Here is a 72,089-nt window from a genome sequence, read left to right on the forward strand (position 1 = left end):
CTCTACTAGAATCGCTAAGGTAGGTTACTAAAGATTATACTAAAGGAGTTAATCGAGGAATTAGAAAACCTTAAGATCGAAGAAACCTAGAAGCGCGAAGAGAATGCGAAATTTAGTCTAAGCGAAACCCTAATTAGCGATAACGAAGAGGAGGAGGGCGGAGGTAGAAGGCGATACCGAGTCGAGAAGCGGAAACGTATACAGGCTTAGAGCAGCTTTAAGGAGACGAAGCGTTTACGTATAAGGTAATATAGCCGGCGTATATAGCCGGTATATATCCGAAATGTGTTTCGAATTCCTAGGACCTAAATAGACTAGTTGCTATAGTAACCGACCCCGCTTACCTACGGACTATTTCTAATTCTCTATTCGCTCTTCCTCTCCTTCTTCCCTTTCCCTATATTCTTAAAGACAAATATACCTTAAGGATTCGGCTCTTCGGGCCTTCCTAAGCCGGCTACCTCCCCTTCCTTAAGCTACTATCCTTTATTCGAATCTAACGATAACCTAATAAGGCGGTTTAATAGAAGACTATTTGTTCTAGAAGGCAAGAAGCATTAATGTCTCCTTACGATTATATGCTTATTAATTTCTAGGTCCTACCGATATACCCTCGTCGCCTAAACGCGCAGATAAATATCTTTAGAGGCTAAAGGGCAAAGGTAAAGCAAGCCAAGTATAGGGAGACCGTAGCGAGAACGAGATATCGGAAGAGCAAGGCTCTCCGTAGTATATACGAAGGAAGGGGGTTCCTCGGAAAACAGTACCGAAAAATAAGAAGGCTATAGGTAGATAGGAGAAGGCTAAAAAGAGTAGGCGGATAAAGACTATTACGAAGAAAAGTTATCTTTCTATTAAAAGAAAGGGAACAAGGCAGGACTCGACGACAAAGAAGCGGCGCTTTAAACTAGGTACTATTACCCTTCGCTAGATCCGGCTTTTCTAAAACAAAAGAGGGACCGAGCTTTTAATCCCTAAGACTCCCTTCTAGCGACTCGTCCGAGAAATTATATTAGATTTTCGGTCTAGTATGCGATTTACGGCTAAGGCGATTAGTGCTCTTTAGGAAGCTACGGAGGCATTTCTCGTAACCGAGCTTAAGCTTTTAAACCTCCTTGCTATCTATACGAAGCGGGTTACTCTTTAAAATAAAGATATATAGCTTCTAGCTAAAATTCGGCGTCGGTTTATAGCGGATTAGTTGGAAGTTGTATTTAGTCGTTAGATTAACCTAGGAGGAGGCCTATTTTCGTATCCTTTTGCCGGCTATAGGTGCCGGCTATATTTCTAATTTTATCTCCGTACCGTCCCTAAATCTAAGGTACGAAGTAGAAACCTAGCGCTCTATATTCACCCGGCTATTATAGAGACGAGCTACATTTAGATTAGTTTCTTCGTATATCGCGACCTAGCGGGTAGTAAGCGAAAGGGCGATAGAACGTTTATAATACGTCTCTATTTAGACCTAAAATACAAAGGTCCTAAGGAGCCCTAGCATCCTAACTATAAGGAGATTCTTTAGCATTAGCACTTTGATCCTCTATACTACGAGGTAGATAGCAAGCCTACGAGAGAGAAACTTCAACGAGAAATTCTCTATAATACGTAGCGCTATTATATAGCTATAGATGCGTACTAAGTCCGGCAACTCGAAGAAGAATTAAGATAGCGTATTAGCGACCGAGGAAGAGATCGATAGTATACTAGTAGAGTCGAGGTCTTATAAGCGAAGCATAAGATAATATAGGCTCTTAGTCGTATAGAGTAACGTACTATATAAATAACTAGGCGTACTACTCTTATTTGCTTACGACCTATATCCTAGGATACTCTTCTCGTACTTTTTATACTCTTTTCTAATACCTTACCTATAAGCGCTCCGCGACAACCGAGTAAATATAAGCTATAGGGTTTCCGCTCGGTACCTTAGCCTCCGAGATAGGGCGGAGTTGAATTTAGAGCGATAGCCGGCACTCGTAGCCGGCATATAGAGACGGTAGTAGGCCTTTTCCTGCTAAATAACTAGCTTGTTTAGTATAGCCTACCTAATATTTCTTATATTTACTAGCAATAGGCCTAGGTTACTTATAAGATTACTATAGCTAGTAAAGGCATTACTAAAGAATATCTATACTATAGTAAGATACTATTATTACGCCGGCTATTTATTAAAAGGAGGCTTTCGCCTATTACTATACCGGCTATATATGCCGGCTATATTTCAAAGTCTCCCGTACCTGCCTTTTTTAGCCGTACCTGCCTTTTTTAGCCGTGCTTGCCTTCTTTCCTTACTCTAACGTTACTATAATATAGGCTTGCGCGAAGCTTACTCTATTGCCTAGCGACACCGCGATACTACCGCTATATTCAACCTTCGTATCGATACCTATACCTCTACGCTCTATATCTACTACCTCCGTAATACCCTCGCTCCGCGCGCGTCTTCGTATACCTTCGTAACGCACTTTTTTCCTTAATTCGACGACTTTTATAATAGCGAGTCTACTTAACTAAGTTACGACGCCTCGCAAGAAGGGACCTAGTGCTTCTACGGGTCGTAATAAGACCGGAAATAGTAGAACGAGCATAGTACATTAACGTAAGAGGGCTACTACTGCTGCCGCTAGCTCCGGTACTAGAAAGGGCGTCGCGAGCAAGGCTCCGCGTAAGACAACGGTAGGCAAGGCTCTACGTAAGACGACAACTAGCGCTTCTACTACTAGTAGTAATCGTACGAAGCGTCGATAGCGCCTAGGAAGTAAGTCCTATTTATAGCCGGTAGCGTAGCCGGCAGCGTAGCCGGCATTCTTACTGTCTTTTTACTAATCCTTCTTTAGCCGTAGCCCTCCGTTAGATTCGGCAGTATTAGAAGAGTTCTAAGCTCCTAATCCGTAAAGCTCCTTTCTAACGACTTGTTCGCGAAATTGCCTAGGATTATAGAACGGACCTTCGCTTCTAAGCCTCCGCGATAGGCGCCCTTTAAGAGGCTATAGAAGCCTACCTAGTTCGTATCTTCGAATATATGTTTCTCTTCTACCTCTTTTCGGACTATACTAATACTATTTTAGCGGTTAACCTTATAGCTATCTACGCGAAGCGTATAACGATTATAGATAAGGATTTCAAAGCACTCGATTAGATTCTAAAAGGCTAGAATGTCTACATTCGAGACGGTGCTAGGTAGGATAGATATTCTAGTAGAAAGGATGTTCGTAGTATTATCTGTAAGCTTTTCTATATACGAAATAAGCCGCTATTATACGGCGCTATATACCGCGCTCTAAATACTCTCTAAGCATATATATATAGTATAGTATACTTTATTAGCCGTACGGAATAGAAGTCTCCTAAAATCCCGTTAGTACTAAGGAGTAAAAAGGCCGGCTACGCTACCGGCTACGCTGCCGGCTACGCTACTAGCCACGCTGCTAGGTTTTTTAAAGAACTAAAAGAAGATAGACATTCCGGTTAATTTGTATTAGTTTAGATTTTTATAAAAAGAAAACAGGGAAAAATAAGGAAGGTTAAAGAGCCTAATAGTTATAGTTATAGGCACTATCCCTGTTTTCTAGAGTATATTATATACCTGCCTTCGCAACTCTACCTAATACTCCCTCTAAATATCCTTATACTCTACCTACTAGAAATTCAACTAGATACCTAGACCTGTAGCTGCCTCTATATCTTTTACTATCTTCTATAGGTTAAAGGCCTCTTCTATAGCAGCCTCTACCTCCTTATATAATACGAAGTTACTACCTACCCTACCCTTTATATCTCCTAAATAACTAAGAGTTCTAAGGAACGAACTAGCATTCGGCCTTAGTATAGCGAGTAACTAGTAGAACGTTCTATAGAGCTGCCTTATAGCTCTTTTATATACTATACCGATACCGAGGGAGGAGCTATCCTAGTACTTAATATTATCGAATAGTTCGGTAGGAAAGTGTATAAACTTCTTAAAGAGGAGGACTTCTAGGGAAATCGATAAGTTCTACCTAGATCTAGATGAAGACATTCTACTAAGCAGTTAGGGAATTAAACCGTAAACGAAAGGATAAAATTCATACCTAAGGAGTGCAGTTTCCGAACTGAACTATAATGCCTTATGTATATATATGTATACTTTTAATTGGTTAGTGCCCTTAGCTGATTGTATATAGATTTGAGGTTATATAAGTGCCTTTATATAACCACGTAGCCTAAGTAGGATTCGAAAATTCTATAAGTACTAAGGACTAAAAATGCCGGCTACGCTGCCGGCTACACTGCTAAGTCTTACAAAGGGCTTGCTTAAAGCTACGTATACATTCGTACACTTCTTAAAAACCGATAAATTATATAGTTCGAACCAGCTACTTATATAGTTGCTTAGCAAACCAACCCAAACTAAACTAGAGTTTCGGCTTAGCAAACTAAACCAAACTAACCCGAACCACTGCGGGGTCTATAGACGATATCTTAGTCTATACTAAAGGAGCTCTCGCAGACTATATACGAATAGTATAGGACGTTTTTAAACGATTCACTTAAGTAGGATTCAAGACTATACCTAAGAAATACGAATTCTGTAAGAAGGAAGTTAAGTTCCTAGGATTTATTATTAGTACTATAGGAATTAGGATCGATCCGGAAAAAACTAAGTTAATATAGGAATAGCTAACGCTAATATGCGTTAAGGACGTACAATTATTCCTAGGATTAGCTAACTATAATAGGAAATTTATCGAGGGCTATTCTAAGATAGCGGCACCCCTTACAGAGCTTATAAAGAAAGATAAGAAATAGGACTAGAGTACGAAGGAAGATAAAGCGTTTAGGCAACTAAAGGAGTAATACGCTTCTATACTAACGCTACGATTATTCGATAGGAATAAGGCGGTCTAGATAGAGACAGACGCTTTAGATAGAGCTATAGGAGCATGTCTTATATAAAAGCATAACGGGAAACGATACCCGGTAGCCTATTACTCGAGAAAGATATTACCCGCGGAACAGAACTACGATATCTATAATAAGGAGCTACTTACTATAGTTGTATTACTGCAATACTAGCGAGTATACGCGGAAAGAGCACTAAGTCTTACGATTCTTTCTAATTATAAGAATCTAACTTACTTTACTACGACTAAAGTACTAACCCGAAGATAGGCCCGCTAGTCGGAGCTACTAGGACAGTATAAGTTCGAAATCCGCTATACCCTAGGACGCGAGAACGGACGAGCCGACGCACTAAGCCGCCGTAGCGACTATATAGAGGGTTACGAACTAGTATAGCAACAAATATTAAAGGCAAACTAAGACGGAAGCCTTAGTACTAATATAAAGGAATTTAACTATATTATACGAATTCTTTAGGATATAGAAGAATAGTTCCTAATCGAATATAGGAAATACTAAGTACCTAAGGAACGAGTTACGGAGTATATACGATAATACTACGACGGACTAGAAAATAGACACCCTAGAGTTTTAAAAACAATAGAACTAGTTAAGCGGAGCTTCGGATTCCTATATATACGACAACGAGTTCTAGAATATATTAAGAAATGTCTATAATGTTAGCGTAACAAGGCTAATAGATACGCTAAGTATAGATATATCTAATTTAGGACGCTACTAGATAAACTATAGGACGAAGTTATAATAGACTTTATTACGAAACTACTAAGGTCTAAGGATCTAGTTATAGGATATAGCTACGATATAATACTTGTTATAGTCGATAGGCTTACGAAATATATATACTTTATTCCTACTAACGAAGCAAGTACGGTAGAGCAACTCGGATACCTCGTACTAGATAGACTTATACGATACTATAGATTTCCAAAGACCTATATTACGGATAGAGACAAGCTCTTTACGTTAAACTACTAGAAGACGCTTACAGCGACACTTAGGATTAAGTACAAGCTATTAACGGCATACTACCTATAGATAGACGGCTAAACAGAAATTAAGAATTAGGCCTTAGAGGTATACTTACGACACTACGTTAACTACGTATAAAACAATTAGGCATCGCTATTGCCTATAGTATAACTTGTACTAAACAATCAACAATCTAAGACTACGAAAGAAACACTATTCTTCGCTAATTTTAGGAAATATCCGTAGCTATTCGGGGAACAGTATTTATAGTATCTATATACGGATAAGGCGATAGTCGCTTTAGAAGACTTAAAGCAGGTATATAAACAATTATAGAAGGCAATTGCCGAGTCTTAAGAAAAGATTACGGGACCGTATAATGCTAAACGAAAAATAGTACCTTAGCTAAAAAAGGGGGATAAGGTCTACCTCCTAATAAAGAATCTAAGAACCCGGAGATCGACTAAGAAACTAGACTACGTTAAAGTCGGGCTATTTTTAATTAATAAGCCTAAAGGACTAGTTAATTACCGACTTAAACTACCGGACGACGCAAAAATCTACCTAGTATTCTATATCTCTATACTAGAACCTACAGACGCCGAAACACCGTATTAAGAAACATTTCACTTTTAACCTAAGGAAGAAAACGAGTTTAAAGTCGAGAAAATCCTAGACTAGTAAGGTTAGAAATACCTTATTAAATAGAAAGGATACCTATATTTAGAAAACACTTAGGAACTAAAAGGAAACCTATAGAACTATTAGCAGATAATTAAAAAATACCAAAACTAGATAAAAAGAAATAGCTAGTATAGGAATTAAACCTACGACCTCTTTGTTATAGTAGCTGCCTAGAAAGCACCGAAAAGTCCTATAAGCTAGCCGCTATACTATAAAGTAATGTCTAATCTAAGTTGCCTTAGCGATAGGGGCCCTCTACGAAGTAGGTCGCTCAGTTAGCCGCCTATTTAGCCGTATAACGTAACACCTTAGGGACTCCCGCGGAGTCCGTATATAGTAGAACAATACGTTACGTATTAATATACGAACGACGGGACTATACTAAACTACGCGTACGCGTATACGGACGATAGTAAGCGAGATAGATAGAGTCGTAGGACAGATCCGAGTAGTAGGAGGGAACCGGAAGATAGGGAAGAGCTAGGAGAAATATGTTTACTTAAGAGCGGTTAAACGAGTTCGTATACGCGCGCCGCGTAAGTTAGCTAGGAAACAAAGTAGCTACGAGATAGCGGACAAGTAGGATACGCGCGCGCGCGCTTAGCGCGTAGGGAAGGACCTAAAAGTAGAGGTTTACTAAGAGATAAGTAAGCAAGGCATATATACTTACGCTTACGCGTCGGGCGCGCTAGACGCCCGTAGGGCGGGATACTAAGGAAGGGGCTCTCCCTCTAAGGTACCCTTCTTCCTTTCTTCGTAGTTCGTCTTATATAGATAGTAGCTATATTGATTTAGTGCTTCCTTTAGTTCCGTTTAAAGTTTAGTATACATTCTTACTACTTAGCCTCTAACCCTTATATTACGAACTGCCTCTAAAAACGCCTATTACGATAGACACTCCCGACGAGTAGATTTAAAACATAAGACCTAACGACGTTCCCGATTTTTTAAGTTTAGTATAGAAGGAGATCCCTACTACGCGCGAACAGCTAGATTACGCCTATACTACCGACCTAGAACTGCTCGCTAACCTACTTAAAGCCTATAAAGATACTACTCGTTTCCTCTCGGTCTCTCGTACTAGCCTTAGTACCGCTCTTAACGATACGAATGCCTCTATCGTAGAAAAAGAAGACGAAGTAGGCCGCCTCTAGTCGTAACTCGCCTCTGCTCGCTTAGGCGCCGTAGTATCCGCCTCGTACCTATTTACGCCTTCTTTAAATAAGAGTAAGAAACTTAGCGATCCCGAACGCTTTACCGGTAAGCGTAAAGTATACGAAGAATTTAAAATACAAGTTAAAATCCGTTTCCTCGCTAACGCCGACTACTACCTAACTAAAGCTTTAAAGACCGGATTTATGTTCTCTCTACTCGGCGGCTCCGCTCTCGATTCCTACCGTAGCCTTTTAGAAAACGCGGAGACTACTACGACAACTAGTATCTAGAAGGCACTCGACGCTAGCTTTAGCGACCTAGACTATAAGCAAACTACGCGTCTTAACTTAGACAAACTTAAGCAAGTAAACAAGACCTACTAAGAATATTATACCGCCTTCTAGTACGAGATTAGGTACGCTAAATACCCCCCGGACGTCGCTAAATAGATCTTAGTACGCGGTCTTAGCGAAGAAATAATATTATAAGTCCGCGATAAAGATACGGAGACTCTAGATATTACCGAACTTTACGCCTTACTAATACGTATCGATAATATAACTCGAAACTTTACGAAAATTATTGCTAACCGCGGAGGCGCCCGTACGAACGCCGGCCGCTTTATATCGCCGTTCGCTACGCTACTGTCGAAACTATAGACATAGTAGAAACCGGCTTTAGTACTAGCTCCTACTATAGCCCTAATACCGCTAGGCGCCTAGCCTACCGCCGACCTAATAGATTTAAGCGCTGCCTTACTCGGCGCCCGTCCGCGCGCGCCCTTAGTAAACGGTAAGCTTTCGGAAGAGGAGAAGCAGCGCCGCCGTACGGTAGGAGAATATATCTACTATAGTATAAAAGGATATATCGCTCGCCTCTACCTATCTCTCGTCGGTCGGCTAAATATACTAACGATACAGCGAGTCGCCGCTACGACTATTACGACCCTAGATACGCCTTTATTAGCTAGCGCTGCTCTAAACAGCTAGGGAAAAGCTTAAACCTTATATATAGTCGCTTATAAGGTTTATTCGTTCCGAAATTAAGAGTCTCTACTACTACCTTCCCTTTCTCTAGCTTAGCTATAGAGAAAGAGTTAGTTTACTAGCCCTTCGTAGTAGAAACGTTAATAGGAAATTAAAAGAAATTATTAAAAACTATAGCTCTTATTAATAACGGCGTAACCGGCTACTCGTTTATAGATTACGACTATACGAGAGAGCTTAGCTTAACGTTCTAAGACCTTACGTACGCTCGGGAGTTAGAGATGTTTAACGGTACGACCGCGGCCGCCGGCAAGGTAACCTAGATCTGCTACTTATCTATTACTATCGGCCCGTATACCGAATATATTATGTTTTTCCTTACGAAACTTCCGAAGACTTACCCCGTTATTCTTAGCCGTCCTTAGCTTAAAAAGCATAACCCGGTAATTAACTAGGCCTCCGAATCTCTATTATTTACGAGCTAGTACTACGTAGAGCACTACTTTAGCGAATTTAGTTCTAAATCCGAGACTCCCCGAGATCGTACCGTATTCGCTATTAGCGCGGCCGCCTTCTCGCGTCTTGCCCGCGACAAACGTACTTAGATCTTTACGGCTACGATATAAGATATCGAAAAAGCTATCTAAAAGTTCGACGAAGAACCGACGGATCTAAAGACGAAACTACTAAAGGAGTACTAGTACCGACTCTACTAGTTTTTAAAGAAGAACGCTAATATTCTACCGCCGTATCGACCCGGTATCGACTATAAAATCTAATTAATCGACGGTAAACCGCCGCCGTACGGCCCTCTCTACTCTATATCCTAGAACAAGCTCCTCGTTTTAAAGAAATACCTAGAAGATAACTTATAAAAAGGCTTTATCTGCCCTAGTTCCTCCTAAGCTGCCGTACTAGTTATATTTATACGAAAACCCGGCGGAGGTCTCTACTTCTACGTAGACTACTACGGCCTTAATACTTTAACGAAAAAGAACCGCTACCTAATTCCTCTTATAAACGAAACGCTCGAACGCCTTTCGAAGGCTCGCTAGTTTACTAAGCTCGACGTAATCGCTGCCTTTAACGCAATCCGTATCGCCGAGGGAGACGAATAGCTAATAGCCTTCCGAACCTATTACGGCCTTTTCGAATACCTAGTCTTGCCGTTCGGGCTCTATAACGGGCCTAGTACGTTCTAGTTCTATATTAACGATATACTTAAAGAATTCTTAGACGACTTCGTCTTAGTATATATAGACGATATCCTAATCTATAGTAAAACGAAAGCGGAATACTATAAATATATCGAAAAGGTACTTTAGAAGCTCGGAGAAGCCGGACTATATATCGATATTAATAAGTGCGAATTCTATAAGTAAGAGGTAAAGTTTCTCGGCCTTATCGTCTCTTTAGAAGGTATCCGAATAGATCCCGGTAAAATCGAAGCCGTTCTAAACTAGGGAGTACCCTAAAACGTAAAGGAAGTCTAAGGCTTCTTCGGTTTCGCTAACTTCTACCGGAGATTTATACGGAATTTTAGCGGGATCGCCCGGCCTCTTACGGTACTAACGCAGAAAGACGTTAAATTCGAGTAGTCTCTAGCCTATTAAGAAGCGTTCGACTAGCTACGACAAAGTTTTACGACCGTACCGATCCTATAGTACTTCGACTTCGATAAAGAAACGCGTCTAGAAACCGATACTTCCGACGGAACGACTAGCGCCGTTCTCTTTTAGCGAGTAACTCCGGAAGACGTATAATTACCTATAGCCTACCTCTCTAAGAAAATGTCCTCCGCGGAATACAATTACGATATCTACGACAAAGAACTCCTCGCTATCGTTAAGGCCTTCGAGGAATAGCGCCCGGAGCTCGAAGGCTCCGAATCGCCGATTTAGGTTAGCTCGGATTATAAGAACCTCGTCTACTTCCTTAAAAGTAAGATTCTTAGCTATAGGTAAGTCCGCTAGAGCGAGTTCCTTTCCCGGTTTAACTTCGTAATTTAGTATACGCCTAGTAAAGCAAACGTATAGGCTAACGTACTTACGAGACGTAACGGAGACTCGCCTTTAGATCGAGGCCCGTAGCGCGAAGAGCGGTCTATCCTAAAGGAGTATAACTTAAGCTAGGAGCTATGCGAGCTCCTCGGAGACGACTTTACTAGCCCGGAGCCCCTTATAGTATCCTTCGTACTAATAGCCGCTCCTACCTTCCTTAGAGATAACGATAGCTTAGACGACGAAGATACGAGCTTAGAAGACTTAGATAGTAACTAGGATAGCGAGGAAGAAGCGTAAAACCTCCTCGAACCTACCGAACTCGAGTAGCGACTTACGATAGCGTACGCCGAGGACGCTTTTACTAGAGGCCTAATTTATACTTTATAGAACGGAGAACGATTATATAAAAACGTCTCTCTCTCTAAGTACGAACTCCGTAGAACTCTACCCCGAGCGCCCTATATAACGTTCCGGAATACCCTCTACGTCCCGGATTTCGAAGATCTACGCGATTAGATTATACATTTAGCTTACGACCCTCTCGGAATAGTATACCCCGGCCGAGCTAAGATACTATCTTAACTCTAGAAGTAGTACTACTAGCCCGATCTATAGCGAGATATCGACCGATTCGTTAAAAACTACGTAGTATATCGAAGGGCAAAAGCAGATACGTAGAAGCCGCAAGGACTGCTTAAGCCTCTTAAAATTCCTCTACGACCTTAGTAGTACATTTTAATAGATTTTATTATAGACCTACCGAAGGGATCCGACTTTAAAGGCCTCTAGTTTTAAAATATACTAGTTATAGTCTATCGTCTTACTAAACGTAAGAAAGTATTAAACGCCCGTAGCCTAACCGCGAAGAATACGGCTTAGGTCTTCTACCGAGACGTATAGAAGGATATAGGCCTACCTAAATTAATTGTGTCTAATCGCAGCCTAAATTTCGTCGCCCGCTTCTAGAAACGCCTCTACGAGCGACTTAAAATTCAAGTACGCCTTTTAACGGCTTACTACCCGTAGACCGATAGATAGATAGAACGGGCAAACGCCTAGATTAAACAAATTATTAGATGCTTCTATAATTACTATTAAAACGACTAGCTAAGATTAACGCCTTCTATTAAATTTGCTATTAACAATTAGGAATTAGCGACGACTTAGACTACGCCTTTTTACGCTTCGGCTAGGTTTTACCCCCGAACCGGTATAGAACTAGTAGAGATCGAACTAGAGCCCCTAGTAAGTAATCTAGAGAGAGACGCCGATGCCTTCGCTCTTTAGATAGCTTAGACCTACTAAGAGCTCTAGGACGAGATAAGATATACCTAGGAGGTATACGAGTACTACGCTAATTAGCGTAGACGCGCCGCACTAGACTACTAAGTCGGAGACTACGTCTACCTCGACTTACGGTATATTAGAACTAACCGACCTTCGAAAAAGCTCGACTAGAAAAACCTAGGACTATTCCGAATTATAAAGAAAGTCGGTACGTACGTATACGAGCTAGATCTTCCCGATAATCTTAATATTTACCCCGTTAAATACGTAGTTAACCTAAGAACCGCCGGAGAGATTACGGACCCTAAAGACATTCCGCTAATTCCGGAAGCTACCGAGGCTACGGATTAAGCCGAAGACGAACCGGAGTCTGCCTTAGGTACCGTACGGGTAATTATCGGATAGAGCTTCGGTAATACAAACTTCGGTAATCTTAACCCTCCCGGACTATAGGGAGAGGTATAGTAGGAGGGATACTTAGACGAAGATACGACCTAGGAACCTCTACGCTATATTATCTTTGCCCGCGAAGTAATCGAAGAATTCCTACGAGATTATACCGATTATATAACGATAGAGGGAGCTATCCTAGAACACTTCCTCCGAGAAGTATACAAATAGAATTTAGAACAAGGTCTCTACCCCGAACTAGGGTAAGAATACTAGTACCTACTATATACGGACCTGCTTTAGCGTCGTAGGAACTCTACGTAAAACGAGGGGGGGGGCTACTATTATAGTAGCTGCCTAGAAAGCACCGACAAGTCCTATAAGCTAGCCGCTATACTATAAAGTAATATCTAATCTAAGTTACCTTAGCGATAGGGGCCCCCTACGAAGTAGGTCGCTTAGTTAGCCGCCTATTTAGCCGTATAACGTAATACCTTAGGGACTCCCGCGGAGTCCGTATATAGTAGAATAATACGTTACGTATTAATATACAAACGACGGGACTATACTAAACTACGCGTACGCGTATACGGACGATAGTAAGCGAGATAGATAGAGTCGTAGGATAGATCCGAGTAGTAGGAGGGAACCGGAAGATAGGGAAGTACTAGGAGAAATATATTTGCTTAAGAGCGGTTAAACGAGTTCGTATACGCGCGCCGCGTAAGTTAGCTAGGAAATAAAGTAGCTACGAGATAGCGGATAAGTAGGACACGCGCGCGCGCGCTTAGCGCGTAGGGAAGGACCTAAAAGTAGAGGTTTGCTAAGAGATAAGTAAGCAAGGCATATATACTTACGCTTACGCGTCGGGCGCGCTAGACGCCCGTAGGGCGGGATACTAAGGAAGGGGCTCTCCCTCTAAGGTACCCTTCTTCCTTTCTTCGCAGTTCGTCTTATATAGATAGTAGCTATATTAATTTAGTACTTCCTTTAGTTCCGTTTAAAGTTTAGTATACATTCTTACTACTTAGCCTCTAACCCTTATACTCTTAGACTCTATCGATTATAGCGCCTTAGAGTTCTTAATACTTAGGATAGTATAGCTCGAGGAGCGGGGACTCTAGTAGCGTACCTAGCAACTATGTCTTTTATAGCTAAGAATTATACTACTAGACTAACTAGCTAGAATATAAAATAAACGAGAAATACTTAGAATATATACCTTTAGGATACTAGATTCTCGGCACTCCTACTAGGGATTTTAGGGATAGGCTAGGATATCCTATCTAGACGACTCTAGTTATAAGGAGACATCTATAACCGGCTATCTAGAGGAAACGGCTCGTTAGTAGGTAACGAGAATAGTATCGGCTCTATAGGCGAAGAACCTAGCTCCCTTTCGAGCTCCTACGCCTATTAAATAGAGGCTTCCTCCGCCTCGAGAGCTTATACCTCCTGATCTTCCTTTATACGTAGCGACTTACGTAAGCGACGGACCTTTACGCGATACTCGAAGAGCTTCCGCGTAAGAAGGTCCTCCTCCTCTTCGGCCGCCTTAAGATCTTTAGCTATCTTTAGGCGCGCCTTCCGGATTTTCTTATACTCTATACGAGTAACTTGTATATTATAGGACTAGCTATATAGGGCGCACTCGGAGTAGCGACCGGAACGAAGATCGACCTTATAGGGTTTACCGGCCTATTCGTAATAAAAGTAGCGGATTAGTATTTCGAAACAGTCGGCGAGGATATTGTTTACGATATTTTCCTTACGCTAGCGAGAAGACAAGTCCTTCGATAACTTTAGTATAACAAAGAAGTTAGGAATTAGAAAGTTCCGGAATAAGGGACTATTCCGCTTAAGAAGGGGGATAGTATTACGGATCTAATTAGTTAGAGTCCTTATATAATCTTAGAGCGACGCTAAGACTAGCGGGCTAAGCTATCGCTCTATCTTATAGAGCGATAGGAGCGGTCGAGAGCGATAGCGTCGCTTACGTCGCTTACGACTATAGACAAGATGTCTCTTTTATATTTAGGAACGCCGGAATGCCCTTATAGCTCGAGGCGTTTAACTTATATTACCTACTTACTAATTGGAATTACCTTTATACTAATTATTCTGTCTTAGCCTCCCGCTTGTATTAGTCTCTCTAAAGAAGCCTCGGCTTGTACGTAATAAGAAGTCACCTAACGATCTATCGCGAGTAACCGTAACAATACTAAAGGAGGTTCCGAGAAGCTTAAAGGCGATAATGTTACTAGATAGCTATCTAAATATAGTATAATTGCTAGTATAATATATTATTTTAGTAAAATTAATAAAGTCTTAGATACCGCTAGTAGATTACCTAATAAACAGTGACGTAGCTTAAATATAGATAATTTTACTATTAATAATAGAGACTTCGACTATCTTGTTATATTAAGAAATATTCTAGAGATATTTAAACATCCTACTAAGCTATTTTAGGCCCGAGACTATAAGACTATATTAAAGACTATATTAGAAATATTCAAAATTATAAGGAGTTTAGAAAAGACCTTAGAAAATCCTAGTATTAAAGCTAATCCGTTTCTAAAATACGGGTTAGAATAGGCTATTACAAAAGCCTTAGAGTATTATCCTATTAAAGATACGACCGTTTTAGATAGTAATAGTAAAACAGTTACATTTGATAAACTAAAAGACTTGCTAGTTGTGACGGTTCTGAATCCGTATTTGAAGTTATAAGTTTTAGAAAGTCCTCCGCTTAACTTTAGCCCTATTATAATAAATAAAGTAAAAGATTATCTAAGAGAAATATATAATAGTTATAAAAGCGAGTATAATAGTACTGGGGGCCGTATAGATATTTATAACGAATCGTAAGTTACGGTTGCTAGTAGTTCTAGAGCGAATAATAACGATAGCAGCGACGACGAATTCTATATTAAAGATAATAAAGTACGATTAGAAACAGACGAGTTAGAGACCTACTTATCTAAGCCTAGAGTGCCGAACGATAGAAATAATAGAAATTTACTAGAAGATTATTATAGAAGTATAGAGTATAGACTACCTATTATTTATAATATAGCTTAAGATTAGCTATCTATGTTAGCAACATCGGTACCTAGCGAGTCGTAGTTCTCTATAGCAGTCGATAGATTAATAAAGAAACGTAATAGACTTAGCTCGGCGAATCTTAAGAAACTTATTATATTAAAGAGTCTAGGGGTTATTAAAGACGAAGAAGATATAATAAAAGATAAAGAAGTAGATATAGAAAGAATTCTAGAAGCATTTAGTTCGAGTAATAAAGGAAAAGAAAAGGCTACTAAGGAAGATTTAGATTTAGAGGAATTAGAATAAACTATAGGGCTTCTAAGTAAAGACGATAAAGAATTTAGTAAAGATAAAGACTACGATGCTTTAGATATAGACAATACAGATATAGACCTAGACGCTAAAACAGGTTTTAATTAGATGAGAAGTTAGTATAGCCTATAGTATAAATATAGAGAATAATAGAAGAATATAGTACTATAATGCTAGATATTGGCTTTATAAGTACCAATAGTACTTGCTTAGTTTAATGCTACAGTATAGGAAAAAATGTAATAAGACTAAGATCTAGAGAGGATACTCTTTTATAATTAAGGGTTATTCTATTTAACTACTAGAAATATTTATATTAGAGATTATAGGGTTTCCTACGTATACGATATAAATTCTGTTGTTATATAGGATGGACTTTTACTAAGTCCGACCTAGAATACTACTATTTAGTCCCCAATGTATACTACTTTAGCGTTAGATTGCGTTGGATTTCTAAAAGTCTATTATCGGGGCCCCCCGGCTTCTAGGGCTTTTATAGCCTTCCTACGTATACGATATAAATTCTGTCGTTATATAGGATAGATCTGTACTAAGTCCGACCTAGAATACTACTATTTAGTCCCGAATCTATACTACTTTAGCTTTAGATTGCGTTAGATTTCTCAAAGTCTAATATCGGGGGCCCCCGGCTTCTAGGGCTTTTATAGCCTTCCTACGAATACGATAAAAATTCTATTATTATACAGGATAGATTGAGACTAAAACCAATTGTTTATTCTCTTAGTATATCTAATAATCTCTTTAAATCTTAAAGGATAAAAAAACAAAAAAAAACAAGGCCTAAATCAAAGTTTTAGTAGGGTTTTAGATTACCCCTAACTAACGATAGTGTTTGGTAGTTATATAGGCTATATATAGCCTATCTTAGAGCGATATTAGTAGCTCTAAATGTCTAAGCCTCCGAGAATTTCTTCGATTTCTAAAACAAAAATTAGTACTCGTTTCGGTATTCTAGTTTATACTTACGTTCGGCGGTAAATTCTTCTAAGTTTAGAGTTAGCAAATCCTCGATTTAGGGCTCCGGAAGAGGGAGGGGACCCGGTATAACTATCGGTAGATTCTCGTTATACTAAACAGCGACTAAAGCCTTTAGAAACGCAAACGCGGCGGCAAACCTTAAAGGCGGGCAGTAGCTTACGTACGGCGCGTTTCTAAGTCGTAGATACGCTCGTTTAGAGTCCGAATCTCGGCCTTAAGGTCCTTGATTTTGTCTATATATTTCTGAACCTTACGAAGGGTATACTTAAGAGCAAAGAAGTCGCGACGCTAAGTCGGGCTTCGAAACAGAATTAGCGAACGAACCTAGCTATCGTAGTACAAACCCGTACTTCTTTAGCGTAATACGTTTACCGAGGGACCTAGCAAAGTTGTAACGGTAATCGTAGGCATTAAAGCCGTACGGATGGTAAAAACGGCGCTATCGAGACATCTCGAAAGGTAGAGATTTATTCGGAATTTATTAAGTTGTTCTATATTTCTTGTCTACGTTGCGAGTTTGTTTAGATAGAGAGACTGCGCTATACGGTCGCATAAGACGTATAGTTATACTCTATATACCCCGCTCTAAACCCGCTCGTAGAAACATTCCTAATTTACAGCTACTATATTAGGAAATAACTTTAAAAGGCTTCGAATACCGTATAGAATTCTATAGGACGGGTTAGTAAGAAACTCTAGAAAAACAAGTTATAAGTAATCACGATATATACTACCTAGTCTATATATTTAATATTAGCTTAATATATATAGTATTCGTTTAGATATTTAGATTTAAAGTAAGATATATTTTAGATTATTAAAAATATTATTTTTCCTAGCGAATTCTAGATCACTAGATAGCTTCATAATAAATTACATAATTTCTAAGTATATAAAAGACTAGGTTTCCTTTTCTAATTATTATATATATAGCCTTTTTAAGCTATATTATAAATTTGCTTTTTAGATACTATTACTTTTGCAGCTATCCCTATATCTATATCATTAGATCTATTATATTACGAGATTTCTAATCTTTTTAGTATATATATTAATTCTTTAATGTTTCTATTTATAGCTACTATATCTAATAAATTAGTAGTTCTCTCTAGATTTAGTTTTATTTACTTTACTAGTATTAGTACTATAACCTAGAACTATTAGGTAGTAAAAAAATCTAGATTTCTTGAACTATATAGAGAATTTTTCTTTATACTATAACTAGTAAAACTATAAAGATATCAACTTCCCTAATAGTATATTCTAAATTATTTTAAAATTAATAGCTCTCTAGGTTTAATAGATACAGCTCTAGAAAACATTATAATATATTTAAGAGAAATAAAGACAAGGACTGATATAGGTTGCACTTTGTTAGAATAAATAGTATAATAGTAATTACCAATAAATAATTAATTCTCTTTAAGTATTAATTTATTTAGTTTATTTTAGTTTATTAGAATTGGTAATATAGCCTACTTAGTTTAGATATAAGAAAAATTAGATTTTCTTTAGCTATATATAGATTTAGTTTAAAATAGTATATCTAATAAACATATAATAATATTAATTTCTTTAAAAATGTATTCTAAAACGTTTGAAAATTAAGCTCTCTATAGTTTTACAAGATATAGCTCTAGTAAATATTGCAATATATTCTAGTAAAATAAGTATTAGGACTTATATATAAAATACCTTACTATAATAACTTGTATAATTGTAATTACTAATAAATAAGTAGTTCTTTCTAAATCCTGTTTTATTTAATTTACTAGCATTCGTAATATAGTCGACTTAGTTTAGTCTTGAAAAAAATTTAACTATATAGAATTTCTTTAATAGTTTATCTATTGAAACTATAAAGATATTAACTTCTATAAGAACCTACTACTATTATTAGAATTTTAAAAATTAAAATCTTTATAGTTTTACTAGATATTTCTATAGTAAATATTATAATATATTCTAGAGAAATAGATACTAGGACTCGTATAGAATACAATTTACTATACTAAAATAGTATACTAGTAATTACTATTACTATTACTATAGAATTCTCTATAGGATTACTATTACTATTACTATTACTATTGCCAATTTGACTTTACTATTTACTATTTACTATTACTATTATAATTACTAAGGTTTTTACATCTCTACTATAAACGTAGTCGACCTTCCTTACAATCCTTAGTCTAGAGAGGAGAGTACGCAAATATAATCCGCCTTACTATCGGTTATACTAACGAGCGCTAGCCTAGTTAACGGTTCCTAGAGAGTTTGTTGCCTAATATACCTTGCGATTAGTAGAGTAAGATGCATTCGTAAACGAAGAGTATCTTGCTATACTTCGGAATCGTATGCCTCGACTTTGCTATCGGTAGTCTATAGAGAAGAGTGCATCGGGATAATAACATGCGTCGTAGGACCTAAGCTCTATTCATAACGAGAATGATAAAGATCTACCTTACTATTAGTAGTGCGGAGAGCAGACGGCATCGTAATAGCCTCGCTAAAGATAAAGAGGCGAAGTTCTACCTTGCTATCGGTAGTCCGTAGAACTAGTGTCTATTAACGAGGTGCACCTTGCCTATAATTAGTAATCTGGAATAGAACCCTCGTAATATAGCTGTCTGCCCTACTATCGGTAGGCCGGAAAGAAGAGGTGCCGAAGTATCCTGCTAGGACTAAACTAAAGAGCAATATAACGCTAATTAACCTTGCTTTCGTAAATGTAGTCTAGGACTAAGCTATCGCCGCAAATTAGTCTAGTGTCCTCGCTATCGTAGGGAAGGTTTCTTAAGTTTTAGGATAGTACTCGAATTAGAAGAGTAGTTCGCTATTTCTCTACCTTGCTATCGGTATAGCGTGCCTTAAGAGATTTATAGAAAACCCTATTATATACTGCAAAGACTGCCTAGAGAGTAATTTGCTATCTACGTTGCTATCGGTATAGAGAGAGAGTTTTAGGATTTATAGAAGACCCTACTAAATGCTAGAAAGACCGCCCGAAGAGTTTTTCGCTATTATATGTATCTTGCTATCGGTATTATAATCTTGCTATCGGTATTATGATTCGTAGAAGAGCCTACGTATAGGAGAGACCGCCCGAAGAGTGCTTCGCTATTACCTACCTTGCTATTAGTAGGGAGGGACGGTTTTAAGATTCGCGGAGGAGCTACTACGTAGTGCAAACATCGCCTAAAGAGTGTTTCGCTATCGTCTACCTTGCTATCGATAGAGAGAGAGCTCTAACGCTAGAAGGACCGCCTAGAGCGTATTTCGCTATCATCTACGTTGCCATCGGTAGGGAGAGTTTCAGTCCCGCTAGAACCGCCTAAAGAGTCCTTCGCTTTGATCTCCCTTGCCCTCGGTGGGGAGAGTTTCAAGATTCGCCGAAGATACACCGCCAAATGAACCTTGCATCGACCTTGCCATCGTCTATAGGGAGAGAGACTGGGGATTAGCTGAGGAGCGGTATTCCGCAACCGTCTACCTTGCCATCGGCAGTGGGAGCTTCGAGATTCGCGGAAAAGTCTACGTGCTGGAAGGACCGCCTGAAGAGCCCTGCATCGACCTCCCTATCGTCGATACTGAGAGGGACTTGAGAATTGCTGGAGAGCAATAATGCGAGGCCCGGAGAGGATTATTCGACAACCATTCACCTTGCCATCGGTAGAAAGATTTTCGAGATTTGCGGAAGAGATCGACCTTGCCATCGGCAGAGAAAGGGAATGCCGCAAGGGCCGCTGGAAACTCATTCTGCCTGCGGCGTCTACCGTGCCATCGGTAGGAGAGTGTCGCTTCATGTTTCACGACGAAAGGAAGAAGTGTCAGTGTCCTTTGTACTCGACTTGGTCCAGCTTTGTTGTTTGCTGTAAAGCCCCAGCACCACGTCAAGGTGCGAGTACATTGCCAGGGTAGCTTTTACCCAGTTTTCCATCTGCGAGGGTTTTCGAAAAAGGAGTGCACCCACAACTCCAATGTGCCGCCGAGAGGACTTTACTGGTCCCAATGCTCCGGGCAGGAGTCGGCCAAAACTTTGGCCTGTTGAAGCCAGGTTATGGCGGCCTGGTGCCGATGCGTCAACTCCGGCAGCCTTCCTGGATCGCGGCAGTCCAGCACAGCCTGGCGATCTTCTTCCTCCCTCTTCTCGGCGGCGCGGACCAGCTTGGCTGCAGCACCGCGAGGTTTTGGCGCCATGTTGCGCTGCTGCCGCTGTGGCGAAGGAGGCGAAGCAGGCGGAGGCGGGGGCGTAGAGGGCAAGGGCCCGAGGGAAGAGGAGGGCCGGGAGGAGGATGAGGGCCGGTGGGAGGAGCGCGGCAGGAGGGAGGAGCGCGGCAAGGGCAAAGATGAGAGGCGCGAGGAAGATGCTCGGGGCATGGAGGGAGCATTCGAGCCCACAAAAGTCGAAGACCGGCCGTCCGACAGTGGCCGCTGACCAGCACGGCCTTGCTCCGGAGAGCGGCTTCGACTGCGAGAAGGCAGCTTCTTCTTCTTCTCCTCCATCTCCTCCAGCTCGGCGCGCAGCTCTCGCAGATCGCATGGCATCAAGTGCCAGTCCGCTGGCACGCCAGCTCCAGACGGCGAGACCAGTCTGTGCCGCACAATCTCGACCAGCCTTGCGACAAGAGGGCGCCACTCCTCATATCGAAGCGCAATCCAGCGGAGCGTCGCAAGCGAGCGCTCAGGCCAGAAGGGAGGAGTCCTGTTTCCAGGGATGGTCCAGTCCCAGTCCGGCCATTGCTGCGAGACGCTGGCGACGGCAGTCCTCTCGAGCTCGATTTTTGGCCTGACGGCCGAGACTTGCTGCTCCAGCTCCCGCGCATGCTCAAAATTTGCCATAAAGGCCTGGTATTGTTGTGGGAATTTCTCCCGAAAAAAGCGCTCGTATGCATGAGTTTCCAACAGCCGTTGGGCTGTCTGATGCACGTGCGACTGCAGCCAAATGATCAAATGATCGGGCCTTGCGGCCGCTCTTCTTCCAGCTTGATTGAAAAAATATTCCTCTTCCAAAAGAGGGCCGGCGGGCGCAGCAGCAGCAGAAGCAGGAGCGGAGGCGGAGGCAGACATGATGGCGGCGGAGGGAGGCAGCGATCGCAGAGGCAGAGGCGGCGGCAGAGGCGGCGGCAGAGGCGGCGGCAGAGGCAGAGGCAGAGGCAGAGGCAGAGGCAGAGGCGGCGTTGGTCTGGTGGGATTCTCTCCTTGTCTTGGATCTTGGACTTGACGTTGTCGATGGTGTCAGAGGACTCGATCTCAAAGGGTGGCCTTTGAGCCTGCGGCCTTGATGCAGCTACCGAGAAAGAAGAAGGGGAGAAGGTTCAGTTGGCACTTGTCCTTGCATCTCTACCTACATCAACTGCCTTCCCTCCTTGCAGTGCACCTACTGATGCATCCGTCCGTTGCTACCTGCTGTGTGCTGCTCTTACTGTCTAAGCTGTCACTCGCTGACAGCTTGTGTGGTAGGCACAGTCGTGAACTCGTACGATGCTGCGCTGCTCTTACTTTGTAAGCTGTCAGCGAGTGACAGCTTGTGGAGTAGGTGCCGTTGTGGAATTGTACGATGTTGTGCTGCTCTTTCTGTCTGAGCTGGAGTAACGCGAGCGAGACATCCCCCGTCTCGAGAACGTGGGGTGGCAATGTGGGTGGAGCGGGATTGGCACTCGGCATACCTGCCCACCCCACATCCCGATCTTTCTCTCCGCATCTCCATCTCCATGCGGAGCTTGTCATCAGATTGCCAGCGCTGACACACCGCCTCTTCATCCTCTTCAACCATGGCGGCTTTGGCAAGCGACGACCATCGCCCGACCACACATCTACCAAACGCTGGAGGTATCGTGCCCGGGCCACCCAAACATTTACAGCGCACAACTGACTGGCAGACAGTGAAGAGGACTCGGCCGCACGAGCACGAACACGAACATCAACTGCCGCGCAAGAGTGCGCGCTTCGAGGCGTCGCAATCGCACGCGCATCACGAGAAGCCTGCGACAGTCTGTCGGAAGCGATCGAGACCACAGCACGAGACCGAACCAGCGTCGCGCATAGAAGCAGAAGCATCCCATAAGCGGCGCAAGCGACGGCGGGAACCTGCCAAAGAGAGTCCAGCGAAACTAGCCTCACGAGGCAGCCACCACGACGACAAGGGCGGCGATCCAATCGCATACTGGGCGGCGTACAAGCGGTGGCCTCGACAATACTGTGAACAGGGCGGACACATGGAGAAGCACATGCTCGCGCGGAAGAGATCTGTGTCTGGGCGGAGTAAGAATGCCTCAGACGTAGGCTCTGCAACACGAAGCTCGTCAGACCAGGGCGGTTCGAAGCGCAGTGAATACAGCAGCCAGCGGTACGAAGAACTTCTCGAAACCAAAGGCGTCTTCATGAAGCTGCCATCGTCCACCAAGGCAAACGAGAAGAGCAGAGAGTTGTGCAAGATTTTGCGTGAAACGGCGCAAGAATATCCTCGAGACACTGGTTTTCGGGATGATCTCTTCGAGGCTACATGCAGCGGCATTTACAATCGAAACGAGGCCAGGATCATTCGAGACATCGGCGACCTCATCGTCCCATCTGCAGAAAACCTCGCAAAGCGGGGCGCAGGACATTTGGAGCGCCTGGTAGAGAGCGTCAATCAAACCTGGGACTGTTCTATTGCCATTACGACTACGCGACCGAAGCCAGACTTCTCAGTTGGTTTCCGCGAGAAAGCCTTCACGCAAGAGCAGTACAACAAGATGAAGCCATTCCTTGGTGATCGCGACGAGCCATCCAGTTACTTCAAGGCAACCTCGTACATGTACTTTCCCTTCCTGACCAGCGAGGTGAAGGCTGGCAATGCACCTCTTGACGTTGCCGACCGCCAGAACGCCCACAGCGCCGCCATTGCAGTACGAGCGGTGGTGGAGCTGTTCCGGCTCGTCGGACGCGAAGAGGAGCTTCATCGTGAAATTCTTGCCTGGTCCGTCTCGCACCACGATCGCAGCGTCAGGATACATGGATACTTTGCCGACATTGGCGGCCCAGAACCCACGTACCACCGCCACATGATCCGCGATTTCGGTATTATGGACCAAGACGGGAAGGAGAAGTGGACAGCATACCAGTTCACGAAGAACGTCTACGACAATTGGATGCCGGAGCACTTTGCTCGAATCTCTTCCGCCATTGACCAGATTCCCGCCCACGTCAGCTTCTCCGTGTCGAATTCTGACCTGCGCTTCCCCGAGCAGTCGGAATCCGGCTTGTCGCAGGACCTTGGTGCGCAAAGTCTTGCCCAGTCCAGTGCTGGCTCTGCTTTAGAACATCCTCGAGATGATACTCAGTCGTGTGTCGATCAGGACTTAGTCGCTACGCCTGGAACTTCTGTACATGACGCTGCACTGTTCAAGAGGCCGCGCAATGCGCGTGGAGAGGAGCGGAAATAAATGCGAGGACGGGGGGGAAAGTTGGCTTTCTTCAAGATTTCTCGGTAGCTCAATTGTAGCGGCAGACTCAATCTCATATGCAGCGACGGGTTCAGTCTCATTCAGCGAGAGACTCGTTTTCCATTGTAGCGGGAGACTCGATCTCGATTGCAGCGGCAGGCTTGATCTCGTTTGTAGCAACGGGGTTCAATCTCATTTGTAGCGGCAGGCTCGATCGCATGTGCAGCGACAGGCTCAGTCTCATTTGCAATCTTAATGTATTTCTCAAAGCTTGTACAGATATCCTCGTTCTTGATCTCGTCTTAATCTCCCTCTCCTTTGCCGTCTCATGCCCCTCGAAGCTTACAGAGAGAGCCTCGTGCTTTTTGCAGTCCCAATCTCCTTCACCTTTGCCAGCTGATACTCTTTCTCGACTGCAGTCTGAGGCCTGCATCTGCACCTTCGCAGCACAGTCTCGTTCTCCTTGTCATCTCCTGCGATGGGTGCTTCCTCGGAAGTCGGTCTCGAATCGCGAAGGCAGACGGGAATGCTCGGCGGGTAGGCGGACGCGATTTCAAGGCGCGTGGGCGTGGGCGTGTGTGTCGTTCATCTGATGTCCCTGCTGGCGTGCATCTGCGATGCCATAGAAGTGTGCTGTGCCAGATTAGATTGTATCTCGCTGGTCTGGGGGGGAGGACTGCTAACAGTGCCGCGAAGGCATCTTCCACATGGTTACCGCCGGCGGTGTCGAGCTTCAGCACATTGGTTTGTCGGCTTGAACACTCAGCGTGCAGGATAGAAGACTCGTGTCAGAGATCGAAGCGACCCAGCGGCCTCGCCCGTTGGATGTGTCGTTCTTCTCTGTCTCGTAGTTCTATTGCTCGACCCCTCAAGGAGGCGCTGGGATTTGGGGCTGGCCGTGACAACCGAGCGCCAAGCTACGCCCTCCCGAGCCTGAGGCTGTCTCTACGCGCTTACTTCATCCTATCGGGGGTTACAGACGCCGTGACAACCAAGCGCCAAGCTACGCCCATCGCAGCAAAAGCAGCCACCACTTCCGGCCCAGGATCCTAGATGCGCACAAGAATGCCTCGCTATTCCTAGGCCCGAAGCAGCAACGACATGCTCTCGCCACGGCACCGAAATCATAAATCTCTCCCCAAGGTTTTCACCGATGCTACCAAATCGCTACCAAAGAAGCGAGAAGGCAACAGAGCGCTCCGCCAGCGCTTGTGCCTCGCGATCCTCGTGCACATCCTATGCGGCTTCCACCGCTTCCTAGAACGGGCCCGAGCAGACGACCGATGAGCCCAAGCACACAAACAATCCGAAGCTGCCAGCGCCGGGGAAGGCCGTGAAAAAACAAGCGCAGACGAAAGCAGAAACATCTACGGCATTGTACGAAATCGAGAAGATCGTACGCCAAACAACGACGGCAAAGGGCGAGCTCCCATTCAAATTGCTGGGAAGTTGGAGGTACGCCTTGCCTTATTGCGTAAGATGATGGTCAAGTAGCAGAATGTCATAGTTGGCCACTTGATGGCCTGGGCATGGGGTGGACTGAGAAGACGAGGATATCGTGGCAGAATGTCGGATTCGGCGACTTGGTGTGTTGGTAATGAGATGGACTGGAATGTTGAGGATGGCGTGGTAGAATGTCCGGGTTGGCCGCTTGATGGCCTGGGCATAGGATGGACTAAGAAGATGAGGACATTGTAGCAGAGTGTCGGGTTCGGCGACTTGGTGTGTTGGTAATGAGATGGACTGAAAAGATAAGGATGGCGTGGTACAATGTCCGGGTTGGCCGCTTGATGGCCTGGGAATGGGATGGACTGAGAAGATAAGGACATTGTAGCAGAATGTCGGGTTCGGCGACTTGATAGCTTAGAGATGGGATGGACTGAGAGGATGAAGATGTCGAAGACACCTGCGCGGCTTTCATAGGATGAGCGAGCACTTTCTCGGCACTATATGACGTGTGTTCTCCTTCTTTCCAGACAGCAGCCTGGTCCGCGACCCGAAATCAAAGCGAGACTGTTCTTTCGTCTAGATCGAGGCCTTCTTCCCTAAGCGTATTTTCGATATAGTGCTTTTAGTCTAGTAGTATAGACCCGTCGGCTTCTCTCTCGATTCGTACGCCTAGTATAAACTTAGCGGGCCCTAGATCTCTTATTTCGAACCTCTTCGTAAGCCCGTCTTTTAGTAGTTTGGTCTCCGCTTCTATCTTCGCTAGTATAATAAGATCGTCGACGTATAGCGCGACTATTATCGTATAGTCGCGATTAACGAAGACCGATTAATCCGCGGGTATAGCGTAGAGGTCGTATTCTTCGAAGAAAGCCGTAATAGTCTTATTCTAAACTCGTCCGGATTGTTTTAGTCCTAGTACTCCTTTTAGAAGTTTAAGTACTTTATTAGTTTCGGGAACATCTAGGCCCTCCGGGATAGCTAGATAGACTTCCTCCGTTAGTTCTCTAAGTAGATAGGTACTTACTACGTCTATCTAGAATATAGTAAGTCCTTTAATAGCGGCGATAGCTAGGAGAAGGCGTAGGCTTTCGAGACGTATTACCGGAGAGAACGTCTTAAAGTAATCGATTCTATAGCGTTACGTAAAGCCCTTTCCTACTAATCTCGCCTTAAATTTGTCGATTTGTCCGTTCGGTAGTATTTTTACTTTAAAAATCTATTTCGGAGTAATAACGTTTATTTGCCCTTTTCCGTTCTTTAGCTTAGAATAGTCGACGATCTCGTAGGTATTATTAGCCGTTAAGGACTCTATATATTCTTTAATAGCGTCTCTCTATTATCGGGAGTAAGGGCCGCTAATAGCTTCCGTATAGGTCTCGGGAATAGGTATTTCGAAAGCTTTTCGATAGTCGACTTTTAGAGCTACTAGTCCTATCTCGTCCCTTAGTCTCTTCGGGACTTTAGATACCCTTATAGACCTTCGTAATTCTCCTTCGTTTATATTTGAATCTATAGAAGACGGTTCTCGAGTTGTTCTATCGTCGTCGTTATTTAAACCGTCGTCTTCGTCTTACGGTTTTAGAGTATTATCTTCGGCTTTAGAGTCTCCCTCTACTTCTTCTCCCTCTACTTCTCGAGACTCTCCTTTATCTAGGAGATCGATATCTCCGTCGTCGTTATCCGTAATAGGCCGTAGGGTAGGTAGCTCTTCTCCGGATAGTAGGCTACTTTCCTTAGTCGATTCGTCGAATTTAACGCTAGTATAGATCCTAATAGCGTCTGTTTTAGGATTATAGATCCTATACTATCTTATAGACTTCGTATATCCGACGAAGATTCCCGGGAATGCCGTCTTTTCTAGCTTGTCTTTCCTTTTCTCTTTAGGAATAAATAGATAGGCTAGGTAGCCGAATACCCGTAAGTATTCTCGGCTAGGCTTTCTTCCGGTATAGCGCTCCTCGGGAGTTATATCTCCTCCTTTTATAAATAGCCTATTATATAAATAGGTAACTATATAGGCCGCTTTACCCTAAAATCGTTTAGGTAATCCGGACCCTTCTAAAGCTGCCCGTACCTTAGTTATAATAGTACGGTTTTGTCTCTCTACTACTCTGTTTTGTTCTAGAGTATAGGGCGTCGTCGTTTAGATTCGTAGTCCTAGATAGGCCTTAACAGCTTTAATAAGCTCCGGAGCGTTATCGATTCTTACGGCCTTTAGTTTCCTCCCGGTTTCGAGTTCGGCCTCGTTTTTCTAAGCCTTAAATGCTTCGTATACGTCGCTTCTATAGCGAGTAAGACAGATATCTAACCGTCTCGTAGCGTCGTCCGTAATCGTTAGTATATACCTATTTCCTTCTAAGGTATTATACTTATACGTATCCTAAAAATCGATATATACCCTATCTAGGTAATAATCTGCTTTTTCGGTTTCTTCTTAACTTTATCGTCTATCGAACTTCGTAGTAATATAAGTCTCGTAACACTTATTTAACGTCGAAAGCTCTAGGACTCCTAGTAGTACTTTATATACGTTTCGTTGTTTTTCGTCCCCCGGATATCCTAGGCGTCGGTACTAAAGTAGCGTAGTACCTTTAGTCGTAAGAGTAACTACTCTCGAAGTCCCGATAGATCCGGGTTCCTTTTAAATATAGGACCTCCCGACGCGTACTCCTCTTACTAGTTCTTCGTTTCCTCTTCGAAATATAGCCTCTTCTTTAGTAAATAGAGCCGTAATACCTCGTTCCTAGCGTTAGCTTATCGAAAGCAGGTTATAACCGATCTCGGGTACGTATATAACGTCCGGAATCGTAGTTAGAATTCCCTTAAACTAGACGAAGATTATACCGGACCCTATAACCTTTATTATTTTACCGTTCGCTAGAGTAACTTTTCCGGTTATATCCTTATAGTCCGTAAAGTAGTTCTTATCGTTTAATATATATCTAGTATATCTAGAGTCTAGGATCTAATCCCCTTTATTAGATAGTCGAGTCGTAGAATCGATAGCCGTCTAAGCCGCGATCTTTAATTCCTCCTTATTATTCTCTTAGACTTTTCCGTTCTTTTAGTCCTATTTATACTTCCTATAGTCCCGTTTAAAGTACCCGACCTTTTAGTAATAGTAATACGTCTTTCCTTTAGCTTTATTAGGTATATTAGGCGTATTACCCTTCTTTCCGTTACTAGCCTTATCTTTTACCGCTTCCTTAGTATATCGGGCTACTACTTTATCGCTTTTAGAAGTAGTAATAGTATATTTAACGTCCCGTAGTCGTTAAACTAGTTCCTTATAGGAAAGAGTAGATAAACTAGCCGCCTTTAAGGCAAATACGGTAGACGAATACTCTTCTCCTAAAGACGAAATTAGGACTACCTTCTTAGAGGCCTCCGAGGGAACTTCGTCTTTATCCGCGGCCTTAATCTCGGATTAGATTTGCGTAAGAGCTAAAGCCGTAGTATCGATATCCTTAAGAGCTTTAAAGGAATAGAAACGGGAGAGTAGCGTCGAAACCTATTCCTTTATCGATACCTCGCTTACTTCCTTTATCTTATCGATTACCTCCTTAGTCGTACGTAGTCCTAGGGGGTATATACGCTTATCCCCGGCCGTAGACTTACTAAACGTAACCGCTTTTACGTCTTCTTCTTTAGCCTCTCTTGCTTTAGCCGAATCTTAGCTTATAGATTCCGGTATACCGTTCCTAAACTTCTAAAGGCCTTATCCGGATAAATAATCTTAAATTAGATCGATCTAGATAGTATCGTTCTTAGTAGTAAGTTGCGGAATTCCCTTTACCGCGCTAATAGTCGTCTCGGTAGTAGATAACTTTATCGTTAGATTTCTTAACCCGTACTAGTCGTATCGTTAATATTTCTAGATCTTTAAATTCGTATTAATCGGTTCTTTTCGCCTATAGACCGGCGTCTATAGCGGAGTAATAACCGTTATCTTATTATTATTCAAACTTAGTCGCTTTTTTGATTTATAGAGTAACGTCGGATAAGGTTTAAGCTTGCGTGAGCGGTTTACTAGATCGGGTAATTTCTCGAACTTTCTCGTGAAATTCTTTATTTACGTTCCGGGCTTATAACTATTATAATTGTTATAGATAAGCGGTAAACGGATAGAATTGCTTGCTATTTAAACAAAGTACTTACTAGCTACTTATATACCCTAATACTAAGAATTACAAGCTATTTCTAGACCGTAAGTAAATAAACCTAAAGATTCCTTCTCCTTCCGTTTGCTTATAAATCTAACTAGACTCGTACATTCTCGAGTATTCTAATATTAACTATTAATTACTAATAATCGCTAGTTACTATAATATATATAACTACGATTATAATTCTAGACTAAGTAATTAGCAACTATAATTAGTAATTAGTCCTTTATTTTAAGGCAATACTAGGGTATATATTATACCTATAGAAGGTATTAAATTTGTACTCTTTCCTCCTATTTCTATAGATAATAATATATCTAAAATAGGGCACTTCTATTAAGAGGTAAGTAAGTAGAATATTAGTATACGAGTTGGCTAATTTAGATAGGTTACTAAGTCTATGTCTTCGTAAGAGGAAGACCTCTTACAACCGCTAGTATAGACTTCTAACTAGTTAACTAAAGCCTTCTTAGTACTATAAAACTATTACCTATAGTTATTACTAAGGGATATACTAGCGACTTATCTAACTCTTAACTAAACCGACTATTATATTACTCCTACTTAGCTATACTTCTAATAAGCCGGTATACTATCCTTTGTTAGATAAGTAGTATAGATATTAGATAGACTTCGAGTAGTATATCGGAAAGGCGGAATAAGAGGACTTATAGTTACTATACCGGAGGGTTATAAGGAAGACGATAAAGAGCCTTCGGTATATATTAGAGATCGTTTAAAGGGCCGGGGAATACTAGGAGCGTATATCTAATAGTATTTAACGAGTTAGTAAGGGTATAGAATATAAAGGAAGGTATATAGCGCTAGGTTCTCGTCGCTACTTTAAGTTTAGTAGAAAACTATACCTTTATTTAGAAGGGTGCTTTCTTAGGCTAAAATCGTAGTATCTAATATAGTAGACGTTATTTAAGGATAGAATCGATAGGGTTCTCTACTATCTAATCGATAGTAACGATACTAACGGCGGTAGTAAGGTTATTATTATTAAATAAGTATAATTAGTCGTAGATATTACTATTAGAGCTTACTATCGCACCTATCTATTACGTTATATTAGCCCTTTAGGGTCTAGCTAGGCCTAATAGATAAGCTTCGCTAAGTATAGACGGGAAGGTTTAGATAACTTAGCCGTACGCTAGGAAACTTAAATCTCGATATTTATAGTTTAGTTTAAGATAATAATATCTTCAATATACGAGATAACCTATATAAGAAGTATAAACTAACTTAGAAAGTACTAGAAAATTACGTAAATACCTAAGTATCGATATTAGAAAACGAGCCGCTAGATTATATACTATTCTATAAAGATTCGAGCGATCTAGGCGATCTTCTATCCTCCGAAGCTAATAAAGCACTGTCTCTAATACTAGACGAGGATACCTTATTACTTTAATCTTCTAATTCTATACGGCTATCTACCTCGTACTCCTCGAATACAGTATAGCCGATACCTACGCCTACGGTTACCGAGTTAAAGAAACGTAGAAAAGGTAAGAATTAGCTAGATCTCTTATCTAGCGTTATAGGCGTATACGAGGGTACTAAAAGATAGAGAGCCTTTGAAGGTCGATAGAGGTAGGTAGAAGGTATTCTACTATATATACTATAACGATAACGATCCTAATCGGTACGCGTCTAGTTCTAGTAATACGCCCTAGTACCTAGCTAAGAAGCACTTTATATTCGTCGGTATTAAGAAACGGAAGCTTAAAGATACCTATTCGAAGTAGACGAAGATTAATATCTTAGCGCTATAGAAAAAGCAACGCTCTATTAAGTCGGATTAGACTATAAATATACTTAAAGTCGCCGCGGGTAGGGACGGGTTTAGATACACCCTCGCTCGCTTTATTATAGCTAATAGTATTACTTATACTACGCTAGTTACGAAGGGATTTAGGGACCTTATAAGTTATAATAACGGTTAATCTATATATAGAAGAGGTTCTTCTTAAGAGCTATACTTTACTATTTCCTCGTGTTCTGTATAGCTTCGAGAGCTATTAAGAAGGGGTTAAAGGAGTACTATTAGTAGCGCTTTGTTATATTTACTTTTATAGTAATACGTAGATGTCTTAGTATAGCTTTAAGTTCTTCTAAGCCGTTTATTGCTAGTATATTAACGTATAGGGCCGCCTAGTCTTAATACTACTAGACTTGCTATAAATTCTACTAAGCTCTTGTACTAGTAACTTCCTTACTAAGAGTATCCTACCTTGCTTTTTAACCTTCGAGATAGCTAAAAAATCTAGATAGATAACGACTAATAGCGGCTCTAATAACAATATACTAAGTATCGCTATTAAGCGCTTTATAGACTCGTAAGGCTACTCGTAGAAGAACCGCCGCCTCCGCTCTATTAGCTATATTCTTAACTATATAACTATAGCCTTTATATTTGCTAAGGACGTAGAGGCTACTAAGAGTAAGGACTTTAACTGAGTACCTAGTAACTATAGCGATAGCGTTTTAATCTCGAAGTAGCTCGATAGAGATATTAAGTCCTTTATTAAATAAGGTCTACTATAACGGTTATTAGTACTCGCTTGGTTTCTATATAAGAGCGATAATAACAATATCTTCTAAGAGGTCTAGAAGGCCTAGCTATAACTACTATATTTAGGACTAAAGATCCCCGGTAAAATACGCTAGAATAGATAGCTTCTAATAATAGAAGAGGCTATTTAAACTAGGCTAATCTTAAAGATCTTCTTCGATAGAATGCCGTACCTATACGAGTTTAGCTTAGCCGACGACGACTAGAAGGTCCTTCCCTATATACGGAAGTTTCTTAGTCTATTTAAGGAGGGTGCTTCCTAGCTCTAAGGCTATATAATTATACTCGATATTTATTAAGAGTCTATAGAATACCTAAGAAGCTACTTTATACGCTTAGCTAGTAACAATACCTACCGTAAGGTCCTTATTAGGTATATTAATGTAGCTAGAGTAGTATTCGATAAGTACTACGACCTTAACTAGAAGAGTCCTCTCTACGTTACTATAGTCTTACTATATCTAAGACGACGAGTTACCTAGCTTAGAGGCCGCTCTACGATAGATATAGACACTACCTTATTATAGTCTATAGCGCTTTAGAAGGACTATAAGACACGCTTAAGACGTAGCCGTTAACTACTATCTACGCTATAGCGCTTGCTTAAAGGACTGTCGGACCTTTAGCGCTAGCAAATTAAGTACTAAACTAACCTGGTTGCTGCTAATTAGGACCTCTTCGAAGCCTTTATTTATACTAGTCTAATAGCACTCCTACTAGTTAGCCTCGAGAAGCTAGTTATAATAAGTCCTATTAACTAGTAGATTTAATAGCGGAAGAGCTACGATCTAGCGTTATAGCAACTAGTTATTACTATATTATTAGTATTTACTATATCCGCTAAGTCCGAGAGGACTTTTAGTATAAGCCGCTATACTACTAGATAGGACCGTATACGTATAAGTAGTAACTATATTCGTATAAACGAGTACTCGAAGAATTAGATAAGAATAGGTATTACTAAGGTACTATTAGAATTAGCCGTACTAGAAGAGATAGAAGAAGGTGGACTATTACTAGACTTATACTTAGTCTTAGGCGCTATCGATAGTAACGACCGCCTATAAATCTACCTCCTTCTTAACCCTAAGTATTACTATAGATACTAATTATATAATTACGTAATTATAATTACTTATTACTTACTTATTATTAACTATAATTATAATTATAGGCGCTAACTAGTAAGTACTTAGTAATTAACTTCTATTCGAATACTATTCCTCGATACGTCGTAACCTCGGATACGATACTATTTTATACTAGATCCGTTTTAGTATAAAATTTTAGATTATATTAGTAGTATCGTTAGAAATATTATTACTAATATTCTAAAGTTAGAACTCCTACTATCTAATCAAGTTCGGGTATTATAACTTAGTTACCCCTCGGTTATTACGATTTTAGTAATAACCGAGCGTTAGGCTATTACTTATTATAGTATACCTTCCTATAAAGCTCGCCTATTATCCCGATCTCGTAATAACTAAGTCTTAAAGGCGTAATACTTAGTACGATATACCTTCCTATAGAGGTTATTAGCTATTATAGATTTCGTAATAACTAAGTACCTAGTATACTACCTTTCTATAAAGTCCGTCGCTTATTACAATCTTAGTAATACCTAATCCTTAATATAAAATACCTAGTACGATACAATTTCTCCTAAATTTCGTTAATTATTACGACTCTAGCGATAACTAAGCGCCTAGCCGTAACCTTTATAACGATATACTATCTCGGAAAGTTTCTCCGTTCTCGTAGTTCTAGTTATAACTAGGTTTAGAGCGTTCGGGTATTACTATTAAAGTAGCGGTAAAAAAATTCGGCGCTATATTATAAGCTATATTCTTCTTAATACTTAGGCGGGTAGTCTAGGAAGTATAGTTATAATACCTCTAGGTAGCGTTTATAATATAGGATCTACTAGAAAGTTATAGGATTTTACAGTATAGCTTCTACGATACCTATCTACCTCGTTATAGTCCGTCTCTATTTCCTTGTTAATCTACGTATACTATTTAGAAATAAACTTCTTGTCTGTTTTAAAGAGCTCTCGGAATAGCGTCCTAGTTTAAGCTAAACTCGTAAATCTCGGAAATATAGCTATTATACCACTATTTTCTACTATTACTACTATTAATTAGCGATTCGCTTATAAACATTAATTAATTTCTAATACTCTTCTAGCCTTAATTAATTCCTTATACTTCTCTATCCGCTCTAATATAGCCTTCTAGGTTTTTAGTATACCGATTGTAAGCTCCTACTTCTTAATATTATTATCGTAGAATCTATAAGCGAGTTTATTAACTATTATAGTAAAAGTAGCGAGTATAGCGCCTGTTATAGCGGTATTAGTTTTAGCCTTCGTATACTATAGAAGGGCTTTAGCTCGGTAATAGGTCGTAATTTAGTAACTCGTTATTAGACGGCTTAACGGCTTTAAGCTCTATAGTCGCTATAGGTATCTATAAGAGAGGAGATTATATCTAGGTTAACGATATCGAACCGTTCTACTTCTACCTAATACTCTCTATTATATTCTATATAGATACGGAAATAGTTATACTACTACTAAGACGTAGCGCTAACTTGCTCTCGCTATCTCTTAAACTTTATTACCTACTTACCGCCGCTCCTTTCTCTAATAAATTAACTAGTCGTCTTAAGATAGGCACATTCCTCTAGTTCTACTATCGTTATATCTAGTCTAGTATTCTTAGCTGTAACTTTCCTACTAAAGTAGATTAGTATTAATCTAACAATCTTATATATAATTATAGTAGCGCTATGCCTCTTTAGAAGGTACTAGAGCTATATCCTAGCCGTTTTAATAGATATATAGATTGCCTAGCGCACTCTCGTAGTAACCGTAGCGGCTATCTATAGAGGTATATCTCGGCTAAATTAACGGATATATAGATCGCATACCGGACTCTAGTAATAACTATAGTAATAGGTTCGATTTGTAGTTAGTTAAAGAAGCGTAAGCGAGGTTAGCTAAGGAGCTTACGCTATACGTTTATACGGCGATTTCGCCGCTAGGCTAGGTAGTACTTATTGGAACTGCCTTGCTCTAACTCCTTAGTAGATATATAACTCGTAGATATATCCGAGCCTAGGAGTTAGATATACCGTATCTACTATAATAGCTACCTAGATAGGTCTCTAGAACTTAAGATCTCGTAGGAACGCGTTCCCGAAAACATATATCTTTTATTAGAATACTCGAGAATATACGAGGCTAGTTAGATTTATAAGTAAGAGAAGGAGAAGGAAGCTAAAAGATTATCTACTTACGGCTTAGTAATAGCTTGTAATTCTTAGCGGTAGGGTATATAAGTAGCTAGTACGTCCTTTATTCGAATAGTAAACAATTCTATCGGTTTACCGCTTATCTATAATCTTTATAAGCCCGGAACGTAAGTAAGGAAACGAGAAAGTTCGAGGAATTATCCGATTGGGCAGTCCACTTACGTAAGCTTAAACCTTATCCGACAATACTCTATAAATCAAAAAAGCGACTAACTTCGATAAATAATAAAATAACGGTTATTACTCTGCTATAGACGCCGGTCTTTAGGCGAAAAGAACCTAATAATACAAATTAAACGATTTTAAAATCTTAACGATATAACTAGTATAAGACGAGAAATCTAACGATAAAGATATCTACTACCGAGACGACTATCGGTATAGTAAAGGGAATTCCGTAACTTACTACCGAGAACTATCCTATCTAGATCGATTTAATTTAAGACTATTTATCTAGATAGGGCTTTTAGAAATATAGGGACGGTATATCGGAATCTATAAGCCGAGATCTAGCAAAGCTAGGAGAAGCTAAAGAAGAAGACGTATAAGCAGTTACGTTTATTAAGTCTACGGCCGGGTAAAAGCGTATATACCTCCTAGGACAACGTACGACTAAGGAGGTAATTTAAAAAATAAAGGAAGTAAGCGAGGCATCGATAAATTATAAAGGAATAGATATCGACGCTACTCTCTTATTTTAACTCCTTTAAGGCTCTTAAGGATATCGATACTACGACTTTAGCTCTTATATAAATCTAAACCGATATTAAGGCCGCGGATAAAAACGAAGTCCCTTCGGAGGCCTCTAAGCGGGTAGTCCTTATTTCGTCCTTAGGAGAAGAGTATTCGTCTAGTATATTCGCCTTAAGGGCGGCCGGTTTATCTACTCTTTCCTACGAGGAACTAGTTTAACAACTACGGGACGTTAAATATACTATTACTACTTCTAAAAGCGATAAAGTAGTAGCCCGATATACTAAGGAAGCGGCAAAAGATAAGGCTAGTAACGGAAAGAAGGGTAATACGCCTAATATACCTAATAAAGCTAAAGGAAAGACGTATTACTATTACTAAAAAGTCGGGTACTTTAAACGGGACTATAGGAAGTATAAATAGGACTAAAAGAACGGAAAAGTCTAAGAGAATAATAAGGAGGAATTAAAGATCGCGGCTTAGACGGCTATCGATTCTACGACTCGACTCTCTAATAAAGGGGATTAGATCCTAGTCTTCGGATATACTAGATATATATCTACCGATAGGAATTACTTTACGGACTATAAGGAAGAAACCGGAAAGGTTACTCTAGTAAATAGTAAAAACTATAAAACGATAAAGGTCGCGGGATCTAGTATAATTCTCGTTTAGTTTAAGGGAATTCCGACTACAATTCCGGACGTTATATACGTACCCGAGATCGGGTATAACCTACTTTCGATAAGCTAACTCTCGGAACGAGGTATTACGACTCTATTTACTAAAGAAGGGGCTATACTTTAAAGAGGAAACGAAGAACTAGCTAAAGGCGTATATATTAGAAGATCCTATATTTTAAAGGAATCCGGATCTATCGCGACTTCGAAGGTAGCTACTACTACGAGTAAAGATACTACGCTACTTTAGTATCGACGCCTAGGATATCTAGGGGACGAAAAACAACGTAACGTATATAAAGTACTACTAGGAGTCCCGGAGCTTTTAACGTTAAATAAGTCTTACGAGACTTATCTTACTATAGAGTCTAATAGACGATAAAGTCTAAAAGAGCCCAAAAAGGCGGATTATTACCTAGATAGGGTATATATCGATTTCTAGGGTCTATATAAGTATAGTACCTTAAGGAGAAATAGGTATATACTAACGATTGTAGACGACACTTCGGGATAGCTAGATATCCGTTTTACTCGCTATAGAAGCGACGTATATAAAGCCTTTAAGGCTTAGAAAAATAAGGGCGAACTTAAAACTAGGAGGAAACTAAAGGCCGTAAGAATCGATAACGCTTCGGAGCTTATAAAAGCTCTTAAGGCCTACCCGGGACTACGAATCGAAATAACGACGCCCTATACTCTAGAATAGAACGGGATAGTAGAGAGACAAAACCGTACTATTATAACTAAGGTACGGGCGGCTTTAGAAGGATCCGGATTACCTAACCGATTTTAGGGCAAAGTAGCCTATATAGTTACCTATTTATATAATAGGCTACCTATTAAAGGAAGAGAAATAACTCCCGAGAGGCTCTATACCGGAAGAAAGCCTAGCGGAGAATACTTATAGGTATTCGGCTACCTAGCCTATCCGTTTATTCCTAAAAAGAAAAGGAAAGCTAAGCTAGAAAAGCCGGTATTTCTAGGAATATTCGTCGAATATACGAAGTCTACGAAATAGTATAGGATCTAGAATCCTAAAACGAACGCTATTAGGATCTATATTAGCGTTAAATTCGACGAATCGACTAAGGAGAGTAGCCTACTATCCGGAAAAGAGCTACCTACCCTACGGCCTATTACGGACACCGACGATAACGTTATTAATCTCCTAGATAAAGGAGAATCTAAGGAAATAGAGAGAGATTCTAAAGCCGAAGCTAATACTTTAGAACTATAAGATAAAGAAGATAGTATAAATAACGACGACGAAAGAATAGCTTAAGAACTATCTACTACTCCTACGGCTTCGAATATAAACAAAGGAGGACTAAGAAGGTCTACGAGGATCCCTAAGGTACCGAAGAGACTTAGGGACTAGATAGGGCTAGTAGCTATAAAAGTCGACTATCGAAAGGCTTTCGAAATACCTATACCCGAGACCTATACGGAAGCTATTAAAGGCCCTTACTCCCGATAATAGAAAGACGCTATTAAAAAATATATCGAGTCCTTAACGGCTAATAATACCTACGAGATTATCGACTATTCTAAGCTAAAGGACGGAAAAGGGCAAATAAACGTTATTACTCCGAAATAGGGTTTTAAAGTAAAAATACTACCGAACGGACAAATAAATAATTTTAAGGCGAGATTAGTAGGAAAGGGCTTTACGTAACGCTACGGAATCGATTACTTTAAGACGTTCCCTCCGGTAATATATCTCGAAAGCCTACGCCTTCTCCTAGCTATCGCCGCTAGCAAAGGACTTACTATATTCTAAATAGATATAGTAAGTGCCTATCTACTTAAAGAACTAACGGAGGAAGTCTATCTAGCCATCCTAGGAGGCCTAGATATTCCCGGAACTAATAAGGTACTTAAACTCCTAAAGGTAGTACTAGGACTTAAACAATCCGGATAACGAGGTACGTATTCTAAGACTTATTATTAATAGTTCTATTAAGAAGAAGATTTTAGGGCGTACGTAAGACAAGCTTTATAAGACGCGAATATAGCTATTAAAAATCCTCTAACGTATACTCTACTTGCTATTATATTATATTTAATTCCTCTCTTCCCCCGGTATATAAAGTATCTCTATATAGTCGTAATATATATATTAGTAGGGTTAGATACCGAGAAGCGGGTATAAGGATAAGTAAACTAAGAGATTAAGTAGCTATACTACCGTAGAGTATATACTTATTACTATAACTAGGATCTCTATCGTAATACTATAATTTTTGTTATTAAAGTAATTTAGACTACCGGATTCCTTAGCTAAGATAAAGTCGATACTTATATTATCGTAATAAGTGCGAATTAGAATATCTTACCGAGATACGAAGAGCGGAGGATACTATAGGCCGTAGATAATACTATAATAGTATTTTCCTTCTTCCGCGAGAAATTTGTCTTTATAAGCTACGATATATTACCGTAGCTAAGCACGAATTAGCCTATACTACGGCTATTATATTGACTTTCTTTACCGATCCCTTCCTAATACCTCTCTAAGCCGCAGAGCGATAGTATAACTATAGAGATGCCCTAAGTATATATAAATCTTATATATGCTTCGCTTGCTTCGCTTGCTTCGCTTGCTTTTCTCTTTAGCTTAAGTTTAAGGGAGTTAGGCTTAAGGACATTCTATTCCTAAAGCCTCGAATCCCTTTAGTATTAGCGTGTCTAGGGCCTCTCTTATTCTAGAATCTGTATCGAATGTCGCGATAAGGGCCGGAGGATTGTATAGCAATTAGATCACCCTATCTTCTTTATCGGCTGTAAAGACTTATCGAACCCTTTATCGCTGTGAACTGCTAGCATGTCACTCGTTGTCTGCGGCATGTCGTTCGCGGTACCCTCCGCTAGCCGCCCTAGTAGCGGCTTGCTTGCCTTCTACGGAAACCTGCAGAAAAAGGTGACTTTGCAATGCCCGATATCGAGACGAAGATAGACTCGAAGTGTTGCAGTAGAGACCAGTTTTGAACGTTCCCCCTACAGATTCGCTGGTCGCCACTTGCTCTATGGCGCTTGGTGGTCGCTGGGATTGCAACAGCAGACGAACTTTGAAAGATTGTGAAACCTACGAACTTTGCAGGGACGCTTGGCGCTCAGTTGTCATCAAAATCGTGACAACCAAACCACGGAGGAGGGAACATCTAGGCTGCTTCATTTTCGACGTGTAGAGTGCCTAGTCGGCATATCACAACTTCTTACTTTCCACTCGTAACAGCCGAAACTTCGCGACGAAGATGTTTCGAGACCTTGGCGCATAATTGTCCCCGAAGTCGTGATAACCGAGGAGCTTTGCCGCGAAGTTGGGTATCAGGGTGTTAGGGCTTGACGCTTGGTTGTCACCGAGACGTAGAAGACAGAGCGTTGAGTGTCCTAGTTTGGTGCTGTCGCGTGAATGTTCGCATCGGAACTGTTCTGTCGCACGCCGGCAGACGAAAGACACTCTTGATCATTTGTCGTCGCCGCAAGTACCGCCGCACGTTCCGGAGGACAGTGATACGTCCCGTGGTTCAAAAGGAGAGATAATGCAGAGGTAGCAATCAGTGAGGCCTCCCCGGTTCCCGCATGGATCCGGTGAAACATTCGACCGCCGCCAAAGCCATCGCACAGGCTGCTCACCGCCACTCTGGACCTGAATAGTACCCAACAAGGCGGCATTCAAGAGCATGGATGGGATCTCTGCTTTCAAATGGGATCTGATGGGGCTGCACTCAAGAACATGAACGAGATCTCGGCTTCCAAGCAGGAGGGATCACATGAGACTGTATAAGGGAGTATATGAATTGTTCCTGCTTTTGTGAGCGAATTCACCTCGCCCGGCATCTCCATCAAGAATTTGGGCGTACCAAACGCGTATAAGGTGCTTGGTGCCGCTCTTGGTTTCGAGTGGGATCTGCTGAGGCGGCGCTCTGAAGTGTATGAATGTTCCCTGCGTCTGTGAACGGAGTCGTCTCTTCCGATGTGGCGATCGAGCATGAAGGCATGCAAAAGACGCACAAGCTGCTCAGGGGCGCTCCAAATCCGACGAGCCTGTACGCTGTAGCATATAAGTGATCCCTGCTTCCGTAGGCGGATTCGAATCTCGCATCTTCGGGCGCCTCGTCGCAGAATCAGGGCATGCCGCTCTGTCGAAGGTGCCTTTTGAAGCTTATAAATGCTCCGTGCGTTCTGCAAGAAAATTCCACTCGCCCGGCACCTCGTTGGGAGTGAACGTATGTCCAACGCCGTGTGCTCATCTCCATGTTCGGTTGGTAAACAAGGAAGTTGAAGGCCTTGCAGTTGTACCACAGCTGGTAAGTCTCGATGACACACGGAAGTTGTTCTCTGGAGCAGCAAAGACAAGAAGGCCCGCATTTGGGCTGAGTTAAAGTGAAGATAGAGCGACGGAGAAAGGGTCAGCAAACTTTGTTCAGTATCGGTAGTTCTGCACGATGCTGAAGGTACGCGATGAGAGATTCGTCATGCCATTCGATCTCCTTTGCATATCATGCCGTGCGCGACAACATATTGCGTCCGAGATTTCACCCTCGGACTCGGCTCCTAGTACAGACGCATTTCCTGCTTGTCAAGAGCTCTATAACGTGACACCGTCAATGGCGTCTCACCAGGTCGTAACCAGCATTGCGTTGTGGAAATCTCGCCCTGGGAGACGTCCTTGTCGCTTGCCCTACAAGTCGCTAGATAGTCGTGGCACCGCTATGGTGGTTTGCGCAGAGGATATGAGCAGAGGTAGTTGCAGGGAAAGGTTTCTTGCCCCCGGGGTTGCGGTGTAGTGTGTACCGTTTCATCGACCTCCGAAGGGCGGGTGGGATATGCTTGCGAGAGAAATGGGATCCAGTTGGATCAAAGGTCTCGTACTCCATCACGTCAGAGTTCGCTGGATCGAGCTGAGGTATAACCGTAACCTGGAGGTCACTAAAACCCAGTGCTAGACACGCATCGTGAGGAGGCAGACGCCATTTGCCTCTGGCCGCGCCATAGGTAGCACCACTTGCGGATCATCGACTTCGAACGATGTGCCCATCTCTCACCAATCCTCCGTCTCATTGGTGGAGCGAACGAACTTGGTCATCTGTGGTCGGGCATCGACTTTGTTCTTCCGGGGCATCAATCACAGCTTCCAAGAACATCACTGCAGCAACTGCAGCTGCATTCCTGATTCCTGATCGACCGCACGTCTGGACAACTCACGCTCATCTTACAGGTGTAGGTGTGGCATTGTCCCTCGACATTATGCACCTCGTGGTCTCCACTCACTCCGCCTTCACCGCATATGCAATGATGGTGATGAACTGCATGGTGGTTTCTATGCTCGTGCTGACGATGGTGGCAGTCGCCACTTGTCAGGCGCGGCCGTTGCGCCAGCCCAGGTGTCTTCGTCGGAGATGGCGCGTCTCCGGCTGCAAGCCTCTTTTCCCCAAGCTCCTTCGCAGCACTTATCGTCTGGGGGTCACTTGCATTTGCAGGCGGACGGTCGGCGTAGACGAAGCGACATTGTCCTTGGCTCCCACATGAACAGCCGCATTGGTGCTGAGCGCCTCGAATTCATGAAAGAAGACAGTGATCTGGGCGACGCAGCCGTCCGCGGCCCTTTGCTTTGCATCGCCTGCCTCTTGTCGGAGCCCAGCAACTCGATCCCTGGTGCGGTCGGCGTGGCGCTGGTCACAGGACACCACACTGTTGGCACAGTGAGCCAGGAGTGCTGAATCGGCTGTTGCCTGCACAGTTGACCAAAGGTGTGCTGAGTTGGCTGTAGCCTGCACAGTTGCCCAAGAGTGCTGCATCGGCTGTCGCCTGCACAGTTAATGTGGAATTGGACTCTGCCCGCACAGTTGAGCAGAAGTGCTAAAACGGCTGTTGGCTCCACAGTTGAGCAGAAGTGCTAGATCGGCTGCTGCCTGCATGTGCGTGATTTGCCCAACCGATGTTGCAAGGCGACTGAGGAGTTCGCTGAGTGAGCATCGGTGTCCATGTATGTATATCTCGCTTGAGTTTGCCGGAGGTGTCTGCAGCAGTTAGTACGACGACGTTTTGCAGTCATAAAGATAGCAATCACTAGACGTCAGCTGAGTCAGGTTTTCTGATCGTATGGCGCTCATCTCGGGGCGATGATTTGGTTGATCGGCTTTCACGAGCGTTACCTATACGACGACTTGGGTGGGTAGTGGAAGTCCTGCTAGCGGTTGCGTCTCCTTTCGCCTTTCTTTACCGAGGCCTACTTACTCTCGGGCATCTGTTGCTGAGAATTCCTCGTCGAAGTGCTCGGCAAGCATGAACAATTCCAGTCTAACATTGGTGCTGGGCCGCCGTGTGGTTCGGTTATGCTTGATTCATTGCCAGAAACTATGGGGAACTTCGTTCTCTCCGCTAGCACTCCAGCACGACCCGAGTTGCTTTCCCCCCTACGGAGCTGTTAGCAGCTCGAAAGTCCACTGCTGCTGGACGGATGAGTTTGAAGAAGTTAACGGCGAATGTGGGCAGAATGGGTAATCGAGCTCACGGCGGAAGCTAGAAATTGTCGAGATTGACGAGCAGCTCACCGTGGTTTGGCGCCAATGGAAGAGGGTGGCTTGAAGGCCGACATCCTCGTCAATCCGGAATAGAAGCCGAGAATGAAGGAGGAGAATGCGATACCTACCCAATAACGAATAGAGACTTGGCCAATCATGCACGTAGGAAGAACCAATTCCGTAGCAAGTAACGTCCGACCAACTCGCGCTGATATGAACCCACCTCCTTTCGTTCTTTGTTCTATCTCGGTCCTCAGATGCAGAGCAAAGCAAGATGCGAGCTTGCGAAGTCGAAGCGAAGCTCGCTGTCTTGAAATCGAATTGGAACATAAACGAGGGGCTTTCGGAGATGAACGTGCACCGGACAAGTTCGCAACTCTTCCCTTCAAAACCTCGCATATTGCTTGACCACAGTGATACGCTGCATCCTGCGGGCGTGCTCGTGCGGTCGTGCTTACGCGATCGTGCTTCGTGCTTCGTGCTTCGTGCTTCGTGCTTCGTGCTTCGTGCTTCGTGCTTCGTGCTTCGTGCTTCGTGCTTCGTGCTGTCGTACTGTCGTAGGATCTTGCGAGTCATGCGGTCGTGCGATTCTAGAGGCGTGAAATGTCTTCGCTCTAGGAAGCGGTAGATGAGACATTGCCGTGTTGTTGGAGGTATTGCGGGCAAACATTCGCAGCGGTCATCGGAGTGCGACGCGAGGTGCTGCGCATTGGCCAGGCTCGGGATTTGGACTTGGCGCTTGATTGTCACAGAATGAAAATGACTGGGCGCGGATGGCTGAATTACAAGTTGTGCTTCGCGGTTATCCATTGAGAGGCAACCATGTTCGCCGTGTACAAATGCCGTGTTGTTTGATCGTTCAACCTCTGGCCTCGGGATTCGAGGCGTGGCTTGGCGCTTGAACCCCCGACGGCTGGAAGCCAGCGCGGAGGAAGCTTGAGGCTTGGTTGTCACAAAAGAATCCTTCAACTTTCCCTTGCATAGAAAATTCAGTACACACCTTTTTGACTCCAGAGAAAGCACAGAATGTGGAGTGATTCCGGACTGTTCCCCGCAGAGTTCAGTCAAAGAGGCGCCTGTAAACAGCCTACCTTGGCTGCCATTCACCCACCACTTCGTGAAATGGCACTGCGTAAAGCGAGTCGCTGGTATCGCGGCCGATTCATTCTAAGATTTTACAAGCCTTGCAGAAACATTGCTCTTGGCGAAGTTTTGGGCCTAGCAATCCAAGGAGAAACACGAATTTTGCTCATTTTCTACGAGTGGATGTGTGAGACTGGCTGGCTGCTAGAAACACAGAGAATCGCGAATCATGATCAGGTCAGCGCTCGAAGGCGTCCGAAAGTGCATTCGGCTGATTCAGTTCATTACTCGAGAACAAGGCTTGCCGCTCCGTGCATAGGAGCTCAACTCCGGTTGACTGCATGGCTCCGCTGCGCGGTACTGCTCCAACCTCTCTGTATCCTCTTGTTCAGAGGTCTTGTCTTCCGATCTGCGCCTTTTCCTGCCGCCTTCGCTCTGCTACCCGTCTTCTTCTTCCTTTTGTGCCTTTTGCTGCCCGACGGAAGTCCTTGTCCATCCAAAACATGTTCACCCAACACACTCCGCATCCTATACGTTCTTGGGAGCTCTAGAACCATAGACGATCTGCGCAAACATATGCTCTTCGCATTCATGTGAGATCTTGCCCTTCTATGCTTTTGCTACCGCCTCCGCCGTGCTACGCTCCTACCTGTCCGCTTCCGCGCCCTTTGCCTCTACCAACTTTTCTTTTCTCTTGCCCTTGGTCGCGGTCGCAGTAGAGCTCCCAATTCCCGCAGCTTCGACGCTGTCGCTCGGAATGGCGCTTTGCTTCAGTTTGGGATCCTCACTGCGCCCTGGGTGCTTTCGGAGGCATCTGCATCTCGCCGTCTTCGCTGCAAGGGTGTACTGGGAGGGCGCGGGTTCTGTCCACAGCCTGAAGGTGGCCGCTTCATCTTTTCTACGCTTCGTGATGCTATGGTTGATATCGGTCTCGGTCTTGGTCGTGGATGGAGGCATTGCTGCGGGCGATGTGATACGGTGAGCTCAAGCCATGTCACTGCGAGGCGGGAGAAACCGATTTCAGCCCCCAAGAAAAGCAAATCCGCCGATCGCAGCCGCGAAGAACTGGATTCCCACATGTGCAGTCGAAGTAAAGATGACCTTAGCGCATGGAGAATGTAGACGTATCTGCGAAGGTCGTGAAGTCGTGAAGAGTAGATATCAGCGCAAGGCTGCATTTCTAGCTGCCGTACTGCTGATCTGCAATTGTACCCGACGTTGCTTCGTGAGTTTCGTGAGGGTGTTCTCGGTCAGTGCTTTCCGGTATTCGTTGCAGCTTCCGTTAGGTCTTGAATGTTACGAGTTCCGTGACAACCGGCAATCTCGGTAACTCAGGTTGCGTCAGTCACTCTCGCAACGCGACCCTTCGCGCGCACACACCAACCGCCGACGTCTCCCCACCGCGCTTCGACTCTCCTCCTCTCCCGCCGCTTCACAATCGGATGGCACGACTCAAAACCACCCCCAGCAATGTTCGCTTCATGGATGCGGCACAAAAACTTGCAAGCTGTCACGATGCTGCCGGCCAGATTGTAGCCAGCCTCGACGGGCCTTCTGTCCTGGACGAATACAGCGCGGCCTGGCACTCCTATGCCGACGATGTTGATGCGCCCGTCACTTCACAGCTCGATTCAGTTATCGATTCTCAGCACCTCGACACACTGGATCACCTCGTGTACACGATCATCCCCGAATATGCTGCAAAGTTCATGAAGAGTTGTACTCGCAAGGGAAGGTAGAATCTTCGTGCCTGTACAGCCTTCGCACTTTTTGGACGAGATGGGATGCAGAGCGCCAAGTTCATTGAGGCCTTGAATACAATATCGCAACACCAAGTCACGCTTTCCGAAGCGTTGAGCGCGCTACGGGAAGGGCAAAACGAGCGTCTTGTCCTTAAGAAAGGGTTCAGAGTGTCGCGAACGAAATCTTGGATCCCATGGGATGCGGAGGAGTATGCGCTTCCGAAAATATGCAAGGATCAGGACTGCTCCCATTGCGCAACCCTGCGAAGAAGGGCTGGGAACAAGAAGAAAAGAGCCGCGAACAAGACGGCTGTTTCTGCCAGGCCGCTCACTGGCGACAGTGGTGATGAGATACAGGTTGCTCCAAGAAAGCGTGCTAAACCTTCAATGGAGGGAGAGAAGGATGCGGCAGCATCTCCCGCGGATCAGAACAACGAGCAAGCATCTTCTGCGGGTGGGAACAACGAGCAAGCATCTCCGCATGTGAATGACGAGGATGCACATACAGATGAGAGTGATGCTGGGCCATCGAAAGATTCAGCAGATGGAGGAAGCCATGGAGAGTGTGCTGAATCTACACTGGAGGGAGAAGAGGATGGGGCAGCATCTTCTATCGATGGGAACGATGAAGGAGCATCTCCTGCGGATGAGGACGGGATCGGACTGCCTCCCTCAGGCGAGAACGGCGAGGATGCATCTCATGCGGTCCATGCCGATGATGGGACACCTCCTGCAGATGAGAATGACACTGGGGCATCAAAGGATTCGTCAGATGGTGGACAAGAGAACCGACGAAGAGAAGGTTGTAGTCATGGTTGTCGGCGCGTGATGGGTTTGGACTGCACGATTCAGCACGACTCCATGCAGGAAACTGCCGGCAACGCCATCTCGTCAGGCCAGTTCGAGAACATATTTCAAGCCGATTTTCTGCATAACGGCGGGATGCAATCTCCATTACGGCCAGCGTCTCGCGCCGCCGACTGCTCTCCCGCCATCGAACAGCCCCGAGGTCCGATGTTTGCGCAACCTATGGACCACTGTGGATACGACAGCAGCGATGACGACGACGATGAGCACCGCATTGACTCCAGACATCCGGACCACGATGCATACGAAACTTTCAATGGTGATCGCGGTAGCTTCCTCTTTTACCGTGCAGGAGCAGGTGCCGCCAAGCCAGGCAACACCTTCAGCAGTCATCCCTCCCCACGCTCTGACTTCACAGCATCGTCATCTCCGCTGCCACTGCCACTTCCTGACTTCGATTCACATCTACAGACTTGCGGCATGTACAATCACAATCAACAACTGGCATTAGTGAAACCTTCTCGACCGGCAACCAGACGCTCGGTCTCCCAATCGTCGGCAAAGGAGACTGCCAACCCCCGCAAACGCGCCCGCACTGGCTCCCTCGCCGATGACACGATGAGCGATGGCACGAGTTCCGAAAGCATCGCTGCGACGATTCAAGCCGCATTCAACCTCTTCTCAACTGCTGCCGCCGCCGACGCGTGCCTGCCGCCAGCCCATGCTTCGACTGTCGCCCAGCCAAGCCCACCGGCTGCAGCTGTGCTTCGCGGCACCAGAGATGGCGACGCACATGTCTTCATTGTGTCGAGTGGGATTGCGTCGGGGACATCTGGCTGGTTCTTGACCACATGTCGTACAGGGAGCGACGGGTCGCATTATCTATCCGTGTGCTCACACGAGCTTGCGATGGAAAGAGAAGATGCCGAGAGCTATACGCAACGTGCCCTTGAACAAGTCCTGCAATCCATCAATCTCGACATCGAGAGCACGACCAACGAAGTGCACGTTATGACGAATGAAGTACGCGTCGACGTATACTCGCACGACACCTGGCCGTACGTACTTGCGACGGCAGCCCTCTTGCAACTCACCAAGACCATCAACCCAGATGAAGGATCGTCGCGTGTCCTGGCAGCATCCGTGTGTGCTGATGCAATGGGGAGTGCCGCGCGACTCGCCAACTCCTTGCATGAAACAAGCCCTTCCGAGCCTTGCCAAGAAGCACGCAGTAGGAATGTGGAACGGCTGCTGAAGACATTACCGCCTGTCAATCCCAACGTCGCACTCGACAGTCCGATATCCGAACCATCAGCCACGTCTCCGATTCTGACCCAGATTGAATTCAGCCTACAGTCGCACATGCTTCGCTGGAATACCGAGATTGCCGCCCATGTGGATGCCTACACCAAACATGCGGAGCACCTTTCTACATACATCGCTACCACTACGGAGATTCGTCATACCGCCGTCCAGTGGTTCCACGCCGTCCGAGACAGGGATGTCGCAAAAGATAGGGAGCAGAAGGACGACGCAGAGAAGAAGCTCCGCGACGCACAAGACATCCTGAAAACGATGAATCATGACAACAGCCACCGAGAACTCATCATGGGGCTCGTGAGCGACACCACTGCACAGGTGGACTTGGTAAGCGGTGCGCCACCTCGATCCAACCATCAAAAAGCCCTGGCCTACCTCCGAGACGATCTCGCTTGCTACAATGCCGGGCTACAGGACGAGTTGGGCAGAGTGCAGGCGCTGCGAGACAAAGCTGAGAGAAAGCAGGCTGAGATAGAGCTTTGGGTGAAGAGTGGCACCTCGTGAGGCATGACAATTTGCGTGGCAATTGGGGTGGAGGACAACGCCAGGCTCGCGAGATGAAGGCCATGGGACATCTTTCGGTGCTGAGTGGCACCTCATGGCGTGACAATGGCAATTTGCCTTGAAGCATGAGATCACACACGTTCGCGCATGTTATGGTATATGTCTCTACTGCACAGTTGTTGGAATTACTCGGTATTGTATGATCTTGGGCGCGCTGCATCATGTGTCTCTCTCAGCTCGCCACGTCGACTGGAATCTTAGTATGTGGATTGTCAGAAACCCGTACGTTCCCTCTTTCCTCGTTGTCTTTGGATGTTGTTTGGGGTGGGTGGAGGGTGCTGCGCAGGATGAGGTTTCCGGTTTCGAGACCTCCAGCATATGGGAGAGAGGTCAGGCGGAAAAGGGCAGCTGCTGACATGTTCAAAAACTTAAGAGCTGTAGCTTTTGGTGTCGTGGTGCCTGGGGTCTGTCGTGGTACCTTTCTTTTTTCTTTGAGAGATTGGCGATGGGGAGTGGGGTAGTGGTTGTGAGTAGGGAATCGGAATTGATGAAAGGATTGCTGTTTCATGAAGGAGGTGGGATGGTTGGTATGCGTGACGCACTCTATGGCTTCTGGTGTTTTGTCGCCTGCTACTCAATGGCAGTCCTCCAAGTCTTACCATTCTACGTAGGCGTGCTTCACAGCCCCATGATCTGCGTCAGCTATTGGCATGGTGACTGGAATCAGGAAATTGATGAAATGATCATCATTTCACAAGGGAAGCAAAAACTTGGCTGTGCAGGACGTCCTCTCTTGGGGCCCAGAGTTTTGTTTGTGGATGGTCTACTTGGAAGATGTAGGTTTGTGCATTCTAATACATGTCGTGGGGAGTCGCTATCGTGAGTTGTTTCTCGTCTCGCGTGCCTGCTTTTTTATGTGTCGACGTTCATGAAGACCTTGGGCTTGCATGACGGTTTGTTATCAGCCGGGTGAACGCAAGATCACGCTTCGATGCATGTCGGATGTCCATTGAGAGAAAAATGGTACTACTCGTGGAGCCAAGTGAGTGGAATTTCATGAACATTGATGATGAAACGGGCAGGAACAAGACATCTCTGACTATGCCAATACGGCCAATCTCCTTCCCTGGGTCTTGCCAATCATCATAAGTTCTTTGTAGTAGTGATTCCCTCGGGATCAGAACCCCATGCTTGGGCGTAGACGGCCCGAGACCATGTCCATCACTGCTTCGGGAGCAAGCTGAACGCTTTCATGCTGAATCATCTGCGCCCTTCTCGTTCTATGTTTACCGTTCTCTTGGCGTGCCATTCCTCCTCGCAACCACATCCCTTGGATTTGAACTGCTTTAGTCGGCCAGGTGGGGGAGAAGCAACCTGAATGCTCCTATGCGGAATTTTCTGCTTCAGTCGGCCAGGTGGGAGAGAAGCACCCTGAATGCTCCAATGCGGAATTTTCTGCGCGCTTCTCGTTGTCTGGTTCGTATCCGATTCACGTCACATTCCTCTCTACAATCACATCACTCGGGTTTGGACTGCTGCCGTCGGCTCGACAATTACCTCGAGAAGCTGGAATGGATGGCATACGTAGACTGTTCTGGGATTTTTGGGATGCCTGGCGCGCTCGTAGAAGATGGCGCTTTCTTTTGAGGTAGCCGTGAATGCCCTCGTCTCTTGCACAAAAGAGTCTGAATGTCATCTTCTGCTATGCTGCCTCTTCTCAATAGCTCATTGATGCACGAATGTAAGGTGCACCGGGCTTCTTGTGTCTGCAATGTCGCGAGGCGTCACGCTGTTTGATGTCGTCGCGCCACTGACTGTGTGCGCTTCGTTGGCTGTAGTCTACGCGCTGAGTGGATCGTGATGTCGTAATGTTGTGAATCCCACATAGCGTAGTGGAAGAGGGAGAGGGAAGACAGTTTTGTAGAGAAGTGAGAGAAGTGTCCCCGCTTTGAACTGCAACGGGTGTTAGCTGAGTGCTCGGTTGTTACGATTTCAGTGACAACCGACGGTTTGCGGTGAAGGTAGGTCGTGACAATCGAGCTTCGGTGGCATCCAAACTTAGTACACCTTCTCGCATATGAAAGGCACAGTGAATGATGAATAGAGTTGTCAGACTGCTTGCATACAGCAGAATGTCAATGAGAGGGCTATTCTTATCGGGAAGGCTGGTCATAGTTGTTACGATATTGGTAACAACTGCCGTTTGGTTGTCACTCAGATCGCGGAACCTGAAGCTCTGAGCTTTGCTATGCTTGATTGAAGCACGCCAAAACAGGTTGAGTCAAAAGACAATACTATCAGTATTAGACAGTAGGGTACCATCCCATTTCGCGGCTGGTTGTTCGAGTTTTTGGCGTTCGATTATCAGCAGTATCGTGACACCCAAGTTCTAAGCCGTGCCGCAATTTTGTAAGCTTGAGACCGTGTTATATGTGAAGGAGAGCTTTGCCATTTTCTCTGGGCTAGACATCCGTGCGAATTGTATTTCTAGAACTGACTGCACTCTCCACTCAGATGAGACCTCACAACTGTCAATACCCGGCACTTCCAGTGGAGCTGTACATCGAAAGCGCCACCACACGTCCTCTCAGTGCTGATCCAGACTCGAGGCGCGGAACCTCACTTCTCTTTTCTAGACATCACCACTGTTCTATAGAATCTAGGCCAGGAGTTCAAAAACTCTCGACTCTGCTTAGCAGGAATCATTCATGGGTCCGGCGTGGCTGATACTTCCTCGCTGTAGTTGGGGCAGATTATCCAATCCAGCTTGTCTAGGCGTCCCATCCCAAGTGCTGAACTTCTGCCTAGATGCATTCACATTACGGTAGAGGTCATGAAATGGGGCCTCTTAGCCGAGCTTTCATTTGACGATATGGCTGCTGCCTCTGTTATGCACGTTGTCATCCTTCCCTATATCCGTAACAGCCTCCCACCGCAAGAGCGATTCTAGCCATTGCTGAAAGAAGAGGCTTCTTGCTTGACATTCTTATATTTTTTGCCGTGCTGGAATCCTCGAGGAGCGACAATTGTCACGTATTTCGTGACAACCGAGCATCAAGCCACAGGTCTCGCACACTACCCGCCCATTGACCTTTCACGAGGTCACGACCTTCCAAGGCACACGCGATATCGACCATAGCCAGCATTCGCAGCATGAAAATGGCCACGAGCAGCCCCGAGAGCACATTTTGCCATGGTCGCAGTGCATGCAGGCTTCGACGCATGCACAAATGGTCCCAGTAATTTCATCTCAGCTGCCTAAATGCGTCCATCATTCGCAGTCATTCCACTCATGCTGGGCAGCTCAGTCTTGGTTCCCCAGTGTGAATGGCTACCTGGGCAAGCACTGGAATGCAAACAGTCCGCTGGATGCAGAAGTCGAGTTCTTCAGCTCACTGTTCAACGTGGGACATCACTCGATCGAGTCCTGCCTGTCCTTGCTCCGGTGGATGTATACCAGACATTCATTCATACGTTTGGTTCAGAACTGCCACATTGGAATGTCGAACGTTTGCCATGTTTGCCTCCCCGAGGGAGCCCCAAAATCATTCCTAAATCGTCCCACAAACTCAACAAGAATAATGCTGTGGAACTTACGCCAACGGATGAAGATGGTGTCTAAAGTGGTGTTGCTGGTGCTCCAGCGTGGCAAGGACGAGAGGCTTTGTGACGATAGTGATTTGTGTCGCTGATGCTGTAGTGTGACATTGACATGAAATCGAGTCCTTGATGCCGTACCAGAATTGACGCGCGGCGCTGTGGCAATGTTTTGTTACCATCTGTAGGCGAACTGGCATTTGGTGTCTGTAGTGGCGCAGTTGGTGCAGATAACGCACCCCTAAGGTGCTGTTTTCCGCGAAGGAGTCACTAAATCTCCCCGCCTGGCTTCTATGCGTTGCCTAGCCAAGTGGTAGGGATGTCGAAGGTGTTTTGTTCTTAGACCTTATCTTTATTAGATTAAGTAAGGTCGGTAATTAGCTTCTAATAGTAACGTTTTTCTTTACTCCTATAACCCTCTTAATACGCGTTATTTTATAGATCTTTTTAATAGTCCTTATAATACCTTCGCTAAGATTAAAGTAGAATACCTACTTACTCGCTATAGGTAATAGCATTGCCGTAGATTAGTAATATTCTCGTAATCCGAATAGCTCGTAAATTAAGGAGTAGGTAGGTCGAAGAAGATATCGTCTACTTAAAGCGTTAGTACGAGGTTTATTATAACGTCTTAAGTAAGATAGGTCTTTAGGTATAGAGAACTAATAGATATTATCGGTTTGTAATAAATGTGTAGCTTAGGAGTTAATCGAGACAATAATTACTATAAGGTTAATTAGAGTACTAGCTAATACCTTATACTAGATTAGTTATACTCTTTAGTTATTAATACTACACCTACTTCCTATACCGATATTACCCTTAATATTAGGTAGCGAAGAAATTAGAATATACCCTTAATATACGAGGAGTATAAATATTATTAGGGCAGATATATCGCCGGGAAGATAAAGAAAATAACGTAGTATACTACTCTAGAAGTTAGGCTACTTTTCTCCTACTTAGACGATTCGTAACTACTATACTTAAGCTACGTAAAACTAGTATAAATATTCGTAATATACTAGGAGAGTAGATCTTAGGTATTATAGCGACTAGTCTATACGATCGACGAAGAATATTATCGTAAGTTCGAGAACGAGAGAGTAATAAGGAGTATATAAATACCCTCCTTTAATAATTAAGATTCTATAGGCGCCTATAGATAGCTATAGTAGCTAATAGATACCGAATAGCTTAGTAGAGATTAGTAAGTCGAGTAGAGGTAAGGAAATTAAGCGGATATTCTACGAGTTCTATACCTTTAAAACTAATAACCTCGAGTATATACTTCGTAATATAACGGTTTAATTATAGGTTAAGTTCTTAAGTAGGTTATAGTATTATTAAGATATTTCGCGGGAGAGCGATAATCTAATCGGCGAACGAGAGTAGTAATATTAAGTACTCGTCTTCCTCTATCTAAAGCCGACCTATAAGGAGTTAGGCTATAAATGCTAGTAAAGAAACAGCTATATAGATATAAAGCGGTAGATATTCTCGAGATCTCGTACGAAGTATATATTTACTAGCCTCTAAAGGGAGATTACTAGTAGTAACCGGTAGAGAATAGTAGGCTACTCGAATTCGAGTCTTTCGTTAGGTAGTACTTTAATATTTACGTATATATTTACTAGCCTATCGAGGCGTAGTCCTCCTAGTAACCGGGGAGAATAATAAGCGGCGCGTATATAAGTACTTTATTAGGCGATATACTAATATACCTATCCCTAGAATAGGAACTCCGAATACTAATATTAGGCTTTAAAAGAAAGTATATGAGCGCTAAGGGGAGGACGCTAAGAGAAAGAATATAGTACGATATATACTCTTAGCGCGTCTTAGCTTACGTAGCTAAGGGTTAGGGCTACTAGGTACCCTAGCGAATAGAAGCTATCGCTAAATTCCCTAAACTACCCTAGTAGAAAGACCGTTCTATCTATCTCGCTTAGGAGTTAATCTTTATATCTTTAAGTTCGAATAGGCGACGCTTTAGTATCTTCGATAGAGACTAAGGCAAAGTCTCTAGCGATATATCGACAGACTCGATTACTATTCTATAGGTCGACTTAGTAGGCGTTATCTCAGGTTAGGCTTAGATTAAGTTTATAAACAGGACTCTATCGAATAAGTAAGTTATAGCGTTACGAGTAACCCTTTCGAGGCATTAATTATACCGTAGAGAATTTTAGGAATAGCTTTATTCTATCTTTTAGGTATTCTAAAAACTATACTCGCTATATTAAGAGCTAGTACTTAATATACTATAGGACGCTATACCGTAGCCGAAGGGAATCCTCCTAGTCTAAAGAGAGATCTTCTAGTAGAGTAGAGTACTATCTTATAGGATTACGCTGCCTTCTCTACTATATCTCGTTCGCTCCCTAGCGAGTAAGCGAAGCAGGATTAATTTCGTAGACCCTATCGTAGGCCTTCTTGGATTAAAAGACTTTAGAGTTAGGTAGATACCTCTAAGTATAGTTATACTACCGCTACGTACCGCTTTTCGAAGTAGGTAGCTTAGTTATAGAATTAGTAATAGTAACTAAGATATTAAAGCCAGGCGGGAAGCACATCTTACGCTAATTAAACTTTTCTCGTAGGCTATATTGTTTTAGAAGCTCCGTAGATACCTCGGGCTCTACTATAGTATCGTAGCCCTCGCCTTCTCTAACTGCCTTACCTTAGCTACTACTATTTCCCTCTCTAGCTTCTTCGCTAATACTATTGTTACACTTATTACTACTATAGCTATTCTAACTCTTATTCTCGTTTCTATTATAATTTTAGCTATCTTTATTTATCTTCTTTTTCTCGTCGCTATTATAGCTATTTTTATTCTTATCGCGTTTAGTATAATTGTCTTTCTCTATACTAGTATAGCTATTCTCGTTATTATAATCTCTATTTGCCTCCCTTTAAGGAGTATCCCTAGTAACGAATAGGCTATTACCGCGAGATATAGATCCCTCGGCTAGAATTATAGGCGTATCTATAGGTAATACGCGGCGACGACTCTATATTAGTATAGGCGGCGGTCGGTTAACTCGGTTTCCTAGCTAGCCGCCGCTATTCTCTCCGTTATAGCGAAGGAAGGCGATTAAGGATAGGTATTAGGCGGCAAAGATAGGTAAAGCTATACTAACTTAGTAGCGATACTATCTTCTAAGAACCCCGATACTTATTCCTATATTCCTATAAGCTAGTATTTAAACCGAGATATATCCCTTAACTAATCGACGCTAAGCAATATACGCTAGAGCTATATACCTAGAATAATAAAATAAAATCCTAAATTATAGTATAGGAACCAAATGTAATAAATTTTCTTATAGTTTACGTACCGATTTCTTATAAATTTACTTACTCTAGCCTTAAAGACCTTTTCTACTAAGAAAGGCGGTAAGCTAAGAGTAATATAAGCTCGCTACTATTAGGCGTATAGCCTCGTAAGAACAATATAATATCGAGATATTCCGGTCGTTAGAGATATATCTCCCGGTCTTAGAAGAAGCTAAAGAGGAGATAAGAGGATTAACTTAACCCGATATTACTAATATTAGAGATAATATAGGATCGAGAGGCACCCCTAAGGGAGATAAAAGGATTACCTTAACCGGATATTCCTAGGGTTAGAGACACTTGTCCTAGCTTAAGAAAAAGATCTAGAGAAGATAAAAGTATTATCTCGAGGTATAGAGGTACCTAGGCGGTATATTTCCTAGCTCTAGTATAGAAGACAGAATATTACCGTATTACTAATGTACTAGGTTCTAGTAAGTATAACTTTATTATCCTATCCTAAGGTTTAGTACTAAAGTACTATAGAGGCTTCCGCTATATTTACGACCTATTATAGATTTATAGTTATTCTATAAACAATAGTATCCCTAGGAAATATAGATCTATCCGCTACATTGTATTTAACGATATCTTTAACAAGGTTAGTAGCTTCGGTAAGGGTACGATTACTACTAAATAAGACGCTAAGGCGGCCTTCTATAAGATACTAGTATTCTTATATTAATAGTACCTAGTAGCCTTTAAATAGTAGGGCCGCTTCTATAAGGACCTTAGGCTCCTATTTAGCCTTAGATATAGCCTAATATTCGAGGTACTATCTAGATAGATAACCGTTCCGCCTTCTACGTCTTCTTAGGGTACTCTATTAATACTAAAGTAGGCGTTAACCTCCTATACTAAGCGCTTTTTCTATCCCTTAGTTATAATATTATTATAATAGCTTAATAGCCTTATTCTAATTATAATAGTATTTCTAATGCCCTCTTACGCCTTAGACGTTAGACCGCTAATACTTATTCTATTACTTATACCTCGTACCTTTTCCTATAATATAGAAGATCCTAGCAAGTTGTCTTACAGCCGGTCTATTAATATGCCCCTTCTAATTTCTATTATACTAGGTTCTCGCTCTAGCTTAGCGACTCTTGCTTTAATACTAATAGTTCTAGGGCTAGAAGACATCGAGCTATAAGCTTGTATTTCGGCTACTTCCTTTATATATACGCGTAAGCGCGAATCGAGTATTAAGTCGCTTCTACTTCCCCCTCTAGGCACTTAGTATAGTAGTATTCTATAGCCTAACCTATAACTAATCTTAAAAACCGTAGAGTATACTTCTAGTATCGGCCTATATAATCGCCCTAGTCTTTTAACGTAACTTCTCCTTATCTTTATCTCCTCCGTATTAGAGTTTACTAGATTTATACTGCCTCTAAGAGCCTATATTACCTTAGTCTCCGCTAAGTACCTCGTTACCTAGAGTCTTAAGGTAGTTAGTTAGTTTCTTAATTAGTATATAATTAGAGTTATATACTAAACTAGTAAATATTAATTTCTATAGATAGTAGATAGGCTAATATTAGATATAGGGCGTAGTAACATATAGTATTAACGGTCTCGTTAGCGTACGGTATATATACTACGTAGGAAAGATCTTCTATTTAGTAGCAATCTATACTAAGAAGCTCTATCGTACATTGAATTTAAGTCCTTAAAGCTAGGACGTAGGTAAGCTCTATAAAATGTCTTGTCGCTAATAGTATATAATCAAATAGCGCTAAAGTATAATATGAATTCTAGTTAACCGGAGCCCGAGATAGTAAAGTCTACTATTAGTCTAGGATAATAGAGGCTCTAGGGCCGTATACTATTTAGCTACGGGCTAATATCTCTTATTACGAGAAGTTAGTACTAGAAGTGAAACAAGTCTCTTAAGGTTTAATAGAATATATATTTAGGGCGGAATACTAAGGTTCTAGATAAATCGTAGTAGTATATAAGCTTTATATATATATAATACCTACTAAAAACTCGAGAAGGTAATAAAGATAGGATAGAGCAAACGTATAACGGCAATTTCTCGCGAATACTTCTATTACGGTTAATCCTAATTCGAGCTTACTAAGTAGTACGCTACGCTACTACTAGGTTCTATAGCTCTAGCAAAGCTATAATCTTTAAATTTAGGCCTAGGAGTTACCCCTTAGGCACTTATAGCAACTCTTACTAGCTCTTTAGGATAGGTAAATCTACTAGAACTATTACGACTTTTCTCTTTAATACTACGATATTAGCCTATCTCTAAGTATTTTATAGATAATATTAGGCTAGATATCTATAGTTATAGCCTTTACCTCGGGGGTTCGTAAAGGATAAGCCTAACTAACGCTTTAGATAGTATCTTAGCTTCCTAGATTTGTTTTAGGCTCTTCTATTAGTAGAGTAATCCGTAAAGCTTAACTAGTAGGTTATATACTAGCGCTTAACCGATAATACTTCTCGAATATACCCCCGTTATAGGCTTTTAACTTAATACTACTAGTTATAATTACCTCTTATACTCGGTTAGAACTAGCCTTTACGGTTATTAGCCGTAACGTCGCTCCTAGAGCTTAAGGTAGTACTACTACTTATTAGAAGTCTTATAACGAAACTAAGCTTTTACTATTAATAGCCTATATTGTTTATATAAGCAGTCTAATATTTATACGAGTAGAGATATTATAAGCGTAATAAAAATTTACGAGACTTCCCCTTCCTTAGCGAGTATTAAGGACGATTACTAGGAATTATTATAATAGTATACTTCTCGAGATTAAGCAAGATCTAAATAATATTCTAAACATTGAAGTTACGCTAATCTAGATACTAGTATCGCTTTAAGCGCTACTAGTTAACTAGGGGAGGCTACTATAAAGTAGTTAAGGATATACTTCTACGAGATAGGTTATAGATATCTATAAATATAAGTTCCTAGAGTACGTAGGATAGGGAGCTAGCTACTAGTAACGGCTATAAAGCATATAAAGTTAGATATAATATTTGCGTTTCCGGAAGTAGCTAATCTCTACGATAATCTCGCCTAGGAGCGATTTTTTAATAGTATAATCTTAGACTAGAGGAAAGCTTAGCCTCTAGAACTCTAATATTACGGAGTCTAGAAGATTCGGAATGAGTTTTAAACTATCGCTAAGCGCTCGATATTATATATTATTCCCTATTATAGGTAAATAGAGCGTTAAGGTCCCGTTAAGCGCTTAGCGTTACTATATACTCGAAAAAAACCCTACTTCTCGGCGAAGCCCTTTAGTTCTTATTAACTAGGATCCCTCGATAAATATTCTATTCCTAGGTACTCCTCCTAGTTAGTATAAGATTTAGACCTCGGACTTATCGCTTTAAATAGGAGGTACTTTAAAGTATAAGGCTATAGGATCTCCTACTTATATAATTAGCTTTGTTTTTAGAGACGTAGAATATACGATAGCTAAAGGGTAAGGCTATTTTTCTAAGGTATTTACTCTTTAGTATAGGTAGGCTAGAGAAGGTAGTATCTTTTAGACTATAATAGAGCCTTCTAGTTAAAGGCCTAAAGATATAGCTTACGAGCTTCGTATATTATATAAGAGCTATCCTAAAATGCTATACGCTTTATAACTACCCTTATACTCCCTATTAATATATATCGCGTAGGTACCTATCGAAGGTTAGACGGTATAAAGATTATATTAATCGGACTAATACCTCTTTAGGGCTCTTATCTAGTTCTATCTTTAACGAATTATACTTCCTACTATTTTTAAGCTATATAAAGAATCGTCTATTAATCGTCTAGTTAAAATAACGATATTAGTTTTATATATAGAAGTATCGTTAAAAGTATATAGGATATTTTTTAACGCTATAAACTATAGATAGTAGGCCGTAAGGGGTAACTATAGTAAGATACGTAGTATATATAATTATAGTCTATTATTCTCAGTTCCTATCTAATTAGAACTACTTCTTCTAGTACTACTATTAGGTAAGTTACTTGTCCGCTACTAATAAAACGATAGTTGCTATAAAGTAACCTTTCTAGGGCGCCCTTAGAGTAAGTATTAGCGGACTTCTATAAGAAGAGTAGGCTTAGTAACTAAAAGTTGTCTCTGTACGTAAACAGCTCTTTATCTCGTACTACGTAGTTCTTTATATATATAGTTCATTCCAGACGAATTTTAAAACTTTACTAATACCTCCGGTCTTCTAATCTAGGATATCCTTTTATTCTTCCTCGGAAGGAAAAGTTGAAAATATATATATACGTTATACTAATTAGCACTAGGCTATATAGTAGCTTATATTCTCCTTATAGAAGTAAAATATTCTAGCGTTCCCTATACGCTATAAAAGATTGCCTTCTACTTTAGAGCTTAACTTATTTAGAACTAGATATAAATAAGTATAGTAGTATATTACTATCGATACTATCTATATAGGCGTATTAAGACTATAGTAGTAGAATACTAGGACAGAAGGTAAGAAAAGCTCGAGAGGTACTAGGAGACTTAATACCCTCGAGAGGAAGTAGTATACCGAGTAAAGTAGTATATATAGAGAGGCTTTAAGTACTTGTAGCTCTAAGCGGCTATTAAAAGATATAGCGACCTCCTAGAGATAGACTTTCTTATTACTATATAAGTAGAGACTAAAATATTAAGTAGTACTTTTCCTCTTTCTTCCTAGTCCCTACTTTCCTAAGTTTAGTACTATAGTCCTACGTTCTCTCTATTCGTATTTCGGCGGAGTTAGGGGATCTAGGTCTACTAAGAACGTCGGAAGAGATTCCTAATAGAAGGACAAGCTATTTTAGAAGTAATAGGACTACGTATTAATAGTATTAGTTCTAAGTAGGATAGACTAATACCGAGTAGTAGAAGGATTTAATTCGGTTATAGAGTAGCTCGAGCTTATTTTCGTAGAATATACGTATATTATTAAGCTTTTCTTATTTTAGGTTATTAACTCTACCCTATCCCTATAGCTTAAATAATATATTAACGGGATATAAAGTCTCTTACCTAGTTCGCGGGTTCTTCTTAGGATCGTAAGGCGTATTAATATTTAATAGATCGTTAGTAGATACTCCTCGTAATATTAAAGGATACGGGTATTTTATATATCGTTTAGTATCTACGCAATTTATAGCTAAGGGGACTTTATTAAGGAAGGGTTAATAAGGCTAGACTATTAGTAGTAAGATAACGAAAGCAATACGTTAATATAATAAATCGCTATTAATCCTCTGCCTTATAATTATACCTTATCTATTTAAGTAAGAATTAGAATATAGGTAGAAAGGTAGCCTAATATACCTCGGGTAGATATAGTATTCGGTAGGGGCGGTAGCAATATCGTTTAATAATAGAGTACCTTTTCGCGAGCTTTTATAATATAATAGGCGATAGGGAAAAGTATAAAACTAGCCTCTACGTAGAGAGACTGCGATCTTATTAAGCGTAGGTATAGATACTTTATTACTAGGCAAAGGCCGTATACGTATAGGAAACGTCCTTATTAATCGGGAATCGCTTAGTTTTACTCCTACTAAAGTGTTCGTCGTTAGAAGAATCGTTTAAAAGGGGCGATCCTATCTATAGCTACTTATCGCCTACTATACTATATTTAGATAGTAGAGGTAGGATACTAGCGTACTCTAGCGTAGTAGGCTTCGTAAAGTACTCCGGCTAGATCTATTTAACGTCCGTATAATCCGGTGAATTTCCTAGACTTACTATATACTAACGCGATAAGCGACTAAAGAGTAGAGTAGGTAGTAAGTAGCTCGACGATTGTATTCGAGCGCTACTTAAAGAGAGCTAGTATACCGTACTAGGAATAGGAGACTCGTATACTTAATTAATATAAAGACTCCTTCCGATACTTCCTTAATATACCTTCTCTAGGAAAAGGTAAGATTCAGTTAATTAAGAGAGGTCTCGAGCTTTTTATTAGCTTTTTATTCGTAATCTTACTAGGGACAAGCTCTTAGCTAGTAGTAATATAGGTATAGAACGTCTTTACGTCGGACCTCCTAGCGGTAGTAAGAGCTTTAGTTTATAGCCTATCGCGCCTATTAAACCCCTAGACGATCGGATATTTAGAGAAGTATAGTTATTAATTATTAATTAATTACAATTATATAGTAAATATTACAATTCGTTACGGAAACTTTTTTACCGATCGCGACGATCCTATTAATAGGATCGCTTAGGATCCTTAGGATCGTACGTTAAAGATCTTGTCTAATAGGATCGTCGCGATCTAGAAATTCTAGCAAATCTAATCGTAGTTAGAATTTTATTCTTCACCGTCCGACTCGTATATCGAGTCGGGCTTAAGTCGTCGTAGGTGCTAGTACTAGCATTTAAATTATATTTTCTATCGGATCTGTATATTATACGATTGTTGCTTCTACTAATATCTAACGTTTATACGTATACTCGGGTAACTACTAGCATTTGTATATGTCTACTACGTATACTAAGTTAGTACCGACTTAGCGACCGACTCGTATAGTATTAATAGATTTCGTTATATTATATAGGGCAACTATTTATTACGGTTAATAAGAATGTATTCTATTCGTCCTCTACGGCTATATTAAAGCGATATACCTCTATCTTCTTTCGTTTGTTTCCTTTTAACTTCTTCTTCTCTTTTACTATATACCTCCTAATTCTTCGATCCTACGTCTCCTCGTTAAATGCTATCTCCTCAACTTTGCCGCCGTCCGCCTCTATATCCGCCTACTATATCTACTCCCCCTCTTCTAGCCCTAATATATCCCTAATGCGATTACTCACCGCCGCAAATAAAGTCTTATCTATTATACAAGACTAGTTAGAATACCTGCTATTCTTATAGTAATTAACGCGCAATTCTTCCCTATTATTATTACCGCGGTATATCTATACCTTTTATATTAATTGTCTTCGGTTCTATTATATTCTATTATCTCGGTTGCACTTATACCGTTACCTCCCTATACCGAAGCAAATAGATTAGCAGCCTCCGTCGGCTCCTAATCTATCGCTTAGAAACTGCTCTATAGTATAGGTAGTCTAATATCGTTTTTCTTAGGTAGGGCCTCCGCCTCCGCTAACTTATCTATCGTATTATCGCCGGCTTTAAGTTGTTTACTTAATTGTTGCCCGGTAGACGCTTTAGGACCTATCGATTGTATTAGTAGGTAAGAGAAATATAGCGCTCGTAGACTACTCTTACTATAGCGCTCGATCGATCCGCCTTTATCGTCGGAATCTAAAACGACGTCGATTGCTATAAGTATATCGATGTCGCTACGCACGCTCTCGAAGTTATTTATTAATAATTTAGGGGTATCCTATACTCTACCTATATACCGTACGTATATCTTCTACGCTTTCGATAACCGAAGGTTACGAGTAGCTTAATCCGTCGTATTCTACGTAGTTATCCGATCTAGGAACGGCTAGTATATTAACTTGTAATCTAAGGCTAGCTAGATCGCTTTACCTCTAACTCTAGTTAAATACGACTCTATCGACTATCCGGTTAGTATTCTACTAAGTACCGTAGTAGTAGATAATATTATAAAAGGGGTAACTTTGTAGTAGTACTATTTAATATATATCTTCTAGCCTCGCCGATCCTACCGGAGTAGCATACCCGCTAGATATTTATATATAAGCTTACTAAGGTAGCGCGTAGCATATATCGACTATTAGCTATTATCTAGTAACTATACTATTTTAGAGAGGGTCTTACTAGTTTCTCGTCGTAGTACTCGAAGATTTAGTTATCGAGTATCCTCTTAGCGTATACTATCCTTTTTAGAGTATCGGTTATTGCGATTAGTACTTAGTTTATTAAGGTCGATCGGATATAGGTATTAATATAGCCTCGCTCCTTTCGTATAGCTTCTCGTAACTATTCTAATATTAGTCTCGATGCTATTAAATTAGGATCTCTACCGACTACTTAGACTACGTCTCTCGACGGTATATAGCTACCCGGCTATAGCACTATTATACGTAAAGCTAGTAATCGATCGTAGTTTTTACTATATACCTCCTTAATTGTTTCGTCTACCTATACTAGGGTTTAGGTAGTAGGAAATATCGTCTTATATCCTCTAGCCCTAGTTAACGTAATAGCGAATAGTTTACGACGCGTCTCGTTATATAAGATTTACTCCCTTACTTCGAGTAAGCCCTTCTTTCGATTTAAACGTTCTTTACTAGAAGTCGTTAAGCCTTTGTCTCGCTTCTTACGTCGTTTTAATAGCTTTATATCGTCGCTCTAATCCGCCCTATCGTCGCCGTACTTCTATTTTAGCCTTGCCGGATCTTTGCTATTCTTGCCCTTATAATAGTTACGTTAGTCCTCTATCGCCGTACTCTAGTATACGTTACCTTTATAAATTTCGATCTAATGCTAGTCGCTATATATAAACGAGTCTCCTCCCTATTTTCTTCTTTAAATCTAGTATTCCTATCCGACTCTATTAAATTAGATAACGACTTAGTTCTATATTTATCTTCTTCGTAGTTGCGACCTATCCTAAGTATACTATAACGAGTAGTAGTATTGTTACGAATCTAACGTAGTATATATTAGACTATACGCGTCTTCGTACTTGTTTACTCTATAAAAAGGGGGGTATTAAATTGCGGTTTTATCTTCTGCTCCTATATAGACTGCCCGAGTCGCCGTCTATAATCGCTTATTAGTCCTGTCGGATATGCCCCGCTAACGCTAAAGTATAATCGTAGCCTATAGACTATAACCTATTCGCTATTTTCGTACCTTGTCGACGCTAGCCCGATTCGGTCGCAAGTCGGATTCGGGAACTATTAATCTAGCGCTATTATTAGTCTAGCGGTAATTATTGCAGTCTATACCGACGGTATATAGTAATACTATCGATATTATACTAAAGCAATCGGCGTATTTAGACTATTTATTCCTCGCTCGGTCGCTACTATAGTATATATAAATATATATTCTTTATTAGTAAACTAGTGTTTATATAGCTCGAAGAGCTATAAGTAAAGGGCGAAGAGCTGTAAGTAAAGGCTAAGGCGACGAGCGGGGTAGGGTAAGCTAGATTCTAGAAGATTCTACGGCGGCTGTTACTATGCCGCGCTAGGTAATAAGGCGGAAATCGTTACAAATCGCACTTTTTAAATCGCGCGCCTTTCTAATAACAACTTCTTCTACTTACTACTACTTCTACTACTACTACTTCTACTACTACTACTATCTCTACGACTCGTTACTACTCCCTCTACCTTCCCTAAGCTAGTAACTATATCTATCCGCTATACTAGCGAGTATAGACACTCCTAGTAAGATCTCGAGCGCTACCGGTAAGTTTAATATTATCGCTAAACCTTTATAACCGCGTCGCTAATAGTATTAGTCGCTTAAGTATTTAAGGGTAAGGAGGTTATCGATCTCGCCGGTACGTCCTCTAACGAGTCTCCCCCTCGCTCTACGAAGCGAGTTCTAGTTAAAAAGACCGGCTCTAAGAGGGTCGCGACTCTAGTAAGTCTCGTTTATAAATATATATTGCTAGATATACTAACCCTTAAAGCTCGTTATAGGCGAAGTCTTCGTACGTTTTGTTAGCGGCGTAGTACGCCGCCTTACCTTTAACTATACTATCGTCCTCTAAGAGGGCGCCGAGACGATCGAGTACTAGTAGTCGCTAGGTACCTCTACTATTAACGCCTAGTCGTACGCTACCCTTCTAGGCTCGGACTTTACTCGCGACTTCGGCGCTAGCTCCCCCTTCTTCTAGATAGGACCTAGTAATCGCTTTACTATAGGAATCTATATCGCCGCTACTCGCAAGAACGCGATAATCTAAGAATAGTATACTAATTAAGAAGTTGAAAGTTAGAAAACGCGATAGGAAATAAGATAAGATATACTATCTACGCTATAGGGCGCGGACCGATATATATACTCTACGGAGGTTAGTTAGCCCTCCGTAAAAAATGAAATCTATAAAGTAACTTATAATCTTCTCCTTCCTATTTTTATCTTATCTACCTATATAATAGATATATACTAGGCCTATAATGTCGGTCGGCGAAGCTAGTAATATTTAATCTCGCGTTTCTTAGTACGTTACCGCCGTTGTTACTATTCGTATCGTAGTCGGTTTGAAATATATACCTAATCTAGTTAAATCTGCTCTACTGCCGCGACGACTCCTATACGAGCTCGCTTATTGCCTGTTTTCCGTATATAACCGCTTACAATCTCGCTAATACTCTCGTAATATATATCTCGAATATACTACGTCGGAAACGTAGGAGAATTAGAATATAATAATTCCGCTAGAAACTCGAAGAGTTACTAGAGCTATGCTTTACTTATACTTCGCCTAAGTTCTTCCGCTTTCTAAGACACGTCCGGTATAAAGCCGTATTCCTACTAGTAGCTAGCATCCTCGGCGGAGATAGTCTCTTAATGTTCTAGGGTGCCCTCTTCCTATTCGTACTTCGTAGATAGAGGTCGAGTATTCGATTTCGAAGCCCGCCCGCTATCTTCGAATTCTAGTAATACTACTCTCTTCCGGTTACAGTTTATATAGCTAGTATAGCTCCTAGGATCTCCTCTATAAGCGCAATTACTATATAGTAGCTTTAGCGCTAGGTTATAGGAATAACGGCACCCTTCGAAATAACTATAGTTAGATTCGCAAGTTCTATATTTCGAAGGAAAGGGACAGTTTAGTATAGCCCAACTTCTAGCGTCTATACCGAGGATATAGACTAGCGCCGCTCGCCTCGCTCTCTTATCGGTACCCTTCTACGTTACGCCTTTTCCTAGTATACGTATATAGCCCTCTCGAAATACTAGATCTCGCCCTTTACCGCTTACGATTTTCTTTACTAGCGCGTAGTCCGTAGTTCTAGTTTCTTAAATTTCACCTTTTTAATATACTTCTACTACTACTTATACGAACTATTGCGCGTAGTCCTTTCCTACTTTAGGTACGATATTAAGGCTCGATATTGTATTAGCGCTAAGAGTATAGTAGAGAATCCGAAGAGAAAGGAGGATAACTAAGAGAACTACCGGGAACTTAGCTTATATAGATAGGGGTTAAGCGGCTAAATAACAAGGTTCTTAGTACTTCGGAGAAGTAGTAATACGCTAACCGTATTTAGGTAGCTAACCTCTATACCTAAAGAGAAAAAAATGCTACTATAGATAGAGAAGTTTTGTATATATATATTATAGAGAATAACTACTAATCGCAGCCTAAAAGTCTTCTATATCGAAGTCGAGATCTGCGTCTTAAAGCATACTAAGGATCTTAGCTTCTTATTTATATCCGACAACCGGAGCCTTTCCCTTAGCAACGTCGCCTAGCCTTAGAGTACGAGGTAGCGTTAGAGCGTATACTATCGAGGTTAGAGTAGAGTCTTAAGTACGGGATATAGGCTTCGAGAGGAATACGGATTGTCCGGGTAGTCGGTTCCTAGAGAATAAAGGACCTAGAATAGGCGTAGTATCCTTAGAAATCTATTAGATTATACGCGCCGTAGATACGGAACGAGGTACCGGTATAGGTACTAGCGTAGGTAGTATCGATAAGGTCTTAGTTAGATCTGCCTACGTAATCTCCTTCGAAGGTGTTATTTTAGCCGTAACTTATATTATCTATTAGGCGTTACTAGGACCCGGGGCTAAGTTCTAGAGGTAGACTAAGGAGTCGTCTAGTTAGTATCTAGGAAGTTCTATAAATAACGGTCGGCGCGAAGTTTTCGCTAGTACTATAGTTAGCGCAGTTTCTCGCCGGCTTAGCTATCGTCCGACTCTAGTATCTACTAACGTCCTATCTTCGTCGTTATTTAGTACGAATGCCCTAGGACCCCTTTCTACTCTACGCGGAAGGCTACTATCGCTACCTACTTCGCGGTCTAGACCCGCAAAGTTTCGAGTATACTAGTTAGGCTCGTCTTCGGGTTCTATAGCGTCTCGAGTAGAACCGGTAGGCGGTTTAGCGATTTCGGGAATATACGCTTAAGGTACGTAGTTAAGAGTACCCTACGGGCGTCGCGGTTGCTACGCTAGTCTAGTAGAGCTAGTAGGTATAGCGTATATCGCTCCGCGTAATAGGACGTTAGAGGTTATATCTATAAACAGATTGCTATCCTTAAAAATAAAGTCGTAGAGACGCTTAGGTAGATATAATAGAGCCGAGCGAAACACCTTATTTAGGGAGTCGCCGCCCTACGTAAAAGTATACTTTCCGTTAATAAGTACGCGGAGGTTATATACGTCCGTAACGCGTAAGAATACTACGAAGAGTTAGCCGTAGCTAAATACAGGCCGTCGAAGGTCGATACCGATATATACTAGGGATTAACCCTAAGATTTGTTTATTATTATTGCGAAACAAGGTCGAAGCGGAAGTTAATATCGCTTAAGGGTAAACGGCAGGCCTTTATTCGAATATATCTAGATTCGCGGTATCTAGTACACTTCCTAATTATCGTCGTCTAGTAGTTTCCGAACTTTAATCCTAAACTAGAGTGTTTTTACGACGACAATCCGCGTTCCGTTTACGAGTTCTACCGTCTTATAGATATTCCGTATAATTATTATTAGTATACCTACCCGGATCCGTAGGCAAGGAATCTAGAGCTCGGTATTCTAGATAGATTTTAAAAGGCTTAAGATTTCCGGAGGCTAGTCTTTATCGCTAGGTAACTTCTCTATCTTATCCTCGTAGCGATATTCGCGAATTGTACCGTACGGTAGGTCGTCTACGATACGTTCGTTAATCTCGTAGGCGGTGTCGTTCGTTATATAAAGGATAGCTCGAGAACGATAGAATACTAGGTCGTGCTTAGCCTTAATAATACCCTATCTTAGAAAAACGAAATCGATAAGCTCGCTAAGGTCCTAGACTCTTCCGACGTATATTAGTAGCTTAATAAATCGATCGAATACGTCGTCGTATATAATATAGAGGGTCTAGTAGTAGAAGTCGACGTTCTACGGATTGCTATCTATAAGCCGTATATTTTGCTAGAGATAGAGCATCTTAATCTTATTCTAGATTAGGAAGGCTTTAAATGTAATCGCTATTACGTCTACTTCCTTCGAAGACTTCTTATACTCGGGAAGCACTAGAAGAGTCTATACCTAGTCGCCGCCGAATACGACGGGGACTCCCGCGAAGAATAGTTCGTTGCCCTAGCCGTTACTACCTAATCGTAACTTATAAAAGAGTCGATATATAGCTATAATATCGCGACTATTCTATATCGCGGCTTCGTCCTAAATAACTAGATAAGTCTTTCGGATTAGCTTAGCGTCTATTATATCTTGCGTAATAGGATAGTCCTACCGCCCGGTATTACTTAAAGGAAGTTTAAATCGGGAGTGCGCTATACGACTACTAGGAAGCAGCTATACGGCGACACCTAAAGACGCGACATATAATACGATAAGGCTACGTACTCTATAGGTCGCTACGAGTATACGGTATAGGAACGTCTTCCCGTAGCCTCCTAGACCTTAGATAAAAAAGTGCGCCGTTAACGGATTCTAGTCGATATCGTTCGTAATATCGGTAAAGGCTCGCCTTTAACCGTTATTAAGAAGGTAGGCGTTTTGTTAAACGTAGAGTTTGTTCTTATCTTCGTTTCCTATATCGACTAACGCTTCTTCTTAAGCGATAGCGTCGTTACTACTACGCATTTTCGCCTACGAAGGATCGGGACTCGGTAGTCTATAGCCCGATACCTTATATCCGTTAGTAACTAATTCGGTATATAGCTACTACTTACTATAACTTTTAGTAGTAGCATTTATCTCTTTACACCTTCCTACGTAGCCTCCGCGCCGTAGTTCGATATATAGATCTTTATATATATCCCTCTATAGAAGACTCTACTATCGCGTAGAGTCGGCTCCGGATATCGTATCCGTTAGGATAAGTAGTACGAATATAAGACGCAATTATCGGGAGGTATATATCTTCTCGGCCTCCCGGAATGTATCTAGCTATTTATCTTCCGATCTTATAAGACCGGATACAATCGCCGCCGCTCGAAAGCTCTTATATATAGTGCCGCTATATGTCCTTAAGTCGCGGACACATTTAGTACCCCGAACGATATAGAGCGATTTAATTAAGTATAGTATCTCGCCTTTAGGACGTAGGGGCGGGTTAAGACGCGCAATCGAGTATACTACGCGCCTAGAACGTTTCTTCTACGCTTTATTATATAGCGTATAGTATTTTAGAAACTTAAGATACGTTAAGCGCCGGTAAGATACGTCGTTGTCTAGTAGTAACGCGTTATACCGAAACTATATAACGAGCGTAGTACGTTGTCGTCTATCGCCGCGTAGGTCTACTATCGTCGCGTTATAGTTAAATACGATATTACCCCTAGGGCGCGGTAGGTAGACGTCTAGTCGAATAACCGCGGGCTATTCTTTATAGCGCTTACCTCCTAAGATATTGTATATCGCTATTGTAGGACTAATATATCGTATATTAACGTAGTTAGCGATCTTATTACCGGGAATCTCGAGGTAGGTAGTCGTACGGTCGGCGCCCTTATAGACGTACTTATTAATGTATTTAATCGCTCGTAATAAGCGGACCTGCTCGACGTTAATATAGGCGTTAAACCGCTTTAGTAGGTATAGATTGTACGGTACGATATAACGATTGTCGAAGAGGAACGCGCGATTCCTCCTCTTGTTCTATATCCTCCCGTTACGGCGTCTACGATATTTCGGAAACGCGATATTAGTTACTACCGTCTCGTCCGAGAACTCTATAGGGAATCCCTTAGAATACGTCCCTTCGGAGTATCGAGGTAACTATATATATAGGACGTATAGAAAGCCCGCGCTATAAGGTCTATAATATATGTGTTCCTTAACTAAGTTCGTTACGCTACTATCCGGGTCCTCGGCTAGGCTCGGAAGCTTAGCGCGGATAAAGTTATCGATCTTAGATATAGTATCTAGCGCTTAATTAGGCGCGATCTATAGCAAGAGGTAAAGGTAGGGGAGGCTACGCTTCTAGTATTCGACCGTCTAGCATCTCGCGATATAGCGACCGAATACGTTCCTATAGCAGACCTCGTATAGAAACTCCCTAGCTTTCTAAATAAAGACCCTTATCGTAATATCTAGGCGGTCTATCGCGTCCTAATAGTCGAACAAATAACGCGTAATCTCCGGCTAGTTAGGGTTAGCTATAAACGTAATAAAGTACGTAGAGACGCCGAAGTAGCCGATAATAGCTATAGAATCTCGGTAGTACTATAAAATCTACCGATCGCCGCCGACGTACGAGAACGGGAGAACTATTCGTAGAGCTTATAGGATGCTATCGGATAATAGAGCCCCGTTCGTAGGGACGACTAAACGGTTCTACTATAGTAAACTATAACGTAAGCTTCCCTCGCATTCCCCGTACTATGCCTTAGTTCGAAGAATATCGTAACGTAGGTCTTCGCCTATCTATCGAGACAACTCTCGTTAGATGTCCTATCCGTTCTTATTGCCTAATAGTACGCGGGTACTACGCTATTTCGGTTGTTTTAAGTCGTACGTATCCGCCTATACTTCTTTCTAATAGTTGCCTAGGAAAAGTAGGTCGTTTAAGTCTACTATAATATATACGTCGACGTACAATTGTTATAGGAGCTAGCGACCGTAGAAGATAGTAGGAAATTAGTTTAGTCGATAGTGTAAAATGTACCTAAAATAATCCCTAAGCGTAACGTGCCTCCTACTACGCGTACGAAACTAGTTCTCCTACGAAAACCTAGGAGTTCTAGCCGCCTAGAGGAGGACGTAATATATAGGGAAGTAGTATAGATAGTAGCGATTTATACGATATAGAGTAGTAGACACCTCTTCCGTACTTAACCGCTCTACTACTATAAAATCCCTTATTCCGCTAATAGCTTCTAGATCGTAATCCGGATAGAGGGCGGCTACTTCGTTTACGACCGGCTTATTATATCGACGCGCGTCCTATATACCTTCGTAGACTAAACTAAGGTCTATAGCCTTAAGAACGAGGCGCCTAGGTCCTTAGGAGGATATAAACATTTCCCGAGCCGCGGCGA

At 42.2% G+C, this 72,089-nt stretch overlaps 6 protein-coding genes across 6 annotated transcripts; 3 read left to right on the plus strand and 3 right to left on the minus strand.

The window, feature by feature from the left end:
- Nucleotides 1-20,065: 20,065 nt before the first annotated feature.
- MYCFIDRAFT_179677 (uncharacterized protein) lies at nt 20,066-22,471 on the minus strand (the record flags this gene model as incomplete). Its single annotated transcript, XM_007933713.1, has 10 exons — nt 20,066-20,157; nt 20,196-20,205; nt 20,235-20,352; nt 20,397-20,541; nt 20,588-20,837; nt 20,864-21,937; nt 21,967-22,031; nt 22,071-22,084; nt 22,122-22,143; nt 22,183-22,471. 10 exons carry the CDS (start codon nt 22,469-22,471, stop codon nt 20,066-20,068), a joined length of 2,079 nt encoding a protein of 692 aa, XP_007931904.1.
- A 422-nt stretch (nt 22,472-22,893) lies between these two features.
- MYCFIDRAFT_98289 (uncharacterized protein) lies at nt 22,894-23,982 on the plus strand (the record flags this gene model as incomplete). The annotated part of the gene is made up of 1 exon (XM_007933714.1): nt 22,894-23,982. A coding segment is annotated over one exon (1,089 nt), but the record flags the coding sequence as incomplete, so codon positions are not given.
- Nucleotides 23,983-39,874: 15,892 nt separating this feature from the next.
- Nucleotides 39,875-45,744, minus strand: MYCFIDRAFT_179680 (uncharacterized protein; the record flags this gene model as incomplete). Its single annotated transcript, XM_007933715.1, has 31 exons — nt 39,875-39,885; nt 39,964-40,167; nt 40,203-40,248; nt 40,282-40,516; nt 40,553-40,754; nt 40,784-41,219; nt 41,258-41,431; nt 41,477-41,548; nt 41,577-41,612; nt 41,661-41,726; nt 41,767-41,821; nt 41,853-42,062; nt 42,104-42,161; nt 42,188-42,525; nt 42,558-42,602; nt 42,632-42,730; nt 42,760-42,892; nt 42,925-43,058; nt 43,129-43,248; nt 43,292-43,474; nt 43,506-43,580; nt 43,613-43,727; nt 43,756-44,658; nt 44,690-44,727; nt 44,762-44,782; nt 44,823-44,858; nt 44,880-44,936; nt 44,962-44,972; nt 45,004-45,265; nt 45,315-45,648; nt 45,681-45,744. The coding sequence occupies 31 exons, from the start codon at nt 45,742-45,744 to the stop codon at nt 39,875-39,877; spliced, it is 4,773 nt and encodes a 1,590-aa protein (XP_007931906.1).
- A 30-nt stretch (nt 45,745-45,774) lies between these two features.
- On the plus strand, nt 45,775-49,921 carry MYCFIDRAFT_179681 (uncharacterized protein; the record flags this gene model as incomplete). Its single annotated transcript, XM_007933716.1, has 10 exons — nt 45,775-45,812; nt 45,850-45,914; nt 45,952-45,972; nt 46,001-46,381; nt 46,424-49,034; nt 49,072-49,137; nt 49,163-49,235; nt 49,275-49,509; nt 49,535-49,561; nt 49,593-49,921. 10 exons carry the CDS (start codon nt 45,775-45,777, stop codon nt 49,919-49,921), a joined length of 3,846 nt encoding a protein of 1,281 aa, XP_007931907.1.
- Nucleotides 49,922-49,964: 43 nt separating this feature from the next.
- Nucleotides 49,965-51,678, minus strand: MYCFIDRAFT_179682 (uncharacterized protein; the record flags this gene model as incomplete). The annotated part of the gene is made up of 11 exons (XM_007933717.1): nt 49,965-50,285; nt 50,329-50,500; nt 50,532-50,558; nt 50,596-50,762; nt 50,791-50,797; nt 50,827-50,991; nt 51,027-51,289; nt 51,329-51,427; nt 51,461-51,500; nt 51,542-51,631; nt 51,662-51,678. 11 exons carry the CDS (start codon nt 51,676-51,678, stop codon nt 49,965-49,967), a joined length of 1,368 nt encoding a protein of 455 aa, XP_007931908.1.
- A 68-nt stretch (nt 51,679-51,746) lies between these two features.
- MYCFIDRAFT_179683 (uncharacterized protein) lies at nt 51,747-52,952 on the plus strand (the record flags this gene model as incomplete). Its single annotated transcript, XM_007933718.1, has 8 exons — nt 51,747-51,827; nt 51,869-51,937; nt 51,989-52,066; nt 52,098-52,683; nt 52,715-52,739; nt 52,780-52,796; nt 52,824-52,859; nt 52,900-52,952. The coding sequence occupies 8 exons, from the start codon at nt 51,747-51,749 to the stop codon at nt 52,950-52,952; spliced, it is 945 nt and encodes a 314-aa protein (XP_007931909.1).
- Nucleotides 52,953-72,089: the final 19,137 nt, after the last annotated feature.

Source organism: Pseudocercospora fijiensis (genome assembly GCF_000340215.1).
Source record: "Pseudocercospora fijiensis CIRAD86 unplaced genomic scaffold MYCFIscaffold_11, whole genome shotgun sequence".
Classification (NCBI taxonomy): domain Eukaryota; kingdom Fungi; phylum Ascomycota; class Dothideomycetes; order Mycosphaerellales; family Mycosphaerellaceae; genus Pseudocercospora; species Pseudocercospora fijiensis.